Below are 71828 nucleotides of genomic sequence, written 5' to 3'. Positions count from 1 at the left end.
GTAGATTCTTCTTTTATGTTTAAAGTTCTTACCCTTAATTCCTAATTTGAATGAGTGTTAAATGTATCAAAACTTGTTTTTTCCCAAATTAATTCAGGTGGTGGTATGTCCTTTTTCCCTCTTTTAATGCTTTAACATACTGAACTTCAAAGACAGCATTCTTGTTTTCCTTTAAAGACTGCTAAATTTGATTGGTATAATTTTTTATGTAGGTTTTTGCATCTATGAACAAAAGTGAAATGGGTGTTACACTTTTTTTCTAGTTCTTGTCCTTTCTGTTTTTGATATCAATATTATTCTGGCTAGATGAAATAAACCAAATAGTTTTCTTGTTTGTTTTTTTTTTCTTCTAAGCTTTTTATAATTAGAGATTTTTTTTTGCCCTTTGATTAAAATTGTGAAAATGTGTCAGTCTAGCATTGTTTTGTCAAGGAGACTCTTTTAGTCTATGAATTTAGCTTCTTTAAGGATTACTTATCTATTGAGATGTTCTATTTCTAGGATAATTTTTGGTTCTAGAAAAGTGTGCATGTGTGTTTTTAAAATATATTAGCATAAACTGACTCTATGGTTGTATGCTTGAAATCCTGACTATATATATAACCATGGATAGCTTTCCAACATTGTTTATTTTTGTCCTTTTCTATCAAGGTTCCTGGGAGATTTATCTGTTTTATTGGTCTTTTCAGAGAACAAGCTTTGGTTTTTCTGGTAATCTGTGTTATTGTAAAATGTCATTAATCTTTATAGAAATAAAGAAAAAAAGATCTAACTGGGGTGGATTAATTTTTTTTTTTTAGTTTCTTGACCTCGTTTATTGTTTTCCTTTTTTTTTTTAACTTTTTATTGGATTATAGGTTTTGGGGTACATGAGCAGAGGATGCAAGACAGTTGCATAGGTACACACATGGCAGTGTGCTTTGCTTTTCTTCTCCCCTTCACCCACATTTGGCATTTCTCCCCAGGCTATCCCTCCCCACCCCCCCTCCCACTGGCCCTCCCCTTTTCCCCCCAATAGACCCCAGTGTTTAGTACTCCCCTCTCTGTGTCTATGTGTTCTCATTTTTCATCACCCACCTATGAGTGAGAATATGCGGTGTTTCATTTTCTGTTCTTGTGTCAGTTTGCTGAGGATGATGTTCTCCAGATTCATCCATGTCCCTACAAACGACACAAACTCATCATTTTTGATTGCTGCATAATATTCCATGGTGTATATGTGCCACATTTTTCCAATCCAGTCTATTATCAATGGGCATTTGGGTTGATTCCAGGTCTTTGCTATTGTAAACAGTGCTGCAATGAACATTCCTATGCATGTGTCCTTATAGTAGAACGATTTATAGTCTTTTGGATATATACCCAGTAATGGGATTGCTGGGTCAAATGGAATTTCTATTTCTAAGGCCTTGAGGAATCGCCACACTGTCTTCCACAATGGTTGAACTAATTTACACTCCCACCAACAGTGTAAAAGTGTTCCTATTTCTCCACATCCTCTCCAGCATCTGTTGTCTCCAGATTTTTTAATGATCGCCATTCTGATTGGTGTGAGATGGTATCTCAATGTGGTTTTGATTCGCATCTCTCTGATGACCAGTGACGATGAGCATTTTTTCATATGATTGTTGGCCTCATATATGTCTTCTTTCGTAAAGTATCTGTTCATATCCTTTGCCCACTTTTGAATGGGCTTGTTTGTTTTTTTCCTGTAAATCTGTTTGAGTTCTTTGTAAATTCTGGATATCAGCCCTTTGTCAGATGGGTAAACTGCAAAAATTTTTTCCCATTCTGTTGGTTGCCGATCCACTCTAGCGACTGTTTCTTTTGCCGTGCAGAAGCTGTGGAGTTTGATTAGGTCCCATTTGTCTATTTTGGCTTTTGTCGCCATTGCTTTTGGTGTTTTGTTCATGAAGTCCTTGCCTACTCCTATGTCCTGGATAGTTTTGCCTAGATTTCCTTCTAGGGTTTTTTATGGTGCCAGGTCTTACGTTTCAGTCTTTAGTCCATCTGGAGTTAATTTTAGTGTAAGGTGTCAGGAAGGGGTCCAGTTTCTGCTTTCTGCACATGGCTAGCCAATTTTCCCAACATCATTTGTTAAACAGGGAATCCTTTCCCCATTGCTTGTTTTTGTCAGGTTTACCAAAGATTGTATGGTTGTAGATATGTTGTGTTGCCCCCGGTGCCTCTGTTCTGTTCCATTGGTCTATATCTCTGTTTTGGTAGCAGTACCATGCTGTTTTGATTACTGTAGCCTTGTAGTATAGTTTGGAATCCGGTAGTGTGATGCCCCCCGCTGTGTTCTTTTTGCTTAGAATTGACTTGGCTATGCGGGCTCTCTTTTGGTTCCATATGAAGTTCATGGTGGTTTTTTCCAGTTCTGTGAAGAAAGTCAATGGTAGCTTGATGGGGATAGCATTGTTTCTGTAAATTACTTTGGGCAGTATAGCCATTTTCACAATATTATTTTTTCCTAACCATGAACATGGAATGTTTCTTCGTCTGTTTGTGTCCTCTCTGATTTCGTTGAGCAGTGGTTTGTAGTTCTCGTTGAAGAGGTCCCTTACGTTCCTTGTGAGTTGTATTCCAAGGTATTTTATTCTTTTTGTAGCAATTGTGAATGGCAGTTCATTCTTGATTTGGCTTTCTTTAAGTCTGTTATTGGTGTAGGCGAATGTTTGTGATTTTTGCACATTGATTTTATATCCTGAGACTTTGCTGAAGTTGCTTATCAGTTTCAGCAGTTTCTGGGCTGAGGCGATGGGGTCTTCTAGGTATACTATCATGTCGTCTGCAAATAGAGACAATTTGGCTTCCACCTTTTCTATTTGAATACCCTTTATTTCATTTTCTTGCCTGATTGCTCTGGCTAGAACTTCCAGTACTATATAGAATAGGAGTGGTGAAAGAGAGCATCCTTGTCTAGTGCCAGATTTCAAAGGGAATGCTTCCAGTTTTTGCCCATTCAGTATGATATTGGCTGTTGGTTTGTCATAAATAGCTTTTATTACTTTGAGATACGTTCCATCGATACCGAGTTTATTGAGGGTTTTTAGCATAAAGGGCTGTTGAATTTTGTCAAATGCCTTCTCTGCGTCAATTGAGATAATCATGTGGTTTTTGTTTTTGGTTCTGTTTATGTGGTGAATTACGTTGATAGACTTGCGTATGTTGAACCAGCCTTGCATCCCCGGGATGAATCCTACTTGATCATGATGAATAAGTTTTTTGATTTGCTGTTGCAATCGGCTTGCCAATATTTTATTGAAGATTTTTGCATCTATGTTCATCGTGGATATTGGCCTGAAGTTTTCTTTTCTTGTTGGGTCTCTGCCAGGTTTTGGTATCACAATGATGTTGGTCTCATAAAATGATTTGGGAAGGATTCCCTCTTTTTGGATTGTTTGAAATAGTTTTAGAAGGAATGGTACCAGTTCCTCTTTGTGTGTCTGGTAGCATTCGGCTGTGAATCCGTCTGGACCTGGGCTTTTTTTGAGTGGTAGGCTCTTAATTGCTGCCTCGACTTCTGACCTTGTTATTGGTCTATTCATAGTTTCAGCTTCCTCCTGGTTTAGGCTTGGGAGGACACAAGAGTCCAGGAATTTATCCATTTCTTCCAGGTTTACTAGTTTATGTGCATAGAGTTGTTTGTAATATTCTCTGATGATGGTTTGAATTTCTGTGGAATCTGTGGTGATTTCTCCTTTATCATTTTTTATTGCATCTATTTGATTCTTCTCGCTTTTATTTTTAATCAGTCTGGCTAGTGTTCTGTCTATTTTGTTGATCTTTTCAAAAAACCAACTCTTGGATTTATTGATTATTTGAAGGGTTTTTCGTGTCTCAATCTCCTTCAGTTCAGCTCTGATCTTAGTTATTTCCTGTCTTCTGCTGGGTTTTGAGTTTTTTTGATCTTGCTCCTCTAGCTCTTTCAATTTTGACAATAGGGTGTCAATTTTGGATCTCTCCATTCTCCTCATATGGGCACTTATTGCTATATACTTTCCTCTAGAGACTGCTTTAAATGTGTCCCAGAGGTTCTGGCATGTTGTGTCTTCGTTCTCATTGGTTTCGAAGAACTTCTGTATTTCTGTCTTCATTTCATTGTTTACCCAGTCAACATTCAGGAGCCAGTTGTTCAGTTTCCATGAAGCTGTGCGGTTCTGTGTTGGTTTCTGTATTCTGAGTTCTAACTTGATTGCACTATGGTCTGAGAGGCTGTTTGTTATGATTTTAGTTGTTTTGCATTTGTTGAGCAGTGCTTTACTTCTAATTATGTGGTCAATTTTAGAGTAGGTGTGATGTGGTGCTGAGAAGAATGTATATTCTGTGGATTTGGAGTGGAGAGTTCTGTAAATGTCTATCAGGTTTGCTTGTTCCAGGTCTGAGTTCAAGCTGTGGATATCCTTGTTAATTTTCTGTCTGGTTGATCTAATATTGACAGTGGAGTGGTAAAGTCTCCCATTATTATTGTGTGGGAGTCTAAGTCTCTTTGTAAGTCATTAAGAACTTGCCTTATGTATCTGGGTGCTCCTACATTGGGTCCATATATGTTCAGGATCGTTAGCTCTTCTTGTTGTATCGATCCTTTTACCATTATGTAATGTCCTTCTTTGTCTCTTTTGATCTTTGTTGCTTTAAAGTCTATTTTATCCGAGATGAGAATTGCAACTCCTGCTTTTTTTTGATCTCCATTTGCTTGGTAAATCTTTCTCCATCCCTTTATTTTGAGCCTTTGTGTATCCTTGCATGTGAGATGGGTTTCCTGGATACAGCACACTGATGGGTTTTGGATTTTTATCCAATTTGCCAGTCTGTGTCTTTTGATTGGTGCATTTAGTCCATTTACATTTAGGGTTAATATTGTTATGTGTGAATTTGATACTGCCATTTTGATGCTAAGTGGCTGTTTTGCCTGTTAGTTGTTGTAGATTCTTCATTATGTTGATGCTCTTTAGCATTTAGTGTGATTTTGGAATGGCTGTTACTGGTTGTTCCTTTCTATGTGTAGTGCCTCTTTTAGGAGCTCTTGTAATGCAGGCCTGGTGGTGACAAAATCTCTGAGTACTTGCTTGTTCGCAAAGGATTTTATTTTATTTTTTTCACTTCTGAAGCTCAGTTTGGCTGGATATAAAATTCTGGGTTGAAAGTTCTTTTTTTTAAGAATGTTGTATATTGGCCCCCACGCTCTTCTGGCTTGTAGTGTTTCTGCCGAGAGATCTGATGTGAGTCTGATGGGCTTCCCTTTGTGGGCGACCCGACCTTTCTCTCTGGCTGCCCTTACTATTTTGTCCTTTATTTCAACCTTGTTGAATCTGACGATTATGTGCCTTGGGGTTGCTCTTCTTGCGGAAAATCTTCGTGGTGTTCTCTGTATTTTCTGCATTTGAGTGTTGGCCTGTCTTGCTAGGTGGGGGAAATTTTCCTGGATGATGTCCTGAAGAGTATTTTCCAGCTTGGATTCATTCTCTTCGTCCCCTTCTGGTACACCTATCAAACGTAGGTTAGGTCTTTTCACATAGTCTCACATTTCTTGGAGACTTTGTTCATTCCTTTTTGTGCTTTTTTCTCTGATCTTGGTTTCTCATTTTATTTCATTGTGTTGGTCTTCGACTTCAGATATTCTTTCTTCTGCTTGGTCAATTTGGCTATTGAAACTTGTGCATGCTTTGCGAAGTTCTTGTATTGTGTTTTTCAGCTCCTTTAATTCATTCATATTCCTCTCTAAGTTATTCATTCTTGTTTTCATTTCCTCATATCTTTTTTCAAGTTCCTCAGTTTCTTTGCATTGATTTAATACATGATCTTTTAGCTCACAAAAGTTTCTCATTATCCATCTTCTGAAGTCTAATTCTGTCATTTCGTCACAGTCATTCTCCGTTCAGCTTTGTTCCCTTGCTGGTGAGGAGTTTTGTTGCTTTCTAGGAGGCGAGGTGTTCTGTTTTTGGGTGTTTTCCTCCTTTTTTCGCTGGTTTCTTCCTGTCTTTGTTGATTTATCCACTTGTCATCTGCGTAGTTGCTGACTTTTCGATTGGGTCTCTGAGTGGACACGCTGATTGTTGATGATGAAGTATTTCTGTTACTTGGTTTTTCTTCTACTAGTCTATCCCCTTCACTGTTCGACTGTTGAGGTCCACTCCAGGCCCTGCTTGTCTGGGGTGCAACTCTAGCAGCTGTGGCACAGTGAGGGATGCTACCAGTTTCTTTTTCTGCTATCTTTGTCCCAGGATGATGCCTGCCTAATGTCAGTCTTTTGGATATAGAGGGGTCAGGGAGCTGCTTGAGGAGACAGTCTGTACTTTAGAGGAGCTCAATTTCTGAGCTGTGAGCTCTTTTGTTCATTCAGGGCTGTTAGGCTGCTATGTTCGATTCTGCTGCAACAGATCTCATTTAAAAAACCCTTTTTTTTCAAATGCTCTGTGTTGGGGGGTTCAGGCTTTATTTTTGGATATCCGTTGAGGTGTCCTGCCCAGCTAGAAGGCAGACTAGCCACTGTTTGCCTGCCGAGGCTCCGCCCTTCTGTTTTCTGGTTCAGCCTGTTGCTGCAGGCTCTGCTGTTCTGCTGTGGTCTCTGCCATGCCCTGCAGCAGAGTCTCTGTGTTGTAGCAGGTTGCCTCGGCAACGGCAGGCTGCATCAGCAGTGGGCGTGTATCTCAGTAGGGACGGGTTGCCTCGGCAACAGCTGGCTGCGTCAGCAGTGGGCGTGTATCTCAGTTGGGGCAGGTTGCCTCAGTAATGGTGGATGCCCCTCCCCCACAGAGCGTTTCAGATCATGTGCACGGGTATTGTTTGAAATTGCAGTTTTTTTCATCCCACTGGGCTACCCCAAACGCTCTGTCCCTGCAATCTCCTGGGCTGGCCCACTGTCCAAGTCCCGTTCAGTCTCAAGTCCAGCCCTCTCAAGTCTCAGGTTGCCAGTTCAACAGGGCACCCGGACAAGCACGCCCTGTGGGGAGCGCTGGGTAGGGCTGGCCGCTGCCACCCCGGCTGCCGGCTTTGCCAGGCAGAGGTACTGCCTGGTGTCTCGCGTCTCCTTTATACTTGGGAATTTCCCCGTTCTGTCGGCAACTAAGATCAGTCTGGAAATGCAGCTCCAACTCACCTCTCCGCGGATTCAAGGAGAGCTCCAATCCTGGGTTGTTCTCACGGCGCCGTCCTTAGTCCTTCCCCCCTGTCATGTTATGATCTTATCATTGAGTATAAAAGCAGTCTTGTTTCATTTTGGATTCTTTCTTATGTTTATAAGAAAGTGTTTATATTTATGTTTCTTACGTTTATATGCTTTGAATTTCCAAGCATATAATAATTTTTGTACAGCTTTTAATCATTGACTTCCAGCACAATTCTATGATCAGAAACATGTTGCATGACTGGATTTCTCTGAAATATGCTGAGATTTGCTTGATGAACAAGATAATTGAGTTTAATTTTTGTAAATGTACCATGCATGCTTAAAATGAATGTTGCTCCACATTCCCTCATCTGCCATTCTCCGAGATACAGGATGATGGACGATGGCTCCATGGATGTGATGGAGATGCTTTACTGTTGGGACCTTCTGCATTCTTCTGATGTTTTGTCGCTTAGAATATAAATGGCAGGGAGGGGGCTGTGGAGCCTCCCACTCTGCTTGTGTGTGAGGTTCTTCCTGCCATCATTTGTTTCTTACATTTTGCAGCCAAGACTGTGAGAAATGCTGGGAGCTCAGGAAGAAAGGAGTCGCTCAGAAGCAGGGACGGGGAGCTGGTGGGAAAGGCCAGAAGTCAGGTCTGTGAAAGTTCCAGAGAGGACCTGTCCTTGGAGTCAAGTAGGGGGCCTGAGATGGGGGAGGGGCATTGGAGGACACAGGTGCTTTGTGGAATGTCCACTGTGAGGTACTGCATTCAGGGGCCAGGGATTGGTGGAGAGGGAGTATAAAGCCCTGGGGTTGCTTAGGCAGTGCCCAGACAGGAGAAGGTTTGGTGGAAACCGGAGCCCTGGTCTCCATCTAATTGCTCCTGAGCATCCTGATTTCTTGCCCCGCATATCCTGTTGCTTCCCTGATAGACTTTCTCCCTGACTTGTAGCTGAACCTCCTACTCTCACTTGAACACTTAGTTTACACCGGATCCTTTTCCAGACCGCTTTCTCCTCCCCCTCCACCAGGTGCCCAACAGCCCCCTTCCCCTCCCTCCCCTTACCTTTCATCCCCCTCCCCAACTCAGATCCCACCCTATCCCAATCCCCTTCCTTCCCCCAGCCCTAAGCCATCGTCATCTCTGTCCTGGTCACCTCATGGAACCCTGAGAAGACCAGGAGATGCAGGTGTGGTGGCTGCTCTTTTGGCTCTTCCTGCTGGAGTTTTCCAGCCATCAATCCACCCTTGTGAGTAGACGCTGGACCCTTGGGGTTTCTTCCTTGTTATTGGGCTGTCATGTGGCACATTACACAGTGCAGGCCTGTAATTTCAGCACTTTGGGGGTTAAGGTGGGCAGATCACCTGAGTCCAGGAGTTCAAGACTAGCCTGGGCATCATAGCCAAACCCCATCTCTACAAAAGATTCCAAAAAAGATGAGTCAGGCCTGGTGGCTCATGGCTGTAGTCTCAGCTACTGGAAAGGCTGAGGTGGGAGGTTCACTTGGGCCCAGGAGTTGGAGGTTGCAGTGAGCCGAGATCACCCACTGCACTCTTGTCTCAAACAAAAGGAACCAAAACAAAGTGAAATGTCATTTGAGTTTTGTGTCATCTGGCATCTGGTTTGATGAATTTTTAGGAAATTCTGTGTCATCCGTGTATTCTGTTCTGGGGGGCTGTCTCTAGGGAGTTTGTGTCCAGTCAGTGTGATGGGAGATGAGAAGCCCATCAAATGGAGAGGAAAGGGCTGTATCTGCTGGGAGGTTTGCAATGCAGAAGTCACTAGGAGTGACAGGACCAGGATGTGAATGACTGTATTGTCCTTTGTTTTGTAAAGTGTGTATGGTGCAGGTCATTGATTGACCCAAAGAAAGGGTCTTCAAGTCCAAAATATAAAGAAGTGACAGGTCTGGTGTAGTGGCTTACTCCTATAATTGGGAGGCTGAGACTGGTGGATTCCTTGAGGTCAGGAGTTCCAGACCAGCCTGACTGACATGGTGAAACCCTGTTTCTACTAAAAATATAGAAATTAGCTGGGCGTAGTGGCAGGTGCCTGTAATCCCAGCTACTCAAGAATGGCTTGAACCCAGGTGTCAGAGGTTGCAGCAAGCTGAGATTGCACCATTGCACTCCAGCCTGGGCAACTGAGTGGGACACTGCCTCAAAAAAAAATTTTTTTTTGGTTGGTAATTTTTCTTTCTTTGAGACAAAGTTTCTCTCTCGTCTCCTGGGCTGGAGTGCGATGGTGCAGTCTCAGCTCACTGAAACCTCTGCCTCCCTAGTTCAAGTGATTCTGCTGTCTCAGCCTCCTGAGTAGGTGGGATTCCAGGCCCTTGCCACCACACCTAGCTAATTTTTGTATTTTTAGTCAAGACAAGGTTTCACCATGTTGGCCAGGCTGGTCTGGAATTTCTGAACTCAGGTGATCCACTGGTTTCAGCATTCTCACAGTGCTAGGATTACAGGTGTAGGCCACTGTGCCTGGCCTTCTTGTGATTTTTTTTTAAAGATAATCAGTTATTATTAGTGTTAATGTAGTCTATGTGTGACCTAAGACAACTTTTCTTCTTTTAATATTGCCCAAGGAAGCCATAAAATTAGATATCCCTGCTTTACATCAAGAAAAAAACACACTGTACATTTGGAATGCCTAAAAACACTACCAGCCATGCAAAAAATGAGACTGGTAACTTCCAATCTGTTTTGAAGCAGTGGAATCCCCTGGTGATGTCTGAGGGGTGTGGTTTCCTCCTGGAGGAGGTTGATGGTTTCTAAAGATTATTATTATTTACTGAAATATTATGAATGTCATTGACCTTTTCATTATTTCAACTATTATTATTCAAGGCGATCAGGTTTCTACTTAATTATTTGTATCCTGGGCATGACCTTCTTGGTGTTCTGTAGATGCCTATCCCTATTGTGTTTCTGGGAGTTTCTACAGTTGGCCTTTTCCTCCAAAAAATCATCTTCTGTGGGAGTATACTAACTTCCTGTAGAGGTATACTTGTAATCACAAAGAAGAAATTATTTAAAACAATTTATGGTTCTGGACTTTGTTATGAATATTCAGTTTTACCAGAAACATCAGGGAAATGATTTATTGGCCTAAGAATTTTAAAAATATCTGCCATTTACATTATGAACATTAAATATGTTGATGTTTGTTTAATAGAATGTCAACAGAGCTTTGGGTAAAAAATAAGTTTTTTTGTGTGCTCTTTATCAGAAATGGAGTATGAAGTTTTGGCATTTAAATAGGAAATTCTGTGCAAACTTTTCTGCTTTATAATTCTACTGTATGGCTGGAAGGAAAGCTTTCACTGTCCTCTCTAATGGTTCACTGCAGAAATGAAGTAACAACAGACAGCTTAACAAGGGAAGAAAAGCATAGAACAGGCATAAACATGGGAGCCAGGCAAAAAATGAGACTATAAGAAGGGTCAGATGATTAAAGAGCACCCTCTTTTTAGGGGCAAGGGAGATAGATGGAGATAAGGGAAATTTAGAGGGGCAGCAAATGAATTTTAATGGAAATGAAAAAGTCCAAGGAACAAAGGGTTGGCCTGAGACAAAGTTCCTCTGAGATTGTAGGGATGAGGTGACAAACTGCAGGAAGGTGAAGGGCAGAGCTGCACTTCATCTCATGATGCAGAGAAAGCCCCAGAGAATCTGTTGGAACTGCCCTTCAGAGAATCAGTGAAAAGTATGTTTGGGCAGGGTAATTTCAAATGACACGATTGAAGTGCATGTTCCTGGTTGCAGATGGAGAGGGATCAGTATGTCCAAAGTCTGTACTTGATAGGAATTTGGCCACTAAGTTGTGCCATCATTTGAGCTTTCTTATCCATTGGGTAAATTGAGTGCTACATTTTTTCTTGCCTTTCATGACAGTAAAAATGTGGTTGTCTGGGGGCTGACCCTCCTTCTGAACAATGATCCAAGAAAAAAGCACTAATTTTATTCAAGGGAAGAGGAAGTATGCTTTATTTTTACAATCTAGATAATTACCCACTCTTTTGGACTGCCTTTCAAGATACATAGAAAACAGAAAATAGATGAGTTATGAAGATATCTAGGCACATTTAACAGTCTCTCCTTTTTTTTTTTTGAAAGAGAGTCTCACTCTCTGGATAAGGCTTGAGTGCAGTGGCATAATCTCAGCTCTGCCTTCCAGGTTCCAGTGAGTTTCCTGCCCCAGCCTCCCAAGTTGCTGGAATTATAGGCGTGCACCACCATTCCCGGCTAATTTTTGTATTTTTGGTGGAGACGGGATTTCACCATTTTTGCCAGGCAGGTCTTGAACTGTGAACTCAGGTGCTCCACCTTCCTCAGCCTCCAAAAGTGCTGGGATAACCGGTGTGAGCTACCATGCCCTGCCGCATTTAACAGTCTTTATCTCACTTAGTCCTAAACAGAGAATTGTTGATATAAACTGGGGGAAGTTTTCTTTTCTTTTCTTTTCTTTTTTTTTTGACAGAATCTGGCTCTGTCACCCAGTCTGGAGTATAATGGTGTGACCTTGGCTCACTGCAACCTCTACCTCCTGGCTTTAAGTGTTTCTCTGCCTCAGCCCCCCTGAGTAGCTGGAACTATAGGCGGTTGCCACCACACCCAGCTAATTTTAGTAAAAATACTAAAAATTTTTGTATTTTTAGTAAAGATGGGGTCTCACTGTGTTTGCCAGGCTTGTCTGAAACTTCCAATCTCAAGTGATCCACTCATCTTGGCCTTTCAAAGTGCTGGGATTACAAGCGTGAGCCACCATGCCTAGGGAGGGGAGATTTTTTAATGTTTCAGTTCTGATTTTAACTTCCAGGTAATACAAATTTCTGGGAGTTAAAATCAGAAAAAATGAATTCTACAAAGAACTTTAAAGATATTCTTTGAGGCTGGACGTGGTGGCTTTTTCAGATCGTCTCTCTGCAAGAAAGGGTAAGTTTGACAACTGGTTAAGTTTTGTTTGTTTGTTTTTCTTGCTCTTTGGCATAGTCTGCCAGGTCAGGATGTGGATGTATTTTTCTCCCCACAGCTCTGTGCTTGAGCCTTGGAGAGGGAGATGGCCGAGAGGAAGCCTTCCTACAAGCAGCACAGGTAGGTCATTGTAATGAATTTTTTTTTTCTTTTTGAGTGAGAATCTCACTCTTTCTCTCAGACTGGAGTGTAGTGGTGCAGTCTCAGCTCACTGCAACCTCCAATTCCTGGGTTCAAGCAATTCTCTGCCTTAGGCTCCCCAGTAGCTGGGATTACAAGCATGCACCACTACACCTGACTAGTTTTGTAATTTTAGTAGAGACAGAGTTTCTACATTGTTGGTCAGGCTGGTCTCAAACTCCCGACCTCAGGCGATCTGCCCACCTCAGCCTCCAAAAGTGCTGGGATCACAGGAGTGAGCCATGTGTCCAGTTGTGATAGTCACTTTTAAAAATGTTTTTGTTTTAAGATGAAGCTTTGAGTGTCTAGTAAAGAACACGGTGTTTTAATTCTTCTTCAAAGTCAATTCTTTCTCTGTTTTTCTATATGGGAAAGAAGGAGAAAGCAGAGATTGCCAGAGAGGCACATGAGTGAGGAGCCAGCCCAGAAACGCCTGTGCACAGAGAACGCTTTCTGGAGAGGTAGGAGCTCCCATGAAGGCAGCCACTTAATTTCTGCTGCACAATCCACACACCCTGATTCTCCTTTTTGGGGTGAGAGCTTGGGTGAGGTAATTGTCATATTTCCTGGAAACAGTTCCAAGCACTTATGAAGAGAACAGTTGCCTTGTTGGGTGGCAGGGCCCCATTTTTCTCAGGTGCCCTAGCTTAATGGCTCTTGGCTGGTCCCCTGTGAATGGTGCAGGCCCCTCCACTGACTGTGGACATTGCCCCACCCTGACGTCTTAGTTACTTTTAACTGCGAAGATAAGCCTGCAAGGCAAATGGGCCAGCTCTTCTTCCCAACTTGAGTCAGTGTGAAGGCTTAATTTTTCTTTCATTTGAGAAAAGTCACAACAGTAGCATTTTAGAATGGGAGCTGTAAGTGCTGATGAGAGCAGAGATTTTTGGGCAGTGTCTTCATGGATCAATAAGGCAGTATCATGAGGTTTGCTTTAAGAAAAGAATCATTTATTTGCACTTTTTGGAACTTCATTCTTTTTGCTTGTTTGAATTGTGGATTGTGAATTATATAACTCGTTTAGTAAGCTAAATATTTATGCAATCTTACTCCTCTAACATTTGAAATGTGATCCTAAAACTTTCCAGTTAATTTCTTTCTTTTTGAAAACCTTGCTCTGTCACCCAGGCTGGAGTACAGTGGTGCGATTTTTGCTCACTGCAACCACTGCCTCCCAGGTTTAAGCAATTCTCCTGCCTCAGCCTCCCAAGTAGCTGGGACTACCTGCACCTGCCACCATGCCTGGCAAATTTTTTCATTTTGTATTTTTAGTAGAGACAGAGTTTCACCATGTTGGCCAGGCTTGCCTCTAACTTTGCCCGCTTTGGCCTTCCAAAGTGCTGGCATTATGAGTGTGACCCAGCCTCCATTTAATTTCTGTAACTCTGACCTTTTCTCATAAGTGTTAGTCCCTATATGTTCATTTCTGTTCATAAATGTTGACAATGCCTGGTGAGATATGGAGGATAGATTCACTATGAATCCACAGAATTTTAAATGCCCCTATAGCTTGAAGAAAAGGAGCAGTGCTGCTCCTGTCCTGGGCCTATAGATGTTCTTCCCATCTATGGCTGTTTCTATTTTAATTTGGAGTCTGTAATCACATGATGAGTGATTTTCATTGATGTGTACTGGGAACCCCTGATTTCAAGCTTTTTTCAGCTGGTTAGAGCCTGACCTGTCCACAGCCTGTTGAGAGTTAAGAAAACCCCTGGACAGGGTGTCTGCAGTGTCTTCCTCAGAGCTGAGGACCAGAGGGCTTCAGGGTCCTCTGAGGCATCTGGCCAATAAACCCTGTGCCTCTGGTAAGGGACATGAGTGTGGCAAAGATAGTAAGATGGCAGTGGAGGGTGTGTAGGATTTCTTATTTGGCACAGAACATGCAAGTCAGATTTAGCCCCATTCCCTTCTCTGGCCCTTAGCAGATTCAGGACCTCATTTGGTTCCCGTGATGAATAGCAGTTGTGACCCAACTGAAAACATGGAGAAGACAAAGGTAAATGCTGGGGTCATTTTCACTCTGCCTATATCAAGACACTGTAGTCTTTTCCTCCATCATCCTCTCCTGGCCTGGCCTCTGCTCTGTGGGTTCTGTGATATATTTTCTGTCTGGACTTTTTCAGAAGCAGCATCTTCCCCATAAGATTTCTGGCTTCTCCATTCCCAGCTAGTCATCTTGGGTGGCACCTCCAGAAGCCATAAATGCTTAGGCACTGAGGGCTGAAGAGCTTTTACTATTCTGTTTCCAGAAATAACATGAGGAATGCCATCGACCTCCACCTCTGTAGGTCTCATGGCCCAGTGAACTGACTGATCTCTTTTACTCAAGATGTGGTGGGGTCTATTTCAGAAATATGTGTGGTTTTATTTTGCTGTGATTTTGTTTGTTTTCTTCTATAAGGTAGGTGATTAACATTTGAAATATCCGCTGTATTTCCAGAAGTGACGAAAGTGAAAACTCATTAATCCAACATTAATATGTGCTTTGTGCAATTTTGAATGCTCTTCGACAAGGTCAATTCCATATTTCATCACAGTCCCATTCCTGTTGTTAACTGTGTTGTGCAAAAACCCGCCTTCACCCCGCTTCATTGGTGCCCTGATCTAATATTCTAAGTGTCAGAGTTTCTGTACTTGTAATAGAAAATATGTCTCGACTGTGAGTTGGTGAAAGTGAATGTAACCTATTACCCACAGCGACGACTCCCAACGAAGGCCTTAAATGATGCTCAGCTATGCTGGTTCTCGTGTGGCCTCTGTACTTATAACAGCTGCTGAGGCTTATGATTACACATGATGGGAACTGTACACTTGAAATTAAACACATTTCTAAGACTTGCTTTTTTCAGAATTTGTACTTTGTACATTTCCATGTACAAAAGTATTATTTATGTCATAATGCACTTAATATTTGTATAGCCTGGGAATTCAAAGATATACTCTAGGCCATGCCTGACTGACTTTTGTATGTTGGATTGTTCTGTCAGAAAACCTTCTCCCAGTTCCCCTGAATGTTTTTAGGAATCCATATTTCCCCAGAGCCATTTGTGCTCACGGGGGGCACCCCCAGAGTGAACAAGACCCTTTGTCAAGAAGGGAAGTGGAGGGGAAATGAGAGGGTCCTGCAGGCAGAGCTGGAATCAACTCCCACTGTGCCTCCTGCAAGCTGTGTGACCCTGGGCACATGCTCTTTTTCCTTGGGTAGCTTCTGTTTTTTTAGATTTGGAGCAGGTGGTCACACTGACTTGCAGAGTTCTGAGAATCAGAGACAACGTAAAAGTCCTGGAGAACATTCTCCAAAAAGAAGCTGCAACACATGTGGACAATAGGCTTTTCATGCCTCTCTTGCTCACTGTTTATCTGATGCAAGGAGCATGGTCTGGTGATGGCAATGAGGGAGGAATGAAGATAGAGACACTCCCGTGTTGGAAACGTACTTCTTCCTTACTGTGCTATGACTGTCTCCCCTGGGGAGGACCCAGCCTGCCTACAATTGCAGACAGACACAGTGGAATGTGGAGAAAACAGTTTGTCCCAATGACTTTTCTTCACTCCCCAGCTGTCGGTGATACTTAGTGGAAGGGTGACTTCATGATACTGATGTGCTATTTTGAAACCTGGAGGATGGAAAGGTGCAAAAACCATCAGCAGCAACATAAGGTTCAGCCTGTGTTGTTGATGGTGGTTCTGTCCATCAAACTAATACATTTCAAAACACTTCCTCCTTCTGTCTGCAGGTTAACATGGCTGTCGCACAGCATCATTATTGCTCAGCATTGCCCTCCTCGCCCTACTTCATGGCTGACCCTTCAAGCCCACTGATGGCTTGCCAGCCACCTCTTCCATCTGGATGTCACCTGGGAGCTCATCCATTTCCATTAGCTAAAGGTGTTCTGGGACCTCTTGACAACTCCTCAACTCCAGTGTCCTGTAGGACCTCAGTCAGCCAACTTCTCCAGCTGATACATTTTGGGGACCACAGACACTGACACATCAGTGTCTTCTGTTACCTCTACCACCCTTAGCCAATGATTTTCTGAGTCCATACACACCACCACCTGAGTGTCTTCTGATACCTCTACCACCATCTACAGATGATGAGTTTTCGAGACCACAGACACTGACACATCAGTGTCTTCTAGCACCTCTACTGCCCTTAGCCAATGATTTTCTGAGTCCATACACAACTCCACCCAGTGTCTTCTGACTCCTTTACCACCACCTACAGATGATGAGTTTTCAAGACCACAGACACTGACACGATTGTCTTCTAGCACCTGTACCACCTACTCCACATGATAATCTTTGGAGACCATGGTCACCTCCACCCAAGTGTCTTCTGAAACCTCTACCACCATCTACAGATGATGAGTTTTCTAGACCACAGACACCGACATATGAGTGTCCTCTAGCACCTGTACCACCTGCTCCACATGATAATCTTTGGAGACCATGGTCACCTCCACCCAAGTGTATTCTGTTACCTCTACCACCATCTCAAGCTGAAGGTTTTCTGGGACAACACACATCTCAGCCCCCTGATCCTATCTGTCCTGGGAGACCCCATCCATCTCATCCCCCTGAGTGTCCTGGGGGACCCCATCCAACTCATTGCCCTGTGTGTCCCTGGGGACCTCATGCAGCTTATTGCCTTGTGTGTTCTGGGGGACCCCATTGCCCTGTGTGTCCTTGTGGACCCCATCAACCTCATTGCCCTGTGTGTCCTGGGGGAACCCATCCACCTCATTGTTCTGTGTGTTCTGGGGGACCCCATCCACTTCATTGCCCTGTGTGTCCTGGGGAACCCCATCCACCTCATCCCTTTTGTGTGTTCTGGGAGACCCCATCCACCTCATCACCCTGTGTGTCCTGTGGAACCCCATCCACCCCATCGCCATGTGTGTCCTGGGGGACCCCATTTACCTGATCACCCTGTGTGTCTTTGGGGACCCCATTCACCTAATCCCCCGTGTGTCCTCGGTGACCCCATCCACCTCATCATCCTTTGTGTTGTGGGGGACCCCATCCACCTCATCCCTCTGTGTGTCCTAAAAGACCCCATCCACCTTATCACCCTGTGTATCCTGGGGGACCCCATCCACCTCATTGCTCTGTGTGTCCTGGGGGACCTCATCCACCTCATTGCCCTAGATTTTATGGCCCCAGGAGACTAACAGTGAGGATGGATCTGGTTTATTAGAGCTGTGTCCTTGGTCTCCAGAATCAGGTCAACTCTGGTGGGGAACTCAAGGCCCATCCTGAGCTGTTCTGGCATCACCCTATCCTCAGCAACCTCTCTCTTCCTTGCAACTCCCAGCTTTGCATCTCCCCCCCATGGCCTGCAAAATCCTCCCCATTTGCTGTGTCCCTGATGCCTGAGCCCAGACACAAATTCTCAGTGGGGCTCAGAGCCCCAGCTTTCTCAGATCAACTCTGGTGGGGAACTCAAGGCCCATCCTGAGCTGTTCTGGCATCACCCTATCCTCAGCAACCTCTCTCTTCCTTGCAACTCCCAGCTTTGCATCTCCCCCCCATGGCCTGCAAAATCCTCCCCATTTGCTGTGTCCCTGATGCCTGAGCCCAGACACAAATTCTCAGTGGGGCTCAGAGCCCCAGCTTTCTCAGATCAACTCTGGTGGGGAACTCAAGGCCCATCCTGAGCTGTTCTGGCATCACCCTATCCTCAGCAACCTCTCTCTTCCTTGCAACTCCCAGCTTTGCATCTCCCCCCCATGGCCTGCAAAATCCTCCCCATTTGCTGTGTCCCTGATGCCTGAGCCCAGACACAAATTCTCAGTGGGGCTCAGAGCCCCAGCTTTCTCAGAAATGAGCTGGGACTGATGTGGTTATGAGGTTATGGTGAGGACGAGGAGACCAAGCCCATAAGGAAAGCATCTTGCAAAATAGCTGCTAAAAGGGAGAACCTCCTCTTTCCCACTGGTTTCATGAAAATATTCCCACTCAGAAGATCAGCATAGGATGTTCATTGATGTTTACTAAGCTTAGGGTGTAACAGCTGAGAACCCAGGATTTCCAATCTCTGTTTCAAAAGATAAGTGATAGCCTCAGATTCTTATGAGATGAAGAGATTAAAGGAATGCATACAAAGTTAAACTCTGAGAGCTGTATCTTTGATCTGCAGATAATTATTCTTCATGACATATGCAGCCACACATGGAAGTATTCAGTAGGTGTACAGGTATTTATAGAAGACAAAATGATCACATGGAAATAAACTGAAAGAAATTTGTTTTCACTATGAAAATTCTTTAATAATGTTGTCTGTACAGCGTGGGATGTGGACAGGGAAAACAGCAAGTGCACACACACAGGCATAGAACAGAAGGCAGGCTGGGAGTGAATAAAGAGTTCATATGGCTTCCCTACTTTTCCTGGTGACTGGAGGCTCTAGGCCACCACCTCCTCGAATTCACCCTCCTCAGTCGTGGTGTTCTAGTACTGTTTGTATTTGAACATCAGGTCATTCATGTTGCTCTTGGTCTTGGTGAACTCCATCTCACCCAGGCCCTCACCCATGTAGCAGTGCAGGAAGGTCTTGTGCAGAAACATGGCTGTGAACTGCTCCAAGATGCACTAGCAGAGCTCCTGGTTGGTCCTGCTGTTGCCAATGAAGGTGGCAGCCGTTTTCAGCCCTTGGGGTGGGAAGTCACAGACAGCCATTTTCTCATTGTTGGGGGTCCACTCAGCAAAGTAGCTGCTGTTCAAATTTTGGACATTAAGCATTTGCATCCACCTCCTTCACGGACATGCAGCCCCTGAACACAGTGGCCCCCATCAGGTAGCGGTCATGGAGGGGGTCGTAGGCTCTCATCATGTTCTTGGCATCCAACATCTGCTGGGTGAACTCAGGCACAGTTGGGGGCCGGGACTGCTAGCTTACCTGGCTGGTCAGTGGGGTAAAGCTGGGCATGAAAATGTGCCAGTGTGGGAATGGGACATTCACGGCCAGCTTCTGCAGGTCAGGATTGAGCTGGCCTGGGAAACACAGGCAGGTGGTGACCACGCTCATGGTGGCAGACACCAGATGGTTCAGGTCACCATGGTGGGCATAGCACCATTAGGGTTCTGAAGCAGATGTCACAGAGAGCTTCATTATCAATGCAACAAGTCTCGCTTGCATTTCCTATGAGCTGGTGGATGGAGAAAGTGACATTATAGGGCCCCACCACCATATCTGACACCTTGGGTGAGGGCACCACAGTAAACATTTTCTTGATCTTGTCTGGGTACTCCTCCTGGATTTTGTTGATGAGGAGGGTACCCATCCCAGACCTAGTTCCCCCACCCAGGGGGTCTGGCCACTTTGCTGCTTTATTTTGTGTTTTTAAATATATTTCTGGATTCAATATGCTGTTACTTAGTTTTATGCTCAGATACCTTTGTGTTAGCTACTATATAACTAACAAATTTTTTAATTTATTTAAAATGTTTAGATTAATAGAGGGCCAGGTGAGGTGGCTCATGCCTGTAATCCCAACACTTTTGGAGGCCAAGGCAAGTGGATCACAAGGTCAGTAGTTTGAGACTAGCCTGACCAACATGGTGAAACCATGTCTCTACTAAAAATACAAAAATTGGCTGGGTGTCATGGCACATGCCTGTAATCCCAACTACTCAGAAGGCTGAGACAGGAGAATTGTTTCACCTGGGGAGGTGGAGGTTGCAGTGAGCCGAGATTGCACCTTAAGAGGTGTTGGGGTCAAATATAAATACTCGCTGGCTCCTCCTATGCTTAGTTGGGCCTCTCAAGTGGGTTAGGAAAGACTGTTTCAGGAGTGGATGTGTCAAGCATTGATGAAAGGGAAGGGAGGGTAAAGGAAAAGATGAGCAAATTAAATCCTAGGTTAGTTTAGAGTTAGTCTGGGTTCTGTGAAATCAGTTCAGGTTTCAGTAAGCAGTAACCCTCTTGACAAAAAGAAAAGACAAAGGAAGGAAATCATTCTGAATTCTGATGTTTGATAATAAAGCACAACTATTTGCTTTTACCCCTTCCATGAAGAAATGAAACAGTTTGGGAAGACATCCGAAGAGATTCAGGAAGAAGAAAGCAAGGTAAGTGCTGTGGTTTGAATGCCTCCTCTAAAATTCGTGTTGCAATTTGCCATTGTGATGGCATTAAGAGGTGAGACCTGGCTGGGCATGGTGGCTTATGTCTGTAATTCCAGCACTTTAGAAGGTTGAGGCGAGTGGATCACCTGAGATTGCAAGAACAGCTGGCCAACATCGTGAAACCCTATCTCTACTAAAACCACAAAAACTAGCCAGGCGGGGTTTTGGGTACCTGTAATACCAGCTACTTGGGTGGCAGAGAGAGAAAGGAAGGAAGGAGGAGGAAGAAAGGAAGAAAGATGGGAAGAAAGGAAGGGAGGGAGGGGAAAAGAAAGAAAAGGAAGAAAAAAGGAAGAGAAAAAAGAAAAGAGAGGGAGGGAAAAGGAAAAGGAAGGAGGGAAAGAGCAAGAAGAGAACAGGAAGGAAAGAAGGGAGGGAGGGAAGGGAAGGAGGGAGGGAAATAAGAAAATGAATATTTTTTCTAAGTCACAGCTGAGGTCACAAAAGATAAAAAAAAAAATGTAAACTTCCCCGAAAAAATAAAAGAAAAGTGAAATAAAAATAATAAAATAAAAAAAATTCAGCACAGATTAACACCTTCAAAAGGACAGAGCCGGTGAGTGGTGAGAAGTGACCCTGTGGCTGCGCAGGCTGAGGGGAGAGAGGCCTCTGGTCTTGGTCACCAATGGCAGATGTTCTTAATGTCTGCCTCTCTCAAACATTTACAATGGAAAAAAAAATTTTTTAATTGCAATGTTTGTCTTATTTTATGCTTTATATTTTCAAAGTGAAAAGCAATATCACTGAGTTCATTTCTTTTTTTTTTTTAATATTTGTTCTATGTATTTAAAAGTCTTCAAGTTGCTCTAAAGATTTCAAAAGTATTGGGTAGGGCTGGGCATGGGGGCTCACGCCTGTAATCCCAGCACTTTGAAAGGTGGAGGCGGGCAGAGCACCTGAGGTCAGGAGTTCAAGACCAGCTTGGCCAACATAGTGAAACCTGTCTCTTCTAAAAATACAAATATTAGCTGGGCATGGTAATGCGCCCCTGTAATCTCAGCTACTCGGGAGGCTGAGGCAGGAGAATCGCTTGATCCTGAGAGGCAAAGGTTGCAGTGAGCCAAGATCATGCCACTGCACTCCATTCAGCCTGGGTGACAGAGTGAGACTCTGTCTCAAAAAAAAAAAAAAAAAAGAAAAAGAAAAGAAAAAAAAGGCATTGAGACTCTGTCTCAAAAAAATAAAAAATTCTTGGAGTTCTGTGGTCCACAGCATTTCCTTCTGTTTCAATCTACATATGTTTTGATTACTATTGTAATCTTTTAAATTTTCTAAAGCAGGCTCAGGTAGGCAGAAAGATTTGATGCAAAAAAAAAAAAAATTATTACCTTATTCACCACAAAGCTTCTCAAATCTAGCCTAAATACTCTACCTTAAAAAAACATGAGGTGCATCTGAATGGGAAGGAAATTTATTTTTCTGCCTTTCTATTATGCAAGTAATTTACAGAAACTACAAATTAAGACTGGGCACAGTGGCTCACACCTGTAATCCCAGCACTTTGGGAGGCCAAGGTGGGGGATCACCTGAGCTCAGGAGTTTGAGACCAGCCTGGCCAACAGGGTAAAACCCCGTCTCTACTTAAAATACAAAAAATTAGGTGTGGTGGCTCACACCTGTAATCCCAACACTTTGAGAGGCTGAGGTGGGCGGATCAGAAGGTCAGAGTTTGAGATCAGCCTGGCAAAGATAATGAAACCCCATCTCTACTAAAAATACAAAAATTAGCTGGGCGTGGTGGCACATGCCTGTAATCCCAGCTACTGGGGAGGCTGAGGCAGGAGAATCGCTTGAACTCTGGGGGTGGAGGTTGCAGTGAGCCCAGATGGCACCATTGCACTCCAGCCTAGACAACAGAGTGAGACTCCCTCTAAAAAAAAAAAAAAAAAAAAGAAAAGAAACTACAAATTAAAAGATTACATATGGTGGATAATTTCAAACAGCTTGAAGTGCGGAGGCCAGGATGAGGTCTCTCAGTGCCACCACTCCTGCAACAGCAACTAACATTCTGCCCTTCCTTTGCTCTCCCTCCTCTCTCCAGCTTTGCATGGGGATTTCACACAAATCCGACACATCTTATGACTTTGCTTGTAGACACTTGGGAATGTTCTCTAATCATTGAAGCCTGATTTCCCAACAAAGAACCACCCAACCAAGTGAACAATAATGTCTTGTTATCACCGTGCTATATGTTGTTATCAATAATTTTCTGTTATCAATAACCAGTCTGTTACCCATTGTCCATGATCTCAAAAATGTCTTTTTAAGGCCTGACCTGATGGCTTATGTCTGTAATCCCAGCCCTTTGGGAGTCAGAGGCAGGTGGACTGTTTCAGGACAGGAGTTTGAGAGCAGGCTGGGCACCATAGCAAAACCTCATATTTACAAAAACTACACAAAAATTATCTGGGCATGGTGGCACGTGCTTGTAGTCCCAGCTATTTGGGAGGTTGATGTGGGAGGATCGCTTGAGCCAGGGAGGTTGAGGCTGCAGCGAGCTGTGATGGCATCACTGCTCTCCAGCCTAAGCAACAGAGTGAGACCTTCTCTAAAACAAATAAATACAATCAACAGCCAACAGATTGGGACAAAATATTTGCAAATGATATATCTGATAAGGAGCTAATGTCCAAAATATATAAAGAATTCCTTCAAGTAAACAACAACAAAACATGCAGTTTTAAAAAGGCCGAAAAGGTGCATAGATATTTCATTTTTGTTTTTTAAGCAGACATTGCTTCCAGCCAGGCACAGTGATTCACGCCTGTAATCCTAGCACTTTGGGAGACTGGGGCAAGCAGATCGCTTGAGGTCAGGAGTTGGAGACCAGCCTGGCCAACAGGGTGAAACCCTATCTCTACTAAAAATATAAACATTAGCCAGGTGTGGTGGTGGGTGCCTGTAAATTTTAGCTACTTGGGGGGCTGAGGCAGGATAATCGCTTGAACCCAGGAGGCAGAGGTTACAGTGAACTGAGATTGCACCACTGCACTCCACCCTGAGTGACAGAATGAGACTCTGCTCAAAAAAAAAAATTTAAATTTCAAAAAGGCCAGGCATGCTGGCTCATGCCTATAATCCCAGCACTTTGAGATGCTGAGGTGGCAGGATCACTTGAGCCCAGGAGTTGGAGGCCAGCCTGGGCAATATAGTGAGACCCAAATCTCTTCCAAAAAAAAAATTAAAAATTATGTGGGTGTAGTGGCTCACACCTATGGTTTCACCTACCTGGGAGTCTGAGCCGGGAGGATTGCTTGAGCCCAGGTGGTCAAGGCTGCAGTGACCCACGATGGCACCACTGCACTCCAGTCTGACAGAGCAAGACCCTGTCTCAAAAAGAAATAATTTAAGGGCCGGTCGAGGTGATTCACACCTGTAATTCTGGCACTTTGGAAAGCAGAGAAGGACAGATTGCCTGAGCTCAGGAGTTTGAGACCACCCTGGGCAACATAGCAAAACCCCGTGTCTACTAAACATACAGAAAATTAGCTGGGTATGGTGGTGGGCCTGAGACCAGACTGGCCAACATGATGAAACCTCGTCTTTACTAAAAATACAAAAATCAGATGGGCATAGTGGTGCCTGCCTGTAATCCCAGCTACTTAAAAGGCTGAGGCAGGAGAATCATGTGAACCTGGAAGGCAGAGATTGCAGTGAGTTGAGATCATGCCACTTCACTCCAGCCTGGGCGACAGACTGAGACTGTCTCAGGAAACCCAGCTACTCGGGAGGCTGACTGCTTGAGGACAGGTGTTTGAGAACAGCCTGGGGAACATAGCAAGACCCTATCACTACAAAAAATAAAAATAAATTAGCCCAATGTGGCGGCATATGCCTGTCATCCCAGCTACTCTGGAGGCTTAAGCAGGAGGACTGCTTGAGCCAGGAGGTTGAGGCTGCAGCAGGCTACGATTGCACCACTGCACTCCAGCCTGGGAAACAGAGCAAGACCCTGCTTCAAAAAAAAATAAAAAAGGCCAGGCACCGTGGCTAATGCCTATAATCCCAGTACTTTGGGAGGCAGAAGTGGGCAGATCACGAAGTCAGGAGTTCAAGAGCAGCCTGGTCAGCATGGTAAAACCCCATCTCTACTAAATATATAAAAATTAGCCAGGTGTAGTGGCTCACGCCTGTAGTTCCAGCTACTCAGGAGGCTAAGGAGGGAGAATCACTTGAGGTTGCAGTAAGCCAAGATTATAACACTGCACTCCAGCCTGAGCAACAATGAAATTCTGTCAAAAAATGAATGAATGAATGAAAGGAAGGAAGGGAGGGAGGGAGAGAAATGGGGAGGAGGAATGGAGAGAGAGAGAGAGAGAGAGAAAAGAGAGGGGAGGAGGAGAGGGAGGGAAAATTGAAAGCTTTCTGCCCTAGAGTGTGATTGTCTCACCATCCCAAGTTCAAGAGCAAAGTATGGTTTTTGTGAATGCTTTTTTCAGACAGATGCAGGGCAATGCTGAGAAGGACAAAACCCAGGTGTGGTTTCTTCTCTTTTAGAAGTATTAGGCCCAAAAAAACAACTGAAATTTTGGGATGGACAGATTCTGTCATTAGAGTCCAAGCCCTTTTGTCTGTCAGTATGAGTGCCTTGTGGCTGCTATAACAAGTCACACAGATTTGGTGGCTTAGAATAGTGGCAATGATTCTCTGTGGTCCCGGAGGTTAGAAAGCAAGGTGTGGGCGGGGCCATGCTCCCTCCAGAGGCTCCCGCGGGGGACTCCTCCTGCCTCCTCCAGCTTCTGGGGCTTCAGAAATTCCTTGAATTGAGCCCGCTTGGCTCCAGTCTCAGCCTCCATCTCCCCATGCCTTTTCCCCAAGATTTGTCAAATCTCGCCTTTTTTGTTTGTTTTTTGATGCGTAGTTTCACTCTCATTGCCAGGCTGAAGTGCAATGGCATAATCTTGGCTCACCACAACCTCCACCTCCTGGGTTCAAGCAATTCTCCTGCCTCAGCCTCCCAAGTAGCTGGGATTACAGCCATGTGCCACCACACCTGACTAATTTTTGTATTTTTAGTAGAGATGGAGTTTCACCCGGTTGACCAGGCTGGTCTCGAACTCCTAACCCCATGATCTGCCTGTCACAGCCTTCCAAAGTGTTGGGATTACAGGTGTGAACCACAGCACCCGGCCTTTTTCTTTTCTTTTCTTTTGAGACACTGTTTCTTTCTGTCACCCAGGCTGGTGTGCAGTGGTGAGATCTCAACTCACTGCAACTTCCACCTCCTGGGTTTAAGCAATTCCCCTGCTTCATCCTCTTGAGTAGCCGGGATTACAGGCACCCACCACGCCCCCGCTAATTTTTGTATTATTAGTAGAGATGGGGTTGCACCATGTTGGCCAGAATGGTCTCAAACTCGTGCCTCAAGCCATCCTGCTGCCTCAGCCTTCCAAAGTGCTGGGATTACAGGCATGAGCCACTGTGCTGGCCAAATCTCATTCTTATAAGGACAGCTGGATCATGTTTAGGGTCCACCTGGAGACCCAGGATGACCTTCCATCTCAAGATCCTTTCTGTAATCACTTCTGCAACTTCTTTCCCATATAAGGGAAAATTCACAGGTTCCACAAATTTAGGAGCCGATATCCTTGGGGCATCACTCAGACTACACACAAAGTCTTTTTTCAGGGCAAACGTAGATGCTCACAGAAAATGCCTCCATGCAAAATGGCTGGGAAGCTCCCCTGCCAGCAGGCAGCTTTTATTATTATTATTATTTTATTTTTTTGAGATGGAGTCTTTCTCTGTCGCCAGGCTGGCGTGCAGTGGTGCAGTCTTAGCTCACTGCAACCTCCACCTCCAAGGTTCAAGTGAGTCTCCTGCCTCAGCCTCCCGAGGTGTGCGCCACCATGCCCGACGTTTTTTTTTTTTTTTAGTATTTTTAGTAAAGATGGGGTTTCATTGTGTTAGCCAGGATGGTCTCGAGCTCCTGACCTTGTGCTCTGCCCACCTTGGCCTCTCAAAGTGCTGGGATTACAGGTGTGAGCCACCACACCTGGTAGCAAGCTGCTTTTAAGAGTCAGGAAGAGGTTGGGTGGCTCACGCCTGTAATCCCAGCACTTTGGGAGGCCGAGGTGGAAGGATGACTTTAGCCCAGGAGTTCCCAAACAGCCTGGACAACATAGTGAGGTGTGCCTGTAGTCCCAGCTCCTTGGCAGGGCCGAGGTGGGAGGATTGCTTGATCCCAGGAGTTTAAGACCAGCCTGGGCAATATAGCAAGACCCTTTTCCTACAAAAACTACAAAAATTGGCTGGGTGTGGTGGCACATTCCTGTAGTCCCAGCTCCTTGGGAGGCTGAGGTGGAAGGATTGCTTGAGCACAGAAGATGGAGGCTACAGTGAGCTGGGATGGCACCACTGCACTCCAGCCTGTGTGACAAAGTTAGACCTTGTCTCAAAAATAAAGTCAGGATGAGGGAAGGCAGCCAAGGCAAGTAAGACCAACCACATGCTCAGGTGGAGCAATCTCTTTGAAAGACATTTCAAAACTAAACTGGGAAGTTTCCCATTTTCGATGATGAAAAATTTCTGGAACTAGAAAGATAGTGCTGATGTTTGCACATGGTGTACATGTAATTAACGTCACAGGGTTGCCAACTTTTGAATAGTAAACACAGGCTGGGCACTGTGGTTCAAGCCTGTAATCCCAGCAACTTGGGAGGCTGAAGTGGGAAGATCACTTGAGCCCAGGAGTTTGAGACCAGCCTGGGAAACATAGCGAGACCCTGTCACTATGAAAAAATTAGAAATTAGCGGGGCATGGCGGTGTGTGTCTGTAGTCTCAGCTATTCAAGAAGCTGAGGTGGGAGGATCACTTGAGTCCAGGAGGTCGAGGCTGTGGTGAGGTATGATTGCAAAACTGCACTCCAGCCTGGGTGATAGAGCAAGACCCTGTGTCAAAAAAGAAAAGAAAAGAAAAGAAAAGAAAGAAGGCCAGGTGTGGTGGCTCACTCATGTAATTTCAGCACTTTAGGAGGCAGAGGCGGGCGGATCACCTGAGGTCAGGACTTAGCCTGGCCAACATGATGAAACCCTAAAATTTTTAGTCTTGACTAAAAATTCAAAAAATGAGCCAGGTGTACACCAGAGGAGCTCCCCTGGTGTACAGGTGTGGTGGTGGGCACCTATAATCCCAGCTACTTGGGAGGCTGAGGCAGGAGAATCGCTTGAACCCAGAAAGTGGAGGTTGCAGTGAGCCAAGATGGCACCACTGCACTCCAGCCTGGGCAACAGAGTGAGACTCCATATCAAAAAAAAAAGAAAAAGAAAAACATATATATTAGAATGGAGCAAGCTAAACTACATTGTCCTGTATTTTAACAACATAGAAAACCCGCTTGGGGCCAATCTGTGAGTCCCTCCCATGTGAGGCTCAGCCCCATCCTGGGAACCCCCTGTCACCTGCCAGTGGATCTGTGGTCTGTGGTGTCAGCTTGGACCAGTGGTGCTCACCCTCAACACGGCACACAGAGGCTTTCTAGGGAGCAGTTTCCCAAAACAGCAATATTTCAGGTGACAGTGACATGGGGCAGCAAAACCGGTTTTCTCCTAATAGGCAGCCAGACGCACACAGGCACGCAAGCAGACCACACCATTCAGAAAGTTCACTCAGGACCTGAGACGCAGCTCTTGGAGAGAGAACAGAAGATCAGATGGTATTTGAGAAAATAAAAAGGTTAAGCAAAGTGAGAGGGAAGGTGGAGGGGAAAAAAATCATAAAGGTTAGCCCTGCCACCCATGACACAGAAACATGCCATGTCGGTTTGAACACCTAAAAGTCAGAGCCACTCAAAGGTGGTGAAGAGTGGGTGGAGGAGAGAAGTGGGGAGGTCTGAGGAGCAGAAAAGCCAAAAGGCAAGAGTAAGATCTGATGCCACAAAGTTTCCGCCCACATGGGATCTGCCCCTGGGAAAAATGAAATCCCCAGAACCCAGGCACCACAAGGCTTATAGGCTGGAGGGACGGGCTTTTCACACCCGTGGGATGACAGAGGTCATCTCTACAGGTGGGCGACCCCACAGGCACGCCAATGGCCTCAATACAGCTCCCCAGCACCCCCAAATGACACAGGTTAGTAATCCAGACATGGGGGGCAAAGGCTCATGTGTGCCCAGATGCAGGCACACCTGTGCTGCTTGAGTCACCTGCAGAGTCATGAGACCAGGAACCTGGAGGAGCTCCCCTGGTGTACATCGGACACCCCAGCGCAAGGTGCCAGGTGCCTCCCCGGCAGCGCCCTCCTACAGCAGAGGGTTTGGATGGCAAAGTCTCAAAGGCTTTCCTTCCTTCTCTGCATGGGGCAAACATGGAGGACACACTCCCCCAGGGCCTGCGCTGAGGCTGCCAGGGACCCTGCTGGGTTCCCCACTCTGGTTTTCAGGTAACCCTATCTGTTGGCACTGAGACCCTCATCAGACATCTGCACACCTGCGACCACAGCTGAAATCGGTGTGCCTTCTCCAAAGCCATCTTCTCACCTGTTTTTTCTTATTTTTTGAGACAAAGTTTTGCTTTTGTTGTCCAGGCTGGAGTACAGTGGCACTTTCTGGGCTCAGCACAACCTCTGCCTCCCAGGTTCAAGCAATTTTCCTACCTCAGCCTTAGGACCATACCCAGCTAAGTTTTTTTTTTTTTCAGTAGAGGCAGGGTTTCTCCATGTTGGTCAGGCTGGTCTTGAACTCCCAACCTCAGGTGATTCTCCTGCCTCAGCCTCCTAAAGTGCTGGGATTACAAGTGTAAGCCACCATGCCTGGCCATGACCGGCTTTTTAAATAAATTTAGGTAAGGTTTGCATAACATAAAGTTAAGCATTTTAAAGTGAACAGTTCAGTGGCATTCAATACATTCACAACATTGTGCGAACATCACTCCTACCTAATTTCTGTACACTCTCTCTCTTTCTTTTTTATTTCTTTGGAGATGGGGTCTCCCTATGTCCCCCAGGCTGGAGTGCACTGGCACAATCTCAGCTCACTGCAATCTCTTCCTCCCAGGTTCAAGTGATTCTCCTGCTTCACCCTCTTAAGTAGCTGGGATTACAGGCCTGTGCCATCACTACACACAGTTAATATTTGTATTTTTCGCAGAGATGGTGTTTCACCAGGTTGGCCAGGTTGGTCTCAAACTCCTGACTTCAAGTGATCCACCCGCTTCAGCCTCCAAAAGTGCTGGGATTAAAGGCATGAGCCACCATGCCCGGCCTCTCCTACCTAGTTCTTTTACATTCTCTCTCTCTTTTTATTTTTATTTTTTTTGTGTGTGTGAGGACAGGGTCTTCTTCTGTTGCCCAGGCTGAAGTGCAGTGGCATGGCCTCAGCTCACTGCCATCTCCACCTCTCGGGTTCAAGCAGTTCTCCTGCCTTAGCCTCCTGAGGGGCTGGGATCAGAGGTGCCCAGCTAACTTTTGTTTTTAGTAAAGATGGGGTTTCACCATGTTGGCCAGGCTGGTCTTGAACTCCTTAACTCAAGTGATCTACCTGCTTGAACCTTTCAATGTGCTGGGATTACAGGCGTGTGCCACCACACCTGGCCAAATTCTTGCACATTCTCACTTTAGAAAGAAACCTTATCACCACCAGCTGTCACTCCGTACCCCTCCCCCAGCTCCTGGAACACACACATCTTTTTCCTGTCTCTGTGGGTGGGCCTGTCTTGGACATTTTATAGAAATGGGATCACACACTGTGTGGCCTTTTGTGTCTGGCATTCCTCACTGAGTGTGATGTCCTCAAGGTGCATCCATGCTGTGGCCTGTGCAAGAGCCTGGCTCCTTTTCAGGGCTGAGTTGTGTTCCATTGAGTTGTGTTCCACTGTCAAGATGAACCATGCGTGGATCCATCCATCCATTGATACACACCTGGGTTCTTGCAGTAACCTTTTGGCTTCTGTGAAAATCATGCTGCTGTGAAAATTTCTGTGCATGCATTTGTTGGAGGACTCTCTTCAATTCTTTTGGGTTCATGCCCGGGAGCAGAATTGCTGGGTGACCCCTGAAATGGCCCAGGTCGGGCCTCTCCATTGCACCTCGAAGCCTGGCTTCCAAGAATTGTCACTATTCAAAATGGGCAGGTGCACATCTAGTTGACATGTGTCCACATGCCCCGGGACTATGGGGAGTGGGAGAGGGTTCATCTTGCAGGATTGGGACCAGGGTCAGGTGAGAAAAACACAAAATTTAAGGGGATACCAAAAAGTCAGCATATATATATATATATATGGAGAGAGAGAGAGAGAGAGAGAGAGAGAGAGAGAGAGAGAGACGGATGAAGTCTCACTCTGTTGCTCAGGCTGGAGTGCAGTGGCACAATTTCAGCTCACTGCAACCTGAGCCACTTGGGTTCAAGTGATTCTCCTGCCTCAGCCTCCAGAGTAGCTGGGACTACAGGCATCTGCCACCATGCCCAGCTAATTTTTGTATTTTTAGTAGAGATGGGGTTTCACCATGTTGTTCAGGCTGGTCTTGAACTCCTGACCTCTGATCACGTGTCTTGGCCTCACAAAGTGCTGGGATTACAGGCATGAGCTACTGCACCTGGCCTATAAATAATATTTTAATGCACTCTTATAAAAATTCAAAATAAATATGCAAAAGCCACGATGAACAAATGATCAGAATTATCTCTCAAAGTGGGATCATTCACATTGCTCTGAGAGGCACATTGGAGCCAAGGCAAAAGAAAAAATCAGAATTACTGACCCCATCTTGATTTAAAATTTTATTCTGGCTCCATTGTAAATTTTTGCATTGATTTTGATTTTTTTCTTTTTTTTTGAGACAGAGTTTCACTCTGTTATTCAGGCTGGAATGCATTGAAGTGATCTCCACTCACTGCAACCTTGGCCTCCTCAGTTCAAGAAATTCTCCTGCCTCAGCCTCCTGAGTAGCTACGATTGCAATCATGTGCCACCACGACCAGCTAATTTTTTTTTTTTTTTGTATTTTTAGTAGAAATGGGATTTCACCATGTTGGCCAGGGTGGTCTCAAATTCATGACCTCAGGTGATCCGCCTACCTCAGCCTCCAAAAGTGCTGGGATTACAGGCATGAGCCACCATGCTTGGCTGGATTTTTTTTTAGCGATGGGCTTTTCCTATGCTGCCCAGGGATGTCTCAAACTCCTGGCCTCAAGTGATTCCACCTCAGCCCCCTGAGTGGAGGAGACCACAGGCACACATCACCACACCCAGCTAACTTTTAATTTTTTGTAGAGACAGGGACTCACTATGTTGCTGAGGCTGTTCTTGAACCCCTAGGCTCAAGGGATCCTCCCACCTCAGTGTCCTATGTAGCTGGTACTACAGGCACATTCCACTCCACCCTGCTAATTTTTGGTTTGAACTGAAGTATTATTTCATCTCGGTCACTGAGGTTATTCAGCACCCCCCCCTTTTTGTTGTTGTTGTTCAAGCGATTCTCCTGCTTCAGGCTCCCAAGCATCTGGAACCACCGTGCCTGGCTAATTATTATTATTACTTTTTTGTATTTTTATTAGAGACAGAGTTTCACCATATTGGCCAGGCTGGTCTTGAACTCCTGACCTCAAGTGATCTCCCCTCTTCAGCCTCCCAAAGTGCTGGGATTACTGGCGTGAGCCACCTCATCTGGACTCAACGCTCCCTTTGAGTTTGTGCCCAGTGTGAGTGCCTTGCTTTGCTGAGCCTGGTTGTGCCCTGGGATTTGAGACCCGACAGGTGTGGGTAACAATTGCAGTTTAACTGCTCACTTACTGGAGGACCTCAGGCTCCCTTCTCTGAGATTCACTTTGGCCATTTCTGAAATTCCCATTGTGCAGGACAGCTGGGTTGATTGCAGTGATGTTTACCCACCAAATCCTGAGTGCTGGAGCAGACAGGGCCCCACCTGTTACTCTCTTGGACTTCCAGCCTCCAGAACTGAGAGAGAGAAGAAATCTCAGTCTCTGAAGCCCTCCGCTTTGTGGCCTGAGGTCACAGAGCCCCAGCAAACCATCACATTGGGTTAAGGGAGTGGGTCCCCAGATCTCATAGCTGCAGACTGGCCAATGCAGGACTATCCAGTGGGACCCAGGGGTGCCTCTGGCCTATTGGGGGACCCTCGGTGAGCCAGTGAATTCAGAGCATTTCTGAAGCTCCTTGACCATGAGTAAGGAAGTTGAATGGTACAGGAAAAGCAGGTGTGCATGCACATTAAACCAACAGCCAAGATCTGTCACCAACACTGGGCACCTGCCAGGCTCCCCGCCCAGTGCTCCCCAAAACAGAGACCCCCACTTCCCCTATCCCCTAAAGCAGTGATCTCACTGGTCAAGATGATGACAGCATGGGGAAGTCTCTGCAAAGGGCCTTGCCCAGGGGTTGGTTCAGGTGGCCTCAAATAACATGACAAAGAACTTCTTTATTACTTATCATTATTATTATTTGAGACAGGGTCTTGCTCGCTTTGTTGCCCAGGCTTGAGAGCAGTGGCATGATCTAGCTCACTGTAGCCTCAACCTCCTGGACTCAAGTGATCCTCCTGCCTCAGCCTCCTGAACAGCTTGGACTTCAGGCGTGTACTGCCACACCTGGCTAATTTTTAAATTTTTAGTTATTATTATTATTATTATTATTTTTGAGATGGAGTCTCTGTCATTAGGCTAGAGTGTAGTGTTGCTATCCTGGTTTATTGCAACCTCCACCTCCCAGGTTCAAGCGATTCTCCAGCCTCAGCCTCCTGAGTAACTGGGATTACAGGCACCTACCACCATGCTCAACTAATATTTATATTTTTAGTAGAAATGATGTTTCACCATGTTGGCCAGGCTGGTCTCGAACTCCTGACCTCAGATGATCCATCCACCTCCCAAAGTGCTGGGATTGCAGGCATGAGCCACTGTGCCTGGTCACTACATTTTTTTTAATTTTTAGAGATGGGGTCTTGCTATCTTGCCCAGGCTGGTCTCAAACTCCTGGGTTCAAGCAATTCTTCCACCTTAGTTTCCCAAATAGCTTGGACTTAAAGATGTGCAATGCCACATTTGGATACTTTTTTCATTTTTAGGAGAGGTGGGGTCTTGCTGTCTTGCCCAGGCTGGTCTCAAACTCCTGGGCTCACATGATCCTCCCGCCTCAGCCTCCCAAAGTGCTGGGATGACAGGCACAAAAGACCATCTTTCATTTTTGCAAGATGCTGACAGGTTTCAGAAGAGGTTTGAGCCAAATTGGCCATAGGCACCCAGGTAGCCTCTGGGATACGTTTCTCCCAAGCCAGGTTTGCACTCAGTCAGCCTCAGCATGCAGTCACCTGTCTCCTGGGCACTAAACTTGACACTCTCAGTTCCAATCAGGCAGTGGGGTCCGGGAGAGGGACCTGGTTCACGTGCCACACTTGGGGGAAGCGTTCTAAACATTCTCAGAAATGACCATGCCCAACACTCGCCCTGGGTGGCTTCGGTCTCCCGATCTGCTTTCTGAGAAGTGGGCACCCTCCCACACGCCCCCGGGTGTGGTACCCAGGGTTCCCTGCCACCCAGACCCTTACTAAGCCACTCAACCCAGGCATCCAGGGCCCTGGCAAGACAGCCTGGGAGACGCAGAGTGGGAACTGATGACTGGGAGCGAGTATTGTGAATGTCTACAAGCAGACTGACTTCAGGGGCGAGGAATTATGCCTGGCAAGCATCTGGACTGCGGTGCTTCTGGGAGCTGGGAGCTGAAGTCAGCACAGGTCTCCCGGGAAGTGGGCTTTGCTCCCACCTTCTGGTCATGGCCCGACAAGTGGCCTCGCCATCACCACAGAGGAGGCTGGAGATGCCCTGTCCCAGGACTGTGGAAGGAGGGGATCCCATTCTGTGTGGGGCTTGCTGGCAGGTGAGAAAGATGGTGCACAGCCTGCATTTATTTAATGATTTATTTAAAAATATCATTTAAAGACTGGGTGTGGTGGCTTATGCCTGTAATCCCAGCACTTCGGGAGGCCGAGGTGGGTGGACTACCTGAGGTCAGGAGTTCGAGACCAGCATGGCCAATATGGTCCAACCCTGTCTCTACTAAAAATACAAAAATTAGCTGGGCATGGTGGCACATACCTGTAATCCCAGCTACTTGGGAGACTGAGGCAGGAGAATCCCTTGAATCAGGGAGGTGGAAGTTGCAGTGAGCCAAGATCATGCCACTGCACTCCATCCTGTATGACGTGTGACAGAGCAAGACTGTCTCAAAACAAAAAATAAAATAAAATAAAGTAAAAAAAATAAAGCCCAGGTGTGGTGGCTCAAGCCTGTAATCCCAGCACTTTGGGAGGTGGAAGCGGGTAGATCACGAGATCAGGAGTTCAAGATTAGCCTGGCCAAGATGGTAAAACCTCATCTCTACTAAAAATACAAAAATTAGCTGGTCATGGTAGTGGGCGCCTGTAACCCCAGCTACTCAGGAGACTGAGGCAGAGAATTGCTTGAACCAGGGATGGGGAGGTTGCAGTGAGCTGAGATGGCGTCACTGCACTCCATCCTGGGCAACAGAGTAAGACTCCGTCAAAAAAAAAAAGCACTTAAAAATCTCTGGAGTGAGGGGGCCCAGGGGCCCGGGAGGCTCTGGGCCAGTCCCCCTCCTTCCTCCCTGCGGGACAGGCCATGCTAAGCTCCACTGGCTTCTTTAGGGCCATTGACTGCCCCTGTTGGTCTGGGGTGCCCGGGGGTCCCTGCTAGCAGCCCTACTGACACTTCCGGCACCTCGGGACCCAGGTCCCCGACACCCTGGGTGATGGCAGAGCAGCGCCCCTGCAGCAGAGCTCGCTAGGAATGCCTGGGCCTACAGCTGCTGGGCATCGCCCCCTCAAGGCTGTTGCTTCCTGAACCTCCCTTGGCCTCAGGCTGGGTTATGACCCCTACAACCCCGAGCTGCTCAAGTGCCCCCTGCAGAGGAAGAATGATGGCCTCGGCCTGGGGGAGGAGGCGCGGACTGATGTGCTGGTGCTGGAGCTGGTCAACCCAGCCATCCAGGCTGTGCACAGTGAGGTGGAGCTGCAGATGGCCCGTGAGCACCACGCCGCCGAGGCCCCTGCCCTGGCACCCTGCAACCCTGATGGCAGCCTCATCATGGGTCTGGATGACTATGCCTTCCCACTGGCCTTTCACTACAGCCCTGGCAGCCACAGCCTGTTAAGCCCCAATGCCAGCTACCAGGCCCCCCCTGCCAAGCCAGCCAGCAAGTACTTGCTGGTGTTCCCAGACAGGGGTCAGGGCAGAGGCAGAGGGGGCAGCGGTGCCCTGGAGTATGTCCCCAAGTCCGTGAGCCAGCTTCATTCCCAGCGGCAAGTACGTGGTGGACATTCCCGGCCACCCACAGACCTGGAGTACTACCCGCTCTCCAACTACTCCTCCTGGCACCCCAGCATGGCCAGCTACCGAGACAAGCATGCTGCCAAACGGCCCTGGGGACCCCGCAGCAGCGAGCCCTACACTCCTGCCCCCAGGAAGCCCTGCGACCCTTTTGGCTGTTGTGATGCAATGTACTCAGACTCGGAAGATGAGGCCGCCATAGTCCCCAGTGATGAGCCCACCATGGCCAGCACTCCCAAAGCCAGGGCTGACCCTGAGAGCAGTGTCTCCAGGCAGTCACCCTCTAAAGAGAGCCTGGAGGCCGAGGGGTCAGCCTGCGTGAGACCAAGGAGACTGCTATGCACTGCGAAGTGGGGGACCTCTAGCCGACCCCGGCCAAGCCCAGCTCCCCAGCCCAGGCCTTGCAGGATGGGGGCTGCCCCAAGGAGGAGAAACTCAAGAAAAAGAAAAGCAGGGCCCCACCTGCCCCCAGCTGTAAAGATGGTGCCCAGAGGAAGGACAAGACCAAGGACAAGTGTCGAGGGTGGGGGGAAAGGCCCTGTGTGGACAAGAAGGGCCCTCAGGCCAGCAGCCCTCACCACAAGGCAGAGTGGCCAGAAGGGACCAAAAAGAAGCCATTTTTGGCCACTCCCATGGCCAGCTCAGGGAAAGAAAGGCCTGACTGGCCAGCTCAGCAACCAAGCCCTGCAAGCGGGGACTCCTGCGGCCAGCAGAGCTCCACCCGGCCCGCCTCCAGCTCCCTGACAGGAAGGGCGCCTGGTGGAGTGCAAAGCCCACTCACTGGATGAGGGTGCCTTCCAGGATGCCCTCAAGCAGAAGAGGTGGGCCCTGAGCCACGCTGACCTTTTTGGGGATGAGAGTGAGGATGAGGCCACAGGGCTGGGGAACCGAGCATGCCAAGGGTGTGCCCCCCATCCTCCCCGGCCTCAGCTCGGACTCAGACTTTGACTCGGACTCCAGCCTGGGCTTCCCAGAGGCACAGGGGCCTGGCTCCCAGCTCCATGTCCAGCCTCAGCAAAGCCAGTGGCCGCAGGGTTGTGTCCCATGAGGTGGTGTTGGGGGGCAGGTTGGCCACCAAGACCAGCTTCTCGCTCAGCTGCCCAAGCAGACCCCAGGAGGAGGACCTGAAAGGGGCCACCCTGTACAGCCACCTCAAGGAGCACCTGCTTACCCAGGACCAGCCCAAGGAGAATGGCTACCCTTTCCTGCACCAGGAGAGGCCCGGGGGTGCCATCATCTTCACAGTTGAGGAGAAGAGGCCCAAGGACTCTTCCTGCAGGACCTGCTGCTGCTGTGGCACCAAGTACTTCATGTCCTCCCCGGGCCCCCGTGTCCGTGATGAGGAGTGTTACTACCACTGGGGATGGCTGTGCCGGAGCCGGGTGGCCTGAGGCTGGGAGACCCAGTACATGAGCTGCTCTGCTGCTGACGGCTCTATTGGCTGCTGGGTTGCCAAGTGACACATGCAGGAAAGCCAGAAGGAGTGCCCAGAGGGCTTCGTAAAGACCTTTGAGAAAGAACTCTCTGGAGACGCCCACCCAGGGATCTACACCTTGGACTGTGAGATGTCCTGACCGACATACGCCTGGAGCTGACATGTGTCACGGTGGTTGACACTGATGTGCGCGTGGTCTATGACACCTTTGTGAAGACGGACAATGTGATCTTGGACTATAACATCAGGTTTTTGGGCATGACAGAGGCTGACCTCATGGACACAAGTGTCACTCTGCATGACGTCCAGGCCATCCTGCTGAGCATGTGCAGCTCCCACACCATCCTCATCGGACACAGCCTGCAGAGCGACCTCCTGGCCCTGAAAGTCAAACACAGCACCATAGTGGACACAACCGTGCTCTTCCCCCACCGCCTCGGCCTCCCCTCCAAGTGGTCCCTTCGGAACCTCATGGCAACTACCTCAGACAGATATCCAGGACAATGCAGACAGGCAAAGCTCCAGGCAGGATGCCACCCCCTGCATGCACCTGGTGATTTGGAAGGTCCGAGAAGATGCCAAGACCAAGCGATGACGCCTTCCCTCCTCCTGCCTACCTCTCCCGTTGCCCCGGCCTGTCCTTAGCCCAGGCCTCTTCCAAACAGTGCAATAAATCTCTGGTAACCCATCCACCTGGTGAGGCAGCCCAAAACAGTGGGATGAGCCAGTGGCCAGGGGACGACTCGCCCAGCCCATCCCAGCCTATGTCCTGCTGCAGCCCCTCGCACCCCTCCCTACCTTCTGCCCCCCAGACCTCTGGTATCTCTATAAACTGCTGCTGACAGAGACCAGGACTGAGCCCACCCCCAACTGACCCACAGCCCCTCCTGCCCCTCTGGCCAGGCCCTCGCTCCTTCCCAGGTGGCAGCCAACACCTCTGCTCCTCACTCAGGGTGCGCAGTGGGTTTGTCCCAGGTTTGTTTGAGACCGTCTTTTTTATTTTGTACTGTTATTTTTATTATTTTTATTTAAACCTGATGACTTGCACAGCACTTTCCCACCAGGAAGAGTGGGCCTGCTGCCTTCCCACCCGGGGGGTGGGGACAGAACAGACTCCAGCGGGGGCCAGGGCCACACTCAGCCCGGTATGGGCGACCTGCCATCAGGCTCCAGGGGCTGGCCTGCCTTTGGGGCAGCCGACTTCTACCATTCGCTTCCCCACCTCTGCACTCCGTGACCTCTGAGAACCCAGCCAGCCTCTCATTACCCCCAGGGCCTGCCATCCATGGAGCCCACCAGCCACCAGACTCTGTTTTCCTACCAGATCCCCATCTTCCTTCACAGGCTCTCTGGATCTCCTTTCCCTCACCACCAGCAGGGACAGAATAAATGTTTGCATGGATTAAAAAAGAAAAAAAATCTCTCAGGCCAGGTGCAATGGCTCATGCCTGTAATCCCAGCACCTGGGGAGGCCAAGATGAGAGGATCACTTGGACTCAGAAGGTCGAGACCAGCCTGGGCAATAGAGCAACACCAGGTGTCTACAGTAAAATCAAAAATTAGCTGAGCGTGTGGCAGGAACATGTGATTCCAACTACTCGGGAGGCTGAGGCAAGAGAATCACTTGAACCTGGGAGGTCAAGGTTGTAATGAGCCAGGATCACACCACTACACTCCAGCCTGGATGACTCTAAAAAAATAAAAAATAAAATTTAAAATAAATAAAAATAATTTTTTTTTTTGAGAGGAAGTCTTGCCCTGTCGCCCAGCCTGAGTGTAGTGGAGAGATCACGGCTCACTGTGACCTCTGCCTCCCGGATTCAAGCAATTCTTCTGCCTCAGTCTCCGAAGAAGCTGGGATTACAGGCTCCCACCACCATGCCTGGCTAACTTTTGTATTTTTAGTAGAGACAGGTTTCATCATCTTAGTCAAGCTGATCTGGAACTCCTGACCTCATGATCCACCTGCCTCAGCCTCCCCAAATACTGGGATTGCAGGGGTGAGCCATTGCACCCAGCCTCTCTTTTTAATAATTGGATTGACTTTGGTCTACGTTCTCCCCTGGGGCCCAATTCTTCTCTGGAGTGGGGCCATCCTGGGCACTGCAGGGTGCTGAGCAACGTCCCTGGCCTCCACCACTCCATGCCAGGAGCACCCCATTCCAGGGTAGTGGCCCAGGCTGCAAAGGAGGTGCATTTGAGAGCTGGGTATTTCACATCAGGGTGACCCAGCCTGGGTGAGGGGAGGAGGACTTCATGAGATGACTCAAGCCAGGAACCTACTCCAGGCAGGATCCAGCCTCCAATGGCACAAAAGCCCCAGTTCCAGGGCCGCTGGAGATGTTTTAAAATCCAGTTGACAACAGATGAATAAAATACTTGTGAGTGTATAATCATGACTCCAGTCTGGATTCTGTTTGTCTTTGTGCAGAGACAATTGTAGAATACAGCTTTGGATTTCTTTTCATTGAGACAGAATCTTTCTGCGTTGCCCACGCTGGAGTACAGTGATGTGATCTCGGCTCACTGCAACCTCCACCTCCCAGTTTAAGCAATTCTTCTGCCTCAGCCTCCCCAGTAGCTGGGACTACAGGCACCTGCCACCACACCTGACTAATTTTTGTATTTTTATTAGAGATGGGGTGTCCCCATGTTGGCCAGGCTGGTCTTAAACTCCTGACCTCAGGTGATCCGCCCACCTCGGCCTCCCAAAGTGCTGGGATTATAGATGTGAACCACCGCACCTGGCCAACTTTGGACTTTTCTGAGTGAAGGACATGGCCCAAAAGGGCAAATGTGCCCCAGGCCCTGAACATTGTAACATGACTCTATAGCTGAGAAGAAACAGCCAGGGTAAGGGATGGTGTCTAAAAGCCAGGAAAAAGGAATTCAAAGAATTTCTGATGACAGGTGAACCCTGCTGCTGGCAGTGGCTTCCTTCCTGGCACAGGCTGTCTCCTGTTGAATCAGCGCCTAAGTTGAATTAGTTGAATTTTCTTGAATTACATTGAATTAGGTGTTGAATTAACATGTAGGGTGGCCATGGGCTCTCAGGCCCTCACCTAAAGTCCATTATCTCAAGCTACTGCCTCATGGACCAGCAGGTGTCTCCACTGCCTGGAGTGGGGAGAACCTGCATTAATTCTTTGGAAAAAAAGGCAGTCTGTTCCCTGCTCATACTTATAAACGTCTAATGGGACACATGGCAAAAACCAGGGGGACCTCCGGCTCCTGGAATTTACCTCCTTCTCTCTCCCCATTCAGGGTGTGGATTTTATTGTGTGCAGCCTCCTGGGACCTCAGTAGGAGAGATGGTCATGGGACAAATAGTCTCTTGGGAGTTTGTAGATTCTCCTAACCTGGGGGGGTTGTCAAGCAGGGGCAATCCTTCCCCCAGGGGACACTGGGCAATGTCTCGGGACATCTGTGGTTGACAGGACTGGGGGTGCTTCCAGCATGGAGTGGGTAGAGGCCAGGGATGCCACTCAGCACCCCGCAGTGCCCAGGACAGCCCCAGCCCAGAGAACAATCTAGCCCCAAATGTACAGAGTTGAGCAGAAGAGACCCTGATTTAATTATGTGAAAAAAAAAGAAGAAAAGATCAAGGGACCCTGGCTATGTCAATAAACTCAGACTGCAGCGGCGGGTAAATCCTGAATGAAAAAGGTGCAAATCAGAAACTCTTAACAGCTCTGAGTCATGTTCTAGTGTGTGGAGGGCCACACTGTGTTACTGATGGACACTTGGGTCATTTCCACCTTTTCGCCATTGTGAGTCATATGAACTGTATGGACATTTGTGGCATGGCTCTATTTGAACACCTGCTTCCAATTCCTCTGGGTACATGACTGGGGAGAATTGCTGAATCACGTGGCACCTCCATGCTCAGCCTTTTTAGGAAGTGCCTGACTGGCTTCCACAGGAGTGGCCCCATCTCGCAATGCACAAGGGTTCTCAATTGCATGAGTTCTTTTGCTTTTAAACAAGGCACTGAAGCAGGAGGTGGGCTGCTGCTGGTTCAAGGCCATCCTGGAGCTGTTAGCAGACCCAGAACTTGCAGCTGTGATTTGTGCCTTGGCTCCAGCCCAAGGCCTCCTTTCCTGGCTTCAGTGCTGGGCAAATTGTGTGGAACAGCCCAGCTTTCTAAGCCACTTTTGGGTACTTGGCAGCCACTGTTTGCTCTCAACGTGCCATCTGTGAGATTCAAAAGAGCTGCCACTGAGTTATTGGGTTGCTCTGAAGTGGGAAATTCTCATTGCAAGGAAGCAGCAAGGCGGATGAAGCAAGAGTCATCCCCAAGATCATGCACCCAGCTTGGCCACCAATGTGCCTGGCACAGTAAAGACCCTCAGCAAACAGGCACCTGCCATCCCCTACAAATCTGGATGGCCCACCCCAGGACCTGGTGACCTGGAACAGACCCCTTCTTCTTCTGTCCCAGAAGGATCTTCTTCCCCTAGTTTCAGCAGGGAATGGGGCAGGATGAAAAAGATCACCCAGTTGCCAACAGCCTGATGATGTCACCAAGCTGCAGGGTTACCCTGTGTTGATTAAACATTGCTGGTGTGGGCCAGGCATGGGGGCCCATGCATGTGATCCAGTGCTTTGGGAGGCTGAGGTGGGAGGATCGCTTGAGCTCAGGAGTTCAAAACTAGCCTGTACAACACAGTGAGACCCCATCTCTAGTTTTATTGTTATAATTATAATTATAATAATTATTATTTTGACCCAGAGTCTCACTCTGTTGCCCAGGCTGGAGCACAGTATTGCCTCACTATTACTTCTGCCTCCCCAGTTTCTGCAATTCTCCTGCCTCGGCCTCCAGAGTAGCTGGGATTATAGGTACACACTACCGCACCAACATAATTTTTATATTTTTAGTAGAGATGAGATTTCATCATGTTGGCCATGCTGGTCTCAAACTCCTAACCTCAGGTAATCCTCCTGACTCAGCCTCCCAAAGTGCTGGGATTACTGGGTTGAGCCACTGTGCCCAGCTGACTCCATCTCTATTAAAAAACAGACAGACAAAACATAGCTGGTGGGCTCTTGGGCAAGGCTGGTGACCAGAGGGCCTAGGGGAGTATGGTTCCAGGATCTGCCAAGAGCAGTTCGCTTGGGTTCTGCCAGCCTCTTCCTGTGACTTTTCTCATCTGGAGACATGGGATAAGTGCAGCCCTGCCTCCATAATCTTGCAGGTGACTGTGAATAAAAGTGTCTTGGAATCAGAAGGTTCTGGCATGAAAGCTTTGCACTAACCTTCCACAAGTGTGCTGCCCAGCACATGCCTCTTAGCTTATTTCAACCTAGTTACATTCCATTAACCCAAGGCCTCTGATGTCCGAGGCTGGATCGTTCTCTGGGATGGGGCCATCCTGGGCACTACAGGGTGCTGAGCAGTATCCCTGATCCCCACCCACTCCATGCCAGGAGCATCTCCAGTCGTGACAACCACAGATGTCCCAGACATCACCCAGAATCTCCTGGAGGCAGACCTGTCCTGGTTGAGAACTGCTGAGCTGAACAAGAAACTGGGCCTTTCAGGGAGGCAGAGCTCACCAGCTTCCCAGGCATGGAGCCTGGTCCAGCCCTGCAGCTCTGACCCTGCCTTGGGCTGTGAGTGATGAGGACCCTGTCAGTCTGACCAAGAAGCCACAGTACGTCAATTCATACCAAGGACATTCTACAGGACACTGGGCCATGATGCTTCATGACTATCCTTCTCCTTGTCCCCTTCTCTATCTGCAGCCCTGAAAGGCCTGGCCTGGTCCCCCTCCTGTGGCTCCCAGACCTCCACCTCCAGGGAGCCCTCCAGAATGCCCGTCCTCCTGCCTTCAATGCTCCTCCCCATCCTGCAGTGGTCAGCAAGAATGTCCCCTTTCTAGAGACCTTCCCAGACACCACATGGCACAGGCTCTCTCTCCTCTTGGTGCCACCTCATCCTATTTTCTTTTCTTTTCATTTTCCTTTTTTTTTTTGAGACAGGGTCTTGCTCTGTTGCCCAGGCTGGAGTGCAGTGGTGCAATCACAGCTCCCTGCAGCCTCAGTCTCCTGGCCTCAAGGGATACTCTCACCTCAGCCTCCTGAGTAACTGGAACTACAGGTGTGCACCACCATGCCCAGCTATTTTTAAAAATTTTTTTTAGAGATGGGGTCTTGCTGTGTTGCCCAGGCTAGTCTCATATTCCTGATCTCAAGCAATTCTCCTGCCTCAGCCTCCCAAAGTGCTGGGATGACAAACATGACCATTTTGTTATCTTCTAAGACCCTCTGTTTGGTTGTCTGTGTGTCTAGGCATGTGCTGTCTCTGCGTGACAGATGCTACCTGAGGACAGGACATGATTCCACCTGCCTCAGGCTGTCCCTGGCACACGGTGAGTGTCAGGTCAATATTTGCTGACATGCTGACGGGCTGCCTCCCATCCACTCTTCTGCCCACCAGCTTCTTCATCTTACACAAATCCCTGCTGACCCCAGCACACTGAGGACACTCGTCACTCCTCACTGCTCCACACTTGCAAAGCTCTCAGCCACATGTTTTACTGTTTAATCTATGTGTGTGTGTTAAGGTGGGAACAGGGCAGGATCTCCCTCTGTGGCCAAGCTGGAGTGCAGTGCTGCAATCTCAGCTCACTGCAACCTCCGCCTCCTGGGTTTTATTTTATTTTATTTTTTTAATTGAATTTTAGGTTTTGGGGAACATGTGCAGAACATGCAAGACAGTTGCATAGGTACACACATGGCAGTGTGTTTTGTTTGCTTTCTCCCCTTCACCCACATTTGGCATTTCTCCCCAGGCTATCCCTTCCCAGCTCCCGCCCTGCTGTCCCTCCCCTATTCCCCACAATAGACCCCAGTGTTTAGTACTCCCTTCCCTGTGTCCATGTGTTCTCATTTTTCATCACCCGCCTATGAGTGAGAATATGCGGTGTTTCATTTTCTGTTCTTGTGTCAGTTTGCTGAGAATGATGTTCTCCAGATTCATCCATGTCCCTACAAACGACACAAACTCATCATTTCTGATTGCTGCATAATATTCCATGGTGTATATGTGCCACATTTTCCCTGTCCAGTCTATCATCCATGGGCATGTGGATTGATTCCAGGTCTTTGCTATTGTAAACAGTGCTGCAATGAACATTCATGTGCAGGTGTCCTTATAGTAGAACGATTTATAGTCCTTTGGATATATACCCAGTAATGGGATTGCTGGGTCAAATGGAATTTCTATTTCTAAGGCCTTGAGGAATTGTCACACTGTCTTCCACAATGGTTGAACTAATTTACACTCCCACCAACAGTGTAAAAGTGTTCCTTTTTCTCCGCATCCTCTCCAGCATCTGTTGTCTCAGATTTTTTAATGATCACCATTCTAACTGGCATGAGATGGTATCTCAATGTGGTTTTGATTTGCATCTCTCTAATGACCAGTGATGAGCATTTTTTTATGTTTGTTGGCCTCATGTATGTCTTCTTTTGTAAAGTGTCTGTTCATATTTTTTGCCCATTTTTAAATGGGCTTGTTTGTTTTTTTCTTGTAAATCTGTTTGAGTTCTTTGTAAATTCTGGATATCAGCCCTTTGTCAGATGGGTAAACTGCAAAAAATTTTTCCCATTCGGTTGGTTGCCAATTCACTCTAGTGACTGTTTCTTTGGCCGTGCAGAAGCTGTGGAGTTTGATTAGGTCCCATTTGTCTATTTTGGCTTTTGTTGCCAATGCTTTTGGTGTTTTGTTCATGAAGTCCTTGCCTACTCCTATGTCCTGAATGGTTTTGCCTAGATTTTCTTCTAGGGTGTTTATGGTGCCAAGTCTTATGTTTAAGTCTTTAATTCATGTGGAGTTAATTTTAGTGTAAGGTGTCAGGAAGGGGTCCAGTTTCTGCTTTCTGCACATGGCTAGCCAGTTTTCCCAACACCATTTATTAAACAGGGAATACTTTTCTCATTGCTTGTTTTTGTCAGGTTTATCAAAGATTGTATAGTTTTATGTACGTTGTGTTGCCTCCGATGCCTCTGTTCTGTTCCATCGGTCTATATCTCTGTTTTGGTACCAGTACCATGCTGTTTTGATTACTGTAGACTTGTAGTATAGTTTGAAATCTGGTAGTGTGATGCCCCCCGCTGTGTTCTTTTTGCTTAAAATTGACTTGGATATGCAGGCTCTCTTTTGGTTCCATATGAAGTTCATGGTGGTTTTTTCCAGTTCTGTGAAGAAAGTCAATGGTAGCTTGATGGGGATAGCGTTAAGTGATTCTCTTGCCTCAGCCTCTGGAGTAGCTGCAATTGCAGGCATGCATCAGCACACCCACCTCATTTCTTGAATTGTTAGTAGAGAAGGGATTTTGCCATGTTTGCCAGGCTGGTCTTGAACTTCAGACCTTAAATGATCTACCCTCCTTGGCCTCCCAAAGTGCTGGAATGACAGGTGTGAATCACCATCCCTGGCCTGTTCTACCTTTTTTTAGTAAACAATTTTATTTGGAGTAATTTCAGACTTACAGGAAAAGTGCAAAGAGAGAGTCCTCGCCCATGACTCACCAGCTTCCTCTTAAGGGCCGTCCTTCATAATCACAGGGCATTGCTCACAGCTGAGTAACGCTGGTACCTTCCTATTCACCAAATGCCACCACACTCGACTCAGGTTCCCCCAGTTCTCCCCTCATGGCCTTTCCTGTGTCATCCTGACACCATCCAGGAGCCCAGAAGGCATTTTACTGTCACATCTCCCCGGGTTTCTCTGGGCTCTGAGAGTTTCTTGGTCTCTCTTTGGCATTTCCATGAACATTTTTGTTTGTCTGTTTAGAAAATAGTTACTATCCATGAAAACAAACAACAACAAAAAATGTCATTCTTGCCACCCGGAGAGTTTATTATTGCTATTTTATTTTATTTTATTATTTTTAAGATGCAGTTTCACTCTTGTTGCCCAGGTTGGAGTGCAATGGCATCATCTCTGCTCACCAGAACCTTCACCTCACAGATTCAAGCGATTCTCCTGCCCTAGCCTCCTGAGAGGCTGGAATTGCAGGCATGCGCTAGCACGCATGGCTAATTTTGTAATTTTAGCAGAAATGGCATTTCTCCCTGTTGGTCAGACTGGTCTTGAACTCCTGACCTCATGTAATTCACCTGTCTCGGCCTCCCAAAGTGCTGGGATTAAAGGTGTGAGCCGCCAAGCCCGGCCTTATTGTTGCTATTTTAAAATGAATTAATATCTATTTGACATTTTTTTAGTTTTGATTTAAAATTCAACAAATATTGGTACATATAAGGCATGTAAACCAAAGCTCTTTGGAATAGTCTTCAGGACCAGAGAGTTTGAAAACTTTTATCCTAAGCCAGGGGTTAGCAAACTATGGCCCCTGGGCCACATCTAGCTGACTGTGTGTTTTTGTAAATAAAGTTTTATTGGCACACAGCCACACCCACTTTTTTATATATTGCCTATGGTGGCTTTCCCGCTACAATTTCAGACTGTCTGGCCTGCAAAGGCTAAAACATTTGCCATCTGGATCTCTACAGAGAAGTTTGCTACCCCAGGCATCACACACAGCAAGTCCACTAGGACTGAGCCCTAATCAGGGTGAGCCCTAATCATGGTGAAGAGCATTGTCAGACATTAGAGGACCATTGAAATGTCCATCCATTACCACAGATGCCACCATGGAGCTTAACTCAGCCTTGAAAAGGAATGAGGTTCTGCCAGGGGGCACAGGGTGGATGCACCTTGAGGACATCACGCTCTGTGAAAGGACCCAGACACAGAAGGCAATGCAGTGTGTGATCGCATCTCTATGAAATATCCGGGACAGGCCCATACACAGAAGGGGATGCATGGGTGGTGGGGCTGCAGAAGGGAGATGGGCAGTGACTGCCTATGGGTGACACGGGGCTTCTTTTGGGGGTGATAGGATGTTCTAGAATTAGACAAAGGTGATGGTTTCACAATTACGTAGATGGGCTAAAAACCACTGAGTTGCACTTTTGGTTTTTGAGATGGAGTCTCACTCTGTTGCTCGGGCAGGAGTGCAGCAGAGCAATCTCAACTCACTGCCACCTCTGTCTCCTGAGTTCAAGCAATTCTCCTGCCTTGGCCTCCGGAGTAGCTGTGATTACAGGCACCCACCACCATGCCTGGCTAATTTTTTCATTTTTAGTAGAGACGGGGTTTCACCACATTGGCCAGGCTGGTCTTGAACTCCTGACCTCAGGTGATCTGCACGAACGAGCCTCTTAAAGTGTTGGGATTACAGGCGTGAGCCACCACACCCAGCCAAGTTGCACATTTTTAAAGAGTGAATTTTATGGTCTGTAAATTATATCTCAATAAAGCTATTAAAAAAAACTACAGAATGAAACAAAGGTGGACTCCCCTGCACTCTGGCTACAGGACAGCAACCCACCTCCTCTCTCTGCAGGCAGGTCGCTCCCCTCTCACAAACCTTTGCCCTGATCCCCCCTCCCACACCCCAGAGCTGTGCCCATGTGCCAGGAAACCTGCCACCCCAGGGGCCGATCCAGCCTCAGACCAACAGGATCTAAAAAAAGGCAAAGCCCACCAGGCAGGGTGGCTCATGCCTAAAATCTCAGCACCTTGGGAGGGCAAGGCGGGCAGATCACGAGGTAAGAGATCAAGACCATCCTGGCCAACATGGTGAAATCCCATCTTTAAAAAAAAACAAACAAAACTGTAATCCCAGCACTTTGGAAGGCCGAGGTGGGTGGATCACAAGGTCAAGAGATCGAGACCATCCTGGTCAACATGGCGAAACACCGTCTCTACTAAAAATACAAAAAATTAGCTGGGCATGGTGATGCGTGCCTGTAATCCCAGCTACTCAGGAGGCTGAGGCAGGAGAATTGCCTGAACCCAGGAAGCGGAGGTTTAGGTGAGCCGAGATCATGCCATTGCACTCCAGCCTGGGTAACAAGAGCGAAAGCCTGTCTCAAAAAACAAGCAAACAAAAAACAACAACAAAAAAATGGCAAAGCCTCAGAACCATTTTCTATCAAAACAAATTAGAAAGCACTGTGGGGCCAGGCGAAGTGGCTCACGCCTGTAGTCCGAGCACTTTGGGAGGCCAAGATGGGCAGATCACAGTCAGGAGTTTGAGACCAGCCTGGCCAATATGGGGAAACCCCATCTTTACTAAAAATACAAAAATTAGCCAGATATGGTGGCATGTGCCTGTAGTCCCAGTTACTCAGGAGGCTGAGGCAGGAGAATTGCTTGAACCTGGGAGGCGGAGGTTGCAGTGAGCCAAAATTGCGCCACAGCACTGCACTCCAGGCTGGGCGACAGAGCAAGATGCCATCTCAAAAAAAAAAAAAAAAGAAAAGAAAAGAAAAAGAAAAAGAGAAAGAATGGAAGCACTTGGGTAAGTGTTCAACATTTTAAAGCAATTAAAGGCAAAAGAGATTTTCAACAAAACGTCCCAGCTGGGGGTGGGTTCCTTAGGGTCCCCTTGGTGGCCATCTGGGAGGGACCTGGGTGTGCACCTGTGCCGTCAGCACCCTTGGCCGTGTGCAGAGAACAGACTACTGCGGTGGAAATGCTGGCTCCCTTCGAGGCTGAGTTGCGATCTTGGGTATCCTCTGAGCCTGAGCTTCCAGTTTCATGTATTTTTAATTTAATTTAATTTAATTTAATTTAATTAATTTATTTATTTTGAGACAGAGTTCCAATCTGTTGCCCACGCTGGAGGGGTATGGCGAAATATCAGCTAACTGCAACTTCCACCTCCTGGGTTTAACCAATTTTTTTGCCTCAGCCTCTTAAGTAACTAGGACTACAGGGGCATGTCACCTTGCCTGGCTGCTTTTTAAAAATTTTTAGTAAGGGCAGGGTTTCACCATCTTTGCCGGGCTGGTCTCAAACTCCTGACCTTGTGATCCATCTGCCTTTACCTCCCAAAGAGCTGTGATTACAGACGTCAGCCACTGTGCCTGGCCCCAGTTTCATTTGTAACAGGGGTGACGTGGCTCCTTCCTGCAGATGCTCTGAAGGTCACAGCTTATACAGAGGTGGTGTGACTCATACAGGCTTCTGCAAACAGGGGCCCCACCAACAGTCACTTTTCTTACCACAGTGCCTTCCTCCTGGGCCACCTCTTTTCCTCCTGCACACCCCAGCAGCTTACTGAGACCTCAGTAATGCTCACTTCCCTTGCAATGGGTTTAGTGGTGTCCCCTCAAAATTCTTATCCACCAGGAACCTTGGAAGATAACTGTCACAGACTAATTGCATTTGCTTAAAACTCTTACTTTGAGACTGGTCGCAGTGACTCATGCCTGTAATCCCAGCACTTTGGGAGGCTGAGGTGGGCAGATCACTTGAGGTCGGGAGTTCAAGACCAGCCTGGCCAATGTGGAGAAACCCTGTCTTTACTAAACACACAAAATTAGCTGGGCATGATGGCGCATGCGTGTAATCCCAGCTACTTCAGAGGCTGAGGCAGGAGAATTGCTTGAACACGGGAGGCAGAGGTTGCAGTGAGATGAGATCATGCCATTGCACTCCAGCCTGGGCAAGAAGAGCAAAACTCCATCTCAAAAAAAAAAAGCAACAACAACAACAAAAATTCTCTTACATTGTACCTGGTTGTGGTGGTACACACCTGTGGTAGCAGTGACTCAGGAGGCTGGGAAGGGAGGATCGCTTGAGCCCAGGAGTTTGAGGCTGAAGTGAGTTGTCACTGTGTCGCTGCACTCCAGCCTGGGCAATAGAGCAAGACCAGGTCTTAAGAAAAAAAACATGCTGTTCTTTACAAAAAGGAATTGAAAGCAGGGTCTTGGACAGATACTTGTCTTGTTCACTCATGTCTATAGCAGCCAAAAGGTGGAAGCGACCAGACCATCCATCAAGAGATGGACAGATAAACACAGCACTGTGCATCTGTATGATAGAATATTGCTCAGTCATGAAAAGGGAATCCCCACACAGGCTGCAACAAGGATGCACATTGAGGATGTCCCACTGAGTGAGAAAAGCTAGACACGTAAAGACAAATCAGGAGGGCATGGTGGCTCATGCCTTTAATCCCAGCATTTTGGAAGGCCAATGTGGGAAAATAATGAGGTCAGGAGTTCGAGGGCAGCCTGGGCAATGTGGTGAAACTTCCTCACTACTAAAAATACAAAAATTAGCTGGGTGTGGTGATGTGCACCTGTAATTCCAGCTACTCAGGAGGCTGAGGCAGGAGAATCGCTTGAATCTGGGAGGCAGAGGTTGCAGTGAGCTGAGATCACACCGCTGCATTCCAGCCTGGGTGGCAAGAGAGAAATTCCATCTCAAAATGAAAAACAAAAAAAAACAGACCCAATCTTGCTATAAACAAAACTAAAAGAAACACACACACAAACACACACACACACACACACACACACACACACACACACACGACTGGGAATTATAAAAACAGCTGACAGAGACTTTCCAGAGAAGTTTCTCCCACTCATAACTGTGGACATCAAGACTGGATCCATCTCTGGGGTGGGGCCATTTTGGGCACTGCTGGATGCTGAACAGCGTCCCTGGCCTCCACCCATTCCCTGCCAGGGGCACCCCCCAGGTCACACTGAGCTATGATCACCCTACTGCACTCCAGCCTGTGCAACAGATTGAGACTCTGACTCTAAAATAAAAAGAAGAAGAATAAGAATATAAGAATCATAATTCAGAGCCAGGAGTGGTGGCTTACGTCTGTAATCCCAGCACTTTGGGAGGCTGATGCAGGTGGATCATGAGGTCAGGAGTTCAAGACCAGCCTGGTAAACATAGTGAAACCCCGTCTCCACTAAAAATTCAAAAATTAGCTGGGCATGGTAGTGGGTGCCCATAATCCTAGCTGCTAGGGAGGCTGAAGCAGGAGAATCACTTGAACCTGGGAGGCAGGGGTTGTAGTGAGCCAATATTGCACCATTGCACTCCAGCCTGGGCAACAGTTGATACTACATCTCAAAAAAAAAATTCAGATCCATGTCCAGTAAAAAATTAAGTAAAGCTGAGGCTCTAACATGAGGCTTTTCCAAGGCTATCATTATGAGACTCATCCAGTCACAGTGGGCTCTGCATTGGGGCATCCGCCTGGCCCACCTCTACTCAGGAGCCCTCAGTCCCTCAAACCCTGCTGTTGGGACAGGGGGCCCCTCTAACAGGCCCCTAACTTACAACAGACCCTACCTTGGGCTTCCCCACGTTGCACCTTAGCCGTCTGTGACAGGCGTCCCCACGCAGCACCGGGGGTGTGTCTGTGCACAGATCTGAGGGTATTAGCCCAGCAGGACCCTGCCCGTGGGTGCTGGATCACTAAAAAAGACAGAAGGAAAATTCACATTCAAGGGCCTGCATCATCACTGTCCTGGGCAACGGACTCCAACCCCTTCTACAGAGGGTCATGGGAGGGTCAAGGTCAAGCCATGGTTGGCCGAGACATCCTCTGTGGCCTCCACTTTGTTCCACCATGTTTCACTCCCCCCAGCGTCTTACTGTAGGTGACTGTCCCTGCCATGTGTGCTTTGAGTCAAAGGCGGCCAAGGCTTGATGAATCACTGATGACAGGGTGATAGAGTCGGTGCCTCATCCCTCGCTCTGTGGGAGGCTGACTGTTCAAGCGGTTGCTTAACAATGGGCACACACACACACACACACAAACACACACATGAGAGGCGGTTGTGGGCTGCACACTAGCTCGGGGTGCCCAGATCCCTGTGCCCCACTGATAGATTCCCAGCCTCAGCAATCGTGGACGTGAGCATCTCTGGGTAGGGAGCCTCCAGTCAGTAACATCAGGTGGTCGCAATCACAGATTTGAAACGGATTCGCTGAGAGGACATCTGTGGGACTGAAAACATGGGTCTGTGTACCAAAACCTGAGTGGGGGCCGTAGTCATCCTGTGGAGAAGAGAACATGAGCCTACCCTCAATTCACCGGGGAGGCAGCTTCTTCTGCACCTGGGCTTCTCTGGCTTGGCACTGTGGGCATTTGGGCTCAATCCTCCTTGGTTGTGGGGCTGCCCTGGGGGCTGAGTGGCACTCCTGACCTCCGCCCCGTGCATCCACCAATTGAGGCAGCCACGATTGTCTTTTGGGTGCAAAATCGCCCCAGGTTGTGACCTCCCAGGATAGGGGATTCTACGGACCCCCAACAGACTCTGCATCCCATGATCCTCTACCCTGCTGAGTTCCCAGGAGGCTGCATGTGTTGAAATCCACACCCTGAGTGAGGAGGGAGAGAGGAGGATAATCCCATTAGCTGGGGGTTCCCTGGTTTACATTGTCTGCCACGTCATGAGTTTATTTTGGTTCCCACTGTGAGCAGAAAGATAACTCGATTTTTCCCCCCAGATAATAAACCCAGAGTTTCTCCTGGTCAGCACTGTGGACATCTGAGGCCTGATCATTCCTTGCAGTGGGGCAGACCTGGGCACTTTGGGGTGATGAGCAGTGCCCCTGGCCTCTACCCACTTCCTGTCAGGAGTACCCCCAAGTCATGAAAACCACAGATGTCCCAGAAATTGCTCAGTGTCCCTAGGGGTGGGGGGCAGGATCACTCCAGGTGATCCCCTGCTGTAGAAGGTCAAGATCACGTTCAAGCTCCCCTGCCACCAGGAAGCACCGCTTTGTCCTGGGCTACAGATGCGGAGGCTGCAGGGTACAGGGAGAGGCTTCTGGGCCCTGGGGGCTGAGGCAGAGCCCCTCATTTCAACACAGCACGCCATGATTACTTGTGGGTTGCACGCATTTTCTAGGGGGTGGCAGCGGAGGGCTATGTGACCCAAGAGCAGAATGTTTTCTGGTTCTGGTGTATTTCTTGGCAATTCTTCCAAGGGAACAACTTGTCCATGAAAAGAACCAAAAATAATGTGAATTTTGACATGCCTGGGACACGATGAAAGCTGGTGACCAACCAGGGGAAAGAGATCTGCCTTGACTGGTATCGGGGACTGGAGTTTGCTCACTGCACGAGTCATTATAGAGATAAAAGTCTGGTAAAGCTCTCAGCAGAAATGCGACCAAAAATCCTCCCCGGATGAACAAGGACCTATTAGAAAAACACGCTCTGCAATCCGGAGGTCAGGGACTTCTGTACTCCATGTGGCAAGAAGCAAAAAGGCTGGAGAAATGCTTATCCTGGAACAGGGGTTTCCAGCAGGCTTCTGTGGACATGGGAGCTGGATCATTCTCTCGGGCAGGGCCATCCTGGGCACTGTAGGGTGCTGAGCAGCATCCCTGGCCTCCACCCACTCCATGGCAGGGGTATCCCCCAGTTGTGTAACCACAAATGTCCTCAGACATTGCCCCAGAAGAGTGAGGATGGAGTTGAAGGTGGGTGCAGCTGGGCCCAGGTACCCCATGAACCTATCTCCACCTGCAGCCTTTGCAGCTCCAACTGCACCCCCAGCCCCGAGTCTCCTAAGAAGGTGGAAAATCTGCAGTGTTGAACATGAGAGACCCTACCTTAATTTGAAAGAGGAAAAAATAGGCCGGGAGCAGTAGCTCATGTCTGTAATCCCAGCACTCTGGGAGGCTGAAGAGGGTGGAACACCTGAGGTTGGCTGAGGCGGATGGATTACCTGAGGTCAGCATTTGAGACAAGCCTCACCAATATGGCAAAACCCTGTCTCTCCTAAAAATATAAAGATTAGCTGGGCATGGTGGCACACGCCTGTGATCCCAGCTACTCGGGAGGCTGAGGAAAAAGAATTGCTTGAACGCAGGTGGCGGAGGTTGCAGTGAGCTGAGATTGCATCACTGCACTCCAGCCTGGGTGACAGAGTGAGACTCTGTCTCAATAATAATAATAATAATAATAATCGCTGAGTGCAGTGGCTCATGCCTATAATTCCAGCATTTTGGGAGGCTGAGGCAGGAAGATCATCTGGGGTCAGGAGTTCCAGATCAGCCTGACCAACATGGAGAAACCCATCTCTTCTGATAATACAAAAATTACCCAGATGTGGTGGCACAGGCCTGTAATCCTAGCTACCAGGGAGGCTGAGGCACAAGAATCACTTGAACCCAGGAGGTGGAGGTTGCAGTGAGCCAAGATCATGCCACTGCACTCCAGCTTGGGCAACAAGAGAGAAACTCCATCTGAAAAAAAAGTCTGCTCCCCACTCACATCAGACATCATGATAAACACCCAATGGGGCAGATGGTTTAAGCCAGGGGAACCCCAGCTCCTGGGATTTGCCTCCTCTCTCCCTCCCCACTCTGTGTAGATTTCAATGTGTGCCACCTTCTGGGACCTCAAAAGTCCATATGATCATGGGATGCAGAGTCTGGTGGTCCATGGAATCCCCTAAACCAGGGGGGGTTCTCAATTTTGGGTGATTTTTTGAGACAGAGTCGCGCTGTCACCCAGGCTGCAATGGCACGATCTCGGCTCACTGCAACCTCTGCCTCCCAGGTTCAAGTTCTTCTGCCTCAGCCTCCCAAATAGCTGCCATTACAGGCGCCCACCACCACACCTGGCTGATTTTGGTATTTTTAGGAGAGATTGGGTTTCACCACCTTGGCCAGGCTGGTCTTGAATTCCTGACCTCAAGTGATCCACCCACCTCGGTCTCCAAAAGTGCTGGGATTACAGGTGTGAGCCACCATACCCAGCCAACTTGGGGTGATTCTGTCCCCTAAGGGACACTGTGATTATCACAACTGAGGATAGCTTCTGCTATGGAGTAAGTGGAGGCTAGAGATGCTGCTCGGACCCTGCAGTGCCCAGAATGGCCCCACCCCAGAGAACCACGTGGCCCTGATGTCCACAGGGGTGGAGGGGCTGTAGAGAGACCATGTGTTATTTGGGAAAGAAATGGATTCTGCTTCCTGCTCACCCCAGACACCAGGATAAACTCCCAATGGGGCAGACGGCATAAACCAGAGGGACCCCAGCTCCTGGGATTCACCTCCTCTCTCCCTCCTGCTCAGCAGGTGGATGGGACTCTCCTCTGGCCAAACTGAGAAGCTCTCATCTGCTGCCACCCAGGAAAGGGGCGCCCAAGTCTTTAACTCACAGGCAAGGATCCAGGCCCTCTGCCCACAAGGACAGTGAACCCTCCCAGAGCTGGGGGGTGGCAGCCCCAAGTCTACAGCCAGTCTTCACCCAGAAGCGTGGGACATCTGGGAGGGGAATGACAGGCACCCCAGAGCCTGATGGTGGGGACAGGGCAGGGTCTGATTCCCATGGCAGGGTGACCTGTACTCCCCCAGGGCCACCCACCCCTGCAGGGACACTGTACGCCTTCCATTCTCTGGTCCAAGCTCTGCTCTGGCAACATCTGCATGCCCGAGGGTGGGGTGTGTTCTGGGGGTGTAGTTTCTTGACTGCATCAAGGCCACTCCTGGGGAGCAGAGCCAGTGCCTCCTCCCTCACCCCAAGCACAACGCCCAGGGACCACCTCTGGTTTTGGATAGAGAGGCTCCAGGTGTGTGCACAGGGTGCCCCAGGGCAGGGCTAACCACCCAGGTTCCCCTGGAGTTGGTGCTCTCAGTGTTGAAGCAGGAAGGTATCAAGTGAACTGCGGTGGTGGTAGTGGCAGAGCTCAAAGAGGGGCTCGGGATTGACTGAAGACATTTGGGATGCAGTCAGTATGCACCGTCTGAACCTCCGTCCCCACCTGCACCCCCATCACCACACCTGTCCCCACCTGCACCTCCTGCACCCCCATCCCCGCCTGTACCCCGCCCCCTTCCCCCATCTCCATAGGCCTCCTCTGCCCCCTGGTGGCCGCCAGCCATAACGAGATTTAGTGGGGACACATTTGAACCATAGCATTAATCTTTGAGTATAAAGACATCCACAGCAGGCTTTATCCAGCAGGCTTCTTTGAGACTATTTACAGGGTTTGAGGTCTACAGCATATACATTAAAATATTTATACTTCAAACAGCAATAAAATACGTGGTATTATTATTCTTTCAATATTACAATGGTCGTGTAGGCATTCATAGTATGATTTAGTTCATTTGGTACTGTTTCTATTCTATCACCATATGAACTGTTTCTTACACAATTCTATATTCAGCTTGGTTCCAGTTGAGCACAAAGCCATCCTTGTACTACCCCTGATAGCTGGCACTAGCTCTTTGATAGTGTTATTATTCTGCTGTAGAAGGTGTCCTTAAACTAGAAAAAGTCCACAATCAAGTATCTAGTCATTCAACACTATCAATTCCTAGGTGACTTTTAAAAAAAAATAGTATCTCTTGCTGCAAGAAATGCTGCATCTGTGATTTTAAGTCTCTCACTCAAATTAAATGGAAGTGTTGAACTTCAATCAAAGTGGCCAAAGAAATCCTGTTCCTGTGATCCTTTCTGCCACATGTTGCCTGCTAACCATGTCATTGGTAAGATCTTACCTGTGTATGTGGATGTGTCCAGGATGTTGGTCTGGTGGCCCTGAGCAGCACTAACACATCCATGAGTGGGTCTAGGTTCTGCCTCGGCTGATTTGCAAAGACCTCTCCGATGGTGGTGCAGGCATCTTTGGTGAAGTGGGAGCTTGTTCCAGCTCCAAGAGCTGGCTGAGGCTGAAGAATAACTGGCCACCTTCTGATCCTTCTTCTTAAAGCATGTCACGATCATTTTAAAGCCTGTCACCAACTCATTGGCTATGAAGTTGAGCTGAGTGCCCTGTTGTCCACCTTCTTGGTGAAGCAGTAAAAGCCATCAATCTTGCTCTCCTACCTAAAGGATGAGAACCACTACGTGGGGGTAAGCTCAGGGTCAGAAAGAAGCTGGAACTCACCATCTCATCCTTGTCAGCCTTCCTCTTGTCCTGTCTCCAGGCTGTCTCTTCAGTGCTGATAAAAACATCATAAAGTGGCAGAAGATGTGGCACTGTGTCCTCATGCAGAAACTGGCCATGTGGTTCATACACAAGATTGGGTCCTCTCTGCACTTGAACATAAAGTCCTCCTCAAGACGGCCTGTGATCTGCCACCCAAGAGGCCCTCAATCCCATACAAGCCCTGATGCATGGACTGGAAACGCAAAGGCAGCACATACCGTATTCCCGACCTTGCTGCTCATTTCTTCAATGTGACTTCATTTGTGACAGTTGTTGAAAATCAACAACGAAACCCAGGGTTTGAACTCAGACCTGGAACAAGCAAACCTGATAGACATTTACAGAACTCTCCACCCCAAATCCACAAAATATACATTCTTCTCAGCACCACATCACACCTACTCTAAAATTGACCACATAATTGGAAGTAAAGCACGGCTCAGCAAATGCAAAACAACTGAAATCATAACAAACAGTCTCTCAGACCACAGTGCAATCAAGTTAGAACTCAGAATCCAGAAATTCACTTAGAACCACACAGCTTCATGGAAACTGAACAACTGTCTCTTTAATGTTGATTGGATAAACAATGAAATGAAGGCAGAAAAAGAAGTTCTTCAAAACCAACGAGAACGAAGACACAACATACCAGAATCTCTGGGACACATTTAAATTAGTCACCAGAGGAAAATATATAGCAATAAGTGCCCACATGAGAAAAGTGGAGAGATCCAAAATTGACACCCTATCATCAAAGTTGAAAAAGCTAGAGGAGCAAGGTAAAAAAAACTCAAAACCTAGCAGAAGACAAGAAATAACGAAGATCAGAACAGAATTGAAGGAGATAGAGACACAAAAAATCCTTCAAAATATCAATAAATCCAAAAGCTGGTTGTTTGAAAAGATCAACAAAATAGACAGACCACTAGCCAGACTGATAAAAAATAAAAGAGAGAACAACCAAATAGATGCAATAAAAAATGATAAAGGGGAAATCACCACAGATTCCACAGAAATTCAAACCATCATCAGAGAATATTACAAACAACTCTATGCGCATAAACTAGTAAACCTGGAAGAAATGGATAAACTCCTGTATACCTGTGTCCTCCCAAGCCTAAACCAAAAGAAAGCTGAAGCTATGAATAGACAAATAACAAGGTCTGAAGTCGAGGCAGCAATTAAGAGCCTACCACACAAAAAGAACCCAGGTCCAGATGGGTTCACAGCTGAATTCTATCAAACACACAAAGAGGAACTGGTACCATTCCTTCTGAAACTATTCCAAATAATCCAAAAATAGGGATTCCTTTCTAATTCATTTTATGAGACCAACATCATCCTGATACCAAAACCCGGCAGAGACTCAACAAGAAAAGAAAACTTCAGGCCAATATCTATGATGAACATAGATGCAAAAATCTTCAATAAAATACTGGCAAGCCGATTGCAACAGCACATCAAAAAACTTATCCATCATGATCAAGTAGAATTCATCTTGGGAATGCAAAGCTGGTTCAACATACGCAAGTCTATAAACGTAATTTACCATATAAAGAGAACCAAAAACAAAAACCACATGGTTATATCAACTGATGCAGAGAAAATCTTTGACAAAATTCAACAGCCCTTTATGCTAAAAACCCTCAATAAACTCGGTATTGATGGAATGTACCTCAAAATAATAAAAGCTATTTATGACAAACCAACAGCCAATATCATACTGAATGGGCAAAAACTGGAAGCATTCCTTTTGAAATCTGGCACTAGACAAGGATGCCCTCTCTTGCCACTCCTATTCAATATAGCACTGGAAGTTCTAGCCAGAGCAATCAGGCAAGAAAAAGAAATAAAGGGTATTCAAATAGAAAAGAAAGCAAAATTGTCTCTATTTGCAGATGACATGATAGTATACCTACAAGACCCCATCGCCTAAGCCCAAAAATTTCTGAAACTGATAAGCCACTTCAGCAAAGTCTCAGGATATAATATCAATGTGAAAAAATCACAAGCATTTTTATACACCAATAACAGACTTAAAGAGAGCCAAATCAAGAACGAACTGCCATTCACAATTGCTACAAAAAGAATAAAATACCTAGGAATACAACTTACAAGAAACGTAAGGGACCTCTTCAAGGAAAACTACAAATCACTGCTCAATGAAATAAGAGAGGACACAAACAGATAAGGAAACATTCCATGTTCATGATAAGAAGAATCAATATCGTGAAAATGGCTATACTGCCCAAAGTAATTTTTTTTTTGTATTTTTTATTGCATTTTAGATTTTGAGGTATATGTGCAGAGCATGCAATAGAGTTGCATAGGTACACCCATGGCAGTGTGTTTTGTTTCCTTTCTCCCCTTCACCAACATTTGGCATTTCTCCCCAGGCTATCCCTCCCCACCTCCCCCTCCCACTGGCCCGCCCCTTTCCCCCCCAATAGACCCCAGTGTTTAGTACTCCCCTCTCTGTGTCCATGTGTTCTCATTTTTTATCACCCGCCTGTGAGTGAGAATATGCGGTGTTTCATTTTCTGTTCTTGTGTCAGTTTGCTGAGAATGATGTTCTCCAGATTCATCCATGTCCCTACAAACGACAGAAACTCATCATTTCTGATTGCCACATAATATTCCATGGTGTATATGTGCCACATTTTTTCAATCCAGTCTATCATCAATGGGCATTTGGGTTGATTCCAGGTCTTTGCTATTGTAAACAGTGCTACAAAGAACATTCGTGTGCATGTATCCTTAGAGTAAACGACTTATAGTCCTTTGGATATATACCCAGTAATGGGATTACTGGGTCAAATGAAATTTCTATTTCTAAGGCCTTGAGGAATCTCCACACTGTCTTCCACAATGGTTGGACTAATTTACACTCCCACCAACAGTGTAAAAGTGTTTCTTTTTCTCCACATCCGCTCCAGCATCTGTTGTCTCCAGATTTCTTAATGATCTCCATTCTAATTGGTGTGAGATGGTATCTCAATGTGGTTTTGATTTGCATCTCTCTGATGGCCAGTGACGATGAGCATTTTTTCATACGACTGTTGGCCTCATATATGGCTTCTTTCGTAAAGTGTCTGTTCATATCCTTTGCCCACTTTTGAATGGGCTTGTTTGTTTTTTCCTGTAAATCTGTTTGAGTTCTTTGTAAATTCTGGATATCAGCCCTTTGTCAGATGGGTAAATTGCAAAAAGTTTTTCCCATTCTGTTGGTTGCCGATTCACACTGGAGACTGTTTCTTTTGCCGTGCAGAAGCTGTGGAGTTTCATTAGGTCCCATTTGTCTATTTTGGCTTTTGTTGCCAATGCTTTTGGTGTTTTGTTCATGAAGTCCTTGCCTACTCCTATGTCCTGGATGGTTTTACCTAGATTTCCTTCTAGGGTTTTTATGGTGCCAGGTCTTATGTTTAAGTCTTTAATCCATCTGGAGTTAATTTTAGTCTAAGGTGTCAGGAAGGGGTCCAGTTTCTGCTTTCTGCACATGGCTAGCCAGTTTTCCCAACACCATTTGTTAAACATGGAATCCTTTCCCCATTGCTTGTTTTTGTTGGGTTTATCAAAGATTGTATGGTTGTAGCTATGTTGTGTTGCCTCTGATGCCTCTGTTCTGTTCCATTGGTCTATATCTCTGCTTTGGTACCAGTACCATGCTGTTTTGATTACTGTAGCCTTGGAGTATAGTTTGAAATCCGGTAGTGTGATGCCCCCCCGCTGTGTTCTTTTTGCTTAGAATTGACTTAGCTATGCGGGCTCTCTTTTGGTTCCATATGAAGTTCATGGTGGTTTTTTCCAGTTCTGTGAAGAAAGTCGATGGTAGCTTGATGGGTATAGCATTGATTCTGTAAATTACTTTGGGCAGTATAGCCATTTTTTTGATATTAATTCTTCCTAACCATGAACATGGAATGTTTCTCCATCTGTTTGTGTCCTCTCTGATTTTGTTGAGCAGTGGTTTGTAGTTTCCCCTGAAGAGGTTTCTTACGTTTCTTGTGAGATGTATTCCAAGGTATTTTATTCTTTTTGTAGCAGTTGTGAATGGCTGTTAGTTCTTGATTTGGCTCTCTTTAAGTCTATTATTGATGTAGAGGAAGGCTTGTGATTTTTGCACATTGATTTTATATCCTGAGACTTTGCTGAAGTTGCTTATCAGTTTCAGGAGTTTTTGGGCTGAGGTGATGGGGTCTTCTAGGTATACTGTCATGTCGTCTGCAAATAGAGACAATTTGGCTTCCACCTTTCCTATTTGAATACCCTTTAGTTCTTTTTCTTGCCTGATTGCTCTGGCTAGAACTTCCAGTACTATATTGAATAGGACTGGTGACAGAGGGCATCTTTGTCTAGTGCCAGATTTCAAAGGGAATGCTTCCAGTTTTTGCCCATTCAGTATGATATTGGCTGTTGGTTTGTCATAAATAGCTTTTATTACTTTGAGATACGTTCCATCGATACCGAGTTTATTGAGGGTTTTTAGCATAAAGGGCTGTTGAATTTTGTCAAATGCCTTCTCTGCAACAATTGAGATAATCATGTGGTTTTTGTTTTTGGCTCTGTTTATGTGGTGAATTACGTTGATAGACTTGCGTATGTTGAACCAGCCTTGCATCCCTGGGATGAATCCTACTTGATCATGATGAATACGTTTTTTGATTTGCTGTTACAATCGGCTTGCCATTACTTTATTGAAGATTTTTGCATCTATGTTCATCATGGATATTGGCCTGAAGTTTTCTTTTCTTGTTGGGTCTCTGCCGGGTGTTGGTATCAGGATGATATTGGTCTTATAGAATGATTTGGGAAGGATTCCTTCTTTTTGTATTATTTGGAATAGTTTCAGAAGGAATGGTACGAGCTCCTCTTTGTGTGTCTGGTAGAATTCTGCTGTGAACCTGTCTGGACCTGGGCTTTTTTTTTTTGAGTGGTAGGCTCTTAATTGCTGCCTCGACTTCTGCCCTTGTTATTGGTGTATTCATAGTTTCAGCTTGCTCCTGGTTTAGGCTTCAGAAGACACAGGAGTACAGGAATTTATCCATTTTTTCTAGGTTTACTAGTTTATGTGCGTAGAGTTGTTTGTAGTATTCTCTGATGATGGTTTGAATTTCTGTGGAATCTGTGGTGATTTCCCCTTTATCATTTTTTATTGCATCTGTTTGGTTGTTCTCTTATTTCTTTTTAATCAATCTGGCTAGTGGTCTGTCTATTTTGTTGATCTTTTCAAAAAACCAGCTATTGGATTTATTGATTTTTTGGAGGGATTTTGTGTCTCAATCTCCTTCAGTTCAGCTCTGATCTTAGTTATTTCTTGTCTTCTGCTGGGTTTTGAGTTTTTTTGATCTTGCTCCTCTAGCTCTTTCAATTTTGATGATAGGGTGTCAATTTTGGATCTCTCCATTCTTCTCATATGGGCACTTGTTGCTATATACTTTCCTCTAGAGACTGCTTTAAATTTGTCCCAGACATTCTGGTATGTTGTGTCTTCATTCTCATTGGTTTTCAATAACTTTTTTATTTCTGCCTTCATTTCGTTGCTTATCCAGTCAACATTCAAAAGCCAGTTGTTCAGTTTCCATGAAGCTGTACGGTTCTGTGTTGGTTTCTGTATTCTGAGTTCTAACTTGATTGCACTATGGTCTGAGAGGCTGTTTGTTATGATTTCAGTTTTTTTGCATTTGCTGAGCAGTGCTTTACTTCCAATCATGTGGTCAATTTTAGAGTAGGTGTGATGTGGTGCTGAGAAGAATGTATATTCTGTGAATTTGGGGTGGAGAGTTCTGTAAATGTCTATCAGGTTTGCTTGCTCCAGGTCTGAGTTCAAGCCCTGGATATCCTTGTTGATTTTCTGTCTGGTTGATCTGTCTAATATTGACAATGGAGTGTTAATGTCTTTCACTATTATTGTGTGGGAGTCTAAGTCTCTTTTTAAGTCGTTAAGAACTTGCCTTATATATCTGGGTGCTCCTGCATTGGGTCCATATATGTTTAGGATCATTATCTATTCTTGTTGTATCGATTCTTTTGTCATTATGTAATGGCCTTCTTTGTCTCTTTTGATCTTTGTTTCTTTATGGTCTATTTTATCAGAGATGAGAATTGCAACTCCTGCTTTCTTTTGCTCTCCATTTGCTTGGCAAATCTTCCTCCATCTTTTTATTTTGAGCCTTTGTGTATCCTTGCATGTGAGATGGGTTTCCTGGATACAGCACACTGATGTATTTTGACTTTTTATCTAATTTTCCAGTCTGTGTCTTTTGATTGGTGCATTTAGTCCATTAACATTTAGGGTTAATACTTTTATGTGTGAATTTGATACTGCCATTTTGATGCTAGCTAGCTGTTTTGCCGATTGGTTGTTGTAGATTCTTCATTATATTGATGCTCTTTAGCATTTAGTGTGATTTTGGAATGTCTGGTAATGGTTGTTTCTTTCTATGTGTAGTGCCTCTTTCAGGAGCTCTTGTAAAGCAGGCCTGGTGGTGACAAAATCTCTGAGTACTTGCTTGTTCGCAAAGGATTTTATTTTTTCTTCACTTCTGAAGCTAAGTTTGGCTGGATATGAAATTCTGGGTTGAAAGTTCTTTTCTTTAAGGATGTTGAATATTGGCCCGCACTCTCTTCCAGCTTGTAGTGTTTCTGCCAAGAGATCTGCTGTGAGTCTGATGGGCTTCCCTTTGTGGGTGACCAGACCTTTCTCTCTGGCTGCCCTTAGTATTTTCTCCTTTATTTCAACCTTGTTGAATCTGAAGATTATGTGCCTTGGGGTTGCTCTTCTTGCGGAATATCTTTGTGGTGTTCTCTGTATTTCCTGCAATTGTGTTGGCCTGTCTTGCTAGGTGGGGGAAATTTTCCTGGATAATATCCCGAAGAGTATTTTCCAGCTTGGATTCATTCTCTTCGTCAAATTCTGGTACGCCTATCAGACGTAGGTTAGGTCTCTTCACATAGTCCCACATTTCTTGGAGACTTTGTTCATTCCTTTTTGCGCTTTTTTCTCTATTCTTGGTTTCTCTTATTATTTTATTGAGTTGATCTTCGACTTCTGATATTCTTTCTTCTGCTTGGTCAATTCGGCTATTGAAACTTGTGCATGCTTCGCAAAGTTCTCGTATTGTGTTTTTCAGTTCCTTTAATTCATTCATATTCCTCTCCAAGGTATTCATTCTTGTTATCATTTCCTCAAATCTTTTTTCAAGGTTCTTAGTTTCTTTTTTTTTTTAATTATTTATTGGATTATAGGTATTGGGGTACATGAGCAGAGCATGCAAGACAGTTGCGTAGGTACACACATGGCAGTGTGCTTTGCTTTTCTTCTCCCCTTTACCCACATTTGGCATTTCTCCCTAGGCTATCCCTCCCCACCTGCCCCTCCCACTGGCCCTCCCCTTTTCCCCCCAATAGACCCCAGTGTTTAGTAATCCCCTCTCTGTGTCCATGTGTTCTCATTTTTCATCACCCACCTATGAGTGAGAATATGCGGTGTTTCATTTTCTGTTCTTGTGTCTGTTTGCTGAGGATGATGTTCTCCAGATTCATCCATGTCCCTACAAACGACACAAACTCATCATTTCTGATTGCTGCATAATATTCCATGGTGTATATGTGCCACATTTTCCCAATCCAGTCTATTATCAATGGGCATTTGGGTTGATTCCAGGTCTTTGCTATAGTAAAGGGTGCTGCAATGAACATTCGTGTACATGTGACCTTATAGTAGAACGATTTATAGTCTTTTGGATATATACCCAGTAATGGGATTGCTGGGTCAAATGGAATTTCTATTTCTAAGGCCTTGAGGAATCGCCACACTGTCTTCCACAATGGTTGAACTAATTTACACTCCCACCAACAGTGTAAAAGTGTTCCTTTTTCTCCACATCCTCTCCAGCATCTGTTGTCTCCAGATTTTTTAGTGATCGTCATTCTAACTGGCGTGAGATGGTATCTCAATGTGGTTTTGATTTGCATCTCTCTGATGACCAGTGACGATGAGCGTTTATTCATATGATTGTTGGCCTCATATATGTCTTCTTTCGTAAAGTATCTGTTCATATCCTTTGCCCACTTTTGAATGGGCTTGTTTGTTTTTTTTCCTGTAAATCTGTTTGAGTTCTTTGTAAATTCTGGATATCAGCCCTTTGTCAGATGGGTAGACTGCAAAAATTTTTTCCCATTCTGTTGGTTGCCGATCCACTCTAGCGACTGTTTCTTTTGCCGTGCAGAAACTGTGGAGTTTCATTAGGTCCCATTTGTCTATTTTGGCTTTTGTTGCCAATGCTTTTGGTGTTTTGTTCATGAAGTCCTTGCCTACTCCTATGTCCTGGATGGTTTTGCCTAGATTTCCTTCTAGGGTTTTTATGGTGCCAGGTCTTATGTTTAAGTCTTTAATCCATCTGGAGTTAATTTTAGTGTAAGGTGTCAGAAAGGGGTCCAGTTTCTGCTTTCTGCACATGGCTAGCCAGTTTTACCAGCACCATTTATTAAACAGGGAATCCTTTCCCCATTGCTTGTTTTTGTCAGGTTTATCAAAGATTGTATGGTTGTAGATATGCTGTGTTGCTTCCGATGCCTCTGTTCTGTTCCATTGGTCTATATCTCTGTTTTGATACCAGTACCTTGCTGTTTTGATTACTGTAGCCTTGTAGTATAGTTTGAAGATTGATAGTGTGATGCCCCCCGCTGTGTTCTTTTTGCTTAGAATTGACTTGGCTATGCGGGCCCTCTTTTGGTTCCATATGAAGTTCATGGTGGTTTTTTCCAGTTCTGTGAAGAAAGTCAATGGTAGCTTGATGGGGATAGCATTGATTCTGTAAATTACTTTGGGCAGTGTAGCCATTTTCACGATGTTAATTCTTCCGAACCATGAACATGGAATGTTTCTCCATCTGTTTGTGTTCTCTCTGATTTCGTTGAGCAGTGGTTTGTAGTTCTCCTTGAAGAGGTCCCTTACGTTCCTTGTGAGTTGTATTCCAAGGTATTTTATTCTTTTTGTAGCAATTGCGAATGGCAGTTCGCTCTTGATTTGGTTTTCTTTATGTCTGTTATTGGTGTAGACGAATGCTTGTGATTTTTGCACATTGATTTTATATCCTGAGACTTTGCTGAAGTTGCTTATCAGTTTCAGGAGTTTTTGGGCTGAGGCAATGGGGTCTTCTAGGTATACTATCATGTCGCCTGCAAATAGAGACAATTTGGCTTCCACCTTTCCTATTTGAATACCCTTTATTTCTTTTTCTTGCCTGATTGCTCTGGCTAGAACTTTCAGAACTACATTGAATAAGAGTGGTGAAAGAGGGCATCCTTGTCTGGTGCCAGATTTCAAAGGGAATGCTTCCAGTTTTTGCCCATTCAGTATGATATTGGCTGTTGGTTTGTCATAAATAGCTTTTATTACTTTGAGATACGTTCCATCGATACCGAGTTTATTGAGGGTTTTTAGCATAAAGGGCTCTTGAATTTTGTCAAATGCCTTCTATGCATCAATTGAGAGCATCATGTGGTTTTTGTTTTTGGTTCTGTTTATGTGGTGAATTACGTTGATAAACTTGGGTATGTTGAACCAGCCTTGCATCCCTGGGATGAATCCTACTTGATCATGATGAATAAGTTTTTTGATTTGCTGTTGCATTCAGCTTGCCAATATTTTATTGAAGATTTTTGCATCTATGTTCATCATGGATATTGGCCTGAAGTTTTCTTTTCTCGTTGGGTCTCTGCCGGGTTTTGGTATCAGGATGATGTTGGTCTCATAAAATGATTTGGGAAGGATTCCCTCTTTTTGGATTGTTTGAAATAGTTTTAGAAGGAATGGTACCAGCTCCTCCTTGTGTGTCTGGTAGAATTCGGCTGTGAACCCATCTGGACCTGGGCTTTTTTTGTGAGGTAGGCTCTTAATTGCTGCCTCGACTTCAGACCTTGTTATTGGTCTATTCATAGTTTCAGCTTCCTCCTGGTTTAGGCTTGGGAGGACACAGGAGTCCAGGAATTTATCCATTTCTTCCAGGTTTACTAGTTTATGCGCATAGAGTTGTTTGTAATATTCTCTGATGATGGTTTGAATTCCTGTGGAATCTGTGGTGATTTCCCCTTTATCATTTTTTATTGCATCTATTTGGTTGTTCTCTCTTTTATTTTTAGTCAATCTGGCTAGTGGTCTGTCTATTTTGTTGATCTTTTCAAAAAACCAGCTCTTGAATTTATTGATTTTTTGAAGGTATTTTCGTGTCTTAATCTCCTTCAGCTCAGCTTTGATCCTAGTTATTTCTTCTCTTCTGCTGGGTTTTGAGTTTTTTTGATCTTGCTCCTCTAGCTCTTTCAATTTTGACGATAGGGTGTCAATTGTGGATCTCTCCATTCTCCTCATATGGGCACTTATTGCTATATACTTTCCTCTAGAGACTGCTTTAAATGTGTCCCAGAGGTTCTGGCACGTTGTGTCTTCATTCTCGTTGGTTTCGAAGAACTTCTTTATTTCTGCCTTCATTTCGTTGTTTACCCAGTCAACGTTCAAGCGCCAGTTGTTCAGTTTCCATGATGCTGTGCGATTCTGGGATGGTTTCTGAATTCTGAGTTCTAACTTGATTGCACTGTGGTCTGAGAGGCTGCTGGTTATGATTTCAGTTGTTTTGCATTTGCTGTGCAGTGCTTTACTTCTAATTATGTGGTCAATTTTAGAGTAGGTGTGATGTGGTGCTGAGAAGAATGTGTATTCTGTGGATTTGGGGTGGAGAGTTCTGTAAATGTCTATCAGGTTTGCTTGCTTTAGGTCTGAGTTCAAGCCCTGGATATCCTTGTTGATTTTCTGTCTGGTTGATCTGTCTAGTATTGACAGTGGAGTGTTAAAGTCTCCCACTATTATTGTGTGGGAGTCTAAGTCCTTTTGTAAGTCCTTAAGAACTTGCCTTATGTATCTGGGTGCTCCTGCATTGGGTCCATATATGTTTAGGATCGTTAGCTCTTCTTGTTGTATCGATCCTTTTACCATTATGTAATGGCCTTCTTTGTCTCTTTTGATCTTTGTTGCTTTAAAGTCTATTTTTTCAGAGATGAGAATTGCAACTCCTGCTTTTTTTTGCTTTCCATTAGCTTGGTATATCTTCCTCCATCCCTTTATTTTGAGCCTTTGTGTATCCTTGCATGTGAGATGGGTTTCCTGGATACAGCACACTGATGGGTTTTGGATTTTTATCCAATTTGCCAGTCTGTGTCTTTTGATTGGTGCATTCAGTCCATTTACATTTAGGGTTAATATTGTTATGTGTGAATTTGATACTGCCATTTTGATGCTAAGTGGCTGTTTTGCCTGTTCGTTGTTGTAGATTCTTCAGTATGTTGAATCTCTTTAGCATTCAGTGTGATTTTGGAATGGCTGGTACTGGTTGATCCTTTCTATGTGTAGTGCCTCTTTTAGGAGCTCTTGTAAAGCAGGCCTGGTGGTGACAAAATCTCTGAGTACTTGCTTGTTCGCAAAGGATTTTATTTTTCCTTCACTTCTGAAGCTCAGTTTGGCTCGATATGAAATTCTGGGTTGAAAGTTCTTTTCTTTAAGAATGTTGAATATTGGCCCCCACTCTCTTCTGGCTTGTAGTGTTTCTGCCGAGAGATCTGCTGTGAGTCTGATGGGCTTCCCTTTGTGGGTGACCCGACCTTTCTCTCTGGCTGCCCTTAGTATTCTCTCCTTTATTTCAACCCTGTTGAATCTGACGATTATGTGCCTTGGGGTTGCTCTTCTTGCGGAATATCTTCGTGGTGTTCTCTGTATTTCCTGTAATTGAGTGTTGGACTGTCTTGCTAGGTGGGGGAAGTTTTCCTGGATGATGTCCTGAGGAGTATTTTCCAGCTTGGATTCATTCTCTTCGTCCCCTTCTGGTATACCTATCAAACGTAGGTTAGGTCTTTACACATAGTCCCACATTTCTTGGAGACTTTGTTCATTCCTTTTGCGCTTTTTTGTCTGATCTTGGTTTCTCATTTTATTTCATTGAGTTGGTCTTTGACTTCAGATATTCTTTCTTCTGCTTGGTCCATTCGGCTATTGAAACTTGTGTTTGCTTCGCAAAGTTTTCGTATTGTGTTTTTCAGCTCCTTTAATTCATTCATATTCCTCTCTAAGTTATCCATTCTTGTTATCATTTCCTCGAATCTTTTTTCAAATCTTTTTTCAAGGTTCTTAGTTTCTTTGCATTGATTTAATACATGATATTTTAGCTCACAAAAGTTTCTCATTATCCGTCTTCTGAAGTCTAATTCCATCATTTCGTCGCAGTCATTCTCCGTCCAGCTTTGTTCCCTTGCTGGTGAGGAGTTTTGGTCCTTTCTAGGAGGCGAGGTGTTCTTGTTTCGGGTGTTTTCCTTTTTTTTGCGCTGGTTTCTTCCCATCTTTGTGGATTTGTTTGCTGGTCGTTTGCCTAGTTGCTGACTTTTCGATTGGGTCCCTGAGTGGACACCCGGAGTGTTGATGATGAAGTATTTCTGTTGCTTGGTTTTCCTTCTACCAGTCTAGCCCCTTTGCTCTACGACTGCTGAGGTCCGCTCCAGACCCTGCTTGTCTGGGGTGCACCTCTAGCAGCTGTGGCACAGCGAGGGATGCTACCAGTTTCTTTTTCTGCTATCTTTGTCCCAGGATGATGCCTGCCTAATGTCAGGCTTTTAGATATAGAAGGGTCAGGGAGCTGCTTCAGGAGACACTTTGTACTTTATACGGGCTTAATTGCTGAGCTGTGTGCTCTGTTGTTCATTCAGGGCTGTTAGGCTGCTATGTTTGATTTTGCTGCAACAGAGCTCATTAAAAAAACCCCTTTTTTTTTCTTAAAGGCTCTGTGTTGAGGGGTTTGGGCTTTATTTTTGGATGTTCGATGAGGTGTCCTGCCCAGCTAGGATGCAGACTAGCCACTGTTTGGCTGCCGAGGCTCCGCCCTGCTGTTGTGTGATTCGCCCTGTTCCTGCAGGCTCTCCTGTGGTCTCCGCCATCCCCTGCGGCGGAGTCTCTTCGTTGTAGCATGTTGCCTCAGCAATGGCAGGCTTCGTCAGCAGTGGGCGTGTATCTCAGTAGGGATGGGTTGCCTCAGCAACGGCTGGCTGCGTCAGCAGTGGGTGTGTATCTCAGTTGGGGCGGGTTGCCTCGGTAGTGGTGGACGCCCCTCCCCCACAGAGCGTCCCGGACCGTCTGCTCGGGATAGTTTGAAATCGCGGTTTTGTTCGTCCCACTGGGTATCCCAAACGATCTGTCCCTGCAATCCCCTGGGCTGGGCTACTGTCCAAGTCTAGTTCAGTCTCAAGTCCAGCCCTCTCAAGTCTCAGGTTGCCAGTTCAACAGTTCAACAGGGCACCTGGACATGCGTGCCCTGTGGGGATTGCTGGGTAGGGCCGGCCGCCGCCGCCCTAGCCTTATAAAAAGACAAGTCCCGTGTCTTTTTATACTTGGGAGTTTCCCCGTTCTGTGGGCAACAAAGATCAGTCTGTAAATGCAGCTCAGACTCACCGTTTGCGGATTCAATGCGAGCTCCAATCCTGGGTTGTTCTCACAGCACCATCTTGAGTCCTCTCCCCGTTCTTAGTTTCTTTGCATTGATTTAATACATGTTCTTTTAGCTCACAAAAGTTTCTCATTACCCACCTTCTGAAGTCTAATTCCGTCATTTCATCACAGTCATTCTCCATCCAGCTTTGTTCCCTTGCTGGTGAGGAGTTTTGGTTTTTTCTTGGCGGTGAGGTGTTCTGGTTTTGGATGTTTTCCTCCTTTTTGCGCTGGTTTCTTCCCATCTTTGTGTATTTATCCACCTGTCGTCTGTGTAGTTGCTGACTTTTTGATTGGGTCTCTGAATGGACACCCAGATTGTTGATGATGAAGTATTTCTGTTACTTGGTTTTCCTTCTACCAGTCTAGCCCCTTTGCTGTATGACTGCTGAGGTCCACTCCAGACCCTGCTTGTCTGGGGTGCACCTATAGCAGCTGCGGAACAGCGAGGGATGCTACCAGTTTCTTTTTCTGCTATCTTTGTCCCAGAATGCTGCCTACCAAATGTCAGTCTTTTGGATATAGAGGGGTCAGGGAGCTGCTTGAGGAGACAGTCTGTACTTTGTAGTAGCTCAAGTGCTGATCTGTGAGCTGTGTTGTTCATTCAGGGCTGTTAGGCTGCTATGTTTAATTCTGCTGCAACATAACTCATAAAAAAAAACCTTTTTTTCTTAGATTCTCTGTCGGGGGTTTGGGGCTTTCCTTGTGAGTGTCCGCCTTGCTGCCCTGCCCAGCTAGGAGGCAGTCTAGTCACTGTTTGCCTGCCGAGGCTCTGCCTTGCTGGTGTGAGGTTCTCCTTGTTGCTGCAGGCTCTGCTTTTCTGCTGCAGTCTCTGTCCTGTTGCCATGGGCTACACCCTGCGGTGGAGTCTCTCTGTTGTAGCGGGTTGCCTCAGCAATGGCACGTTGCCTTAGCAAGGGGCGTGTACCTCAGTAGGGGCTGATTGCCTTGGTAATGGCGGATGCCCCTTCCCCACGGAGTTGCACTTTAAGAAAACCTCCTCACTGGGAACGTTTGGAATTGCCTTATTGTTTGTCACCCTGTGCTACCCCAAACACTGTGTCCTTGGGATTTCCTGGGCTGGCTCACAGTCCAAGTCCCATTCAGTCTCAAGTTTAGCCCTCTCAGGTCTCAGTTTTCCGGTTCAACTGGGCACCCGTAACAGTGCACTTTTGTATGGAGTGCTGTGGAGTGCCTCTGCGCTCCGGCGCGGGCTGGAGCCGCACCGGCTGCTGGCTACACCAGCCAAGACCTCTGCCTGGCATCCCGCTTCTCTTTTATAACTGGGAATTTCCCCATTCTGTGGGCAACTAAGATCCATCTGGAAATGCGTCCCCAACTCACCCTTTTTGCACATCCAGCGAGAGCTTCAATCTGCCCAAGTCA

The 71828-nt window shown here is 46.4% G+C and overlaps 2 pseudogenes; one reads left to right on the top strand and one right to left on the bottom strand.

The window, feature by feature from the left end:
• Nucleotides 1-18721: 18721 nt before the first annotated feature.
• On the bottom strand, nt 18722-30193 carry LOC144577911 (tubulin beta-4B chain pseudogene; annotated as a pseudogene).
• Nucleotides 30194-34986: 4793 nt separating this feature from the next.
• LOC100387842 (RNA exonuclease 1 homolog) lies at nt 34987-37724 on the top strand (annotated as a pseudogene).
• The last annotated feature ends 34104 nt before the right edge of the window (nt 37725-71828 follow it).

The sequence above is a fragment of the Callithrix jacchus genome, chromosome 10, assembly GCF_049354715.1.
Source record: "Callithrix jacchus isolate 240 chromosome 10, calJac240_pri, whole genome shotgun sequence".
NCBI classification, from domain to species: domain Eukaryota; kingdom Metazoa; phylum Chordata; class Mammalia; order Primates; family Cebidae; genus Callithrix; species Callithrix jacchus.
This window is presented reverse-complemented; position numbering and strand designations above follow the sequence as displayed.